Source organism: Topomyia yanbarensis, chromosome 2 (genome assembly GCF_030247195.1).
Source record: "Topomyia yanbarensis strain Yona2022 chromosome 2, ASM3024719v1, whole genome shotgun sequence".
Taxonomy (NCBI): Eukaryota; Metazoa; Arthropoda; class Insecta; order Diptera; family Culicidae; genus Topomyia; species Topomyia yanbarensis.
Window position 1 is genome coordinate 443,180,902 of NC_080671.1, and position 71,324 is coordinate 443,252,225.

The 71,324-nt window shown below is 41.5% G+C and overlaps 7 protein-coding genes across 7 annotated transcripts; 4 read left to right on the forward strand and 3 right to left on the reverse strand.

Annotated features, from left to right (window-relative positions):
- The first annotated feature begins 13,869 nt into the window (after window positions 1–13,869).
- On the forward strand, window positions 13,870–19,267 carry LOC131681067 (uncharacterized). The gene is made up of 2 exons (XM_058961773.1): window positions 13,870–15,459; window positions 15,623–19,267. Exons 1-2 carry the CDS (start codon window positions 13,870–13,872, stop codon window positions 19,265–19,267), a joined length of 5,235 nt encoding a protein of 1,744 aa, XP_058817756.1.
- Window positions 19,268–27,184: 7,917 nt separating this feature from the next.
- Window positions 27,185–28,591, reverse strand: LOC131685661 (exonuclease 3'-5' domain-containing protein 2-like). The gene is made up of 2 exons (XM_058969530.1): window positions 27,765–28,591; window positions 27,185–27,703 (listed from the first exon to the last, which is right to left on the reverse strand). Exons 1-2 carry the CDS (start codon window positions 28,409–28,411, stop codon window positions 27,598–27,600), a joined length of 753 nt encoding a protein of 250 aa, XP_058825513.1. The 5' UTR covers window positions 28,412–28,591; the 3' UTR covers window positions 27,185–27,597.
- A 6,317-nt stretch (window positions 28,592–34,908) lies between these two features.
- Window positions 34,909–37,803, reverse strand: LOC131685662 (exonuclease 3'-5' domain-containing protein 2-like). The gene is made up of 2 exons (XM_058969531.1): window positions 37,028–37,803; window positions 34,909–36,966 (listed from the first exon to the last, which is right to left on the reverse strand). Exons 1-2 carry the CDS (start codon window positions 37,675–37,677, stop codon window positions 36,861–36,863), a joined length of 756 nt encoding a protein of 251 aa, XP_058825514.1. The 5' UTR covers window positions 37,678–37,803; the 3' UTR covers window positions 34,909–36,860.
- Window positions 37,804–39,122: 1,319 nt separating this feature from the next.
- Window positions 39,123–39,717, forward strand: LOC131685663 (small ribosomal subunit protein uS12). The gene has a single exon (XM_058969532.1). The coding sequence runs from the start codon at window positions 39,173–39,175 to the stop codon at window positions 39,602–39,604; it is 432 nt and encodes a 143-aa protein (XP_058825515.1). The 5' UTR covers window positions 39,123–39,172; the 3' UTR covers window positions 39,605–39,717.
- A 17,392-nt stretch (window positions 39,718–57,109) lies between these two features.
- LOC131685665 (stress-associated endoplasmic reticulum protein 2) lies at window positions 57,110–59,137 on the reverse strand. Its single transcript, XM_058969535.1, has 3 exons — window positions 58,912–59,137; window positions 58,734–58,800; window positions 57,110–58,170 (listed from the first exon to the last, which is right to left on the reverse strand). Exon 3 carries the CDS (start codon window positions 58,137–58,139, stop codon window positions 57,945–57,947), a length of 195 nt encoding a protein of 64 aa, XP_058825518.1. The 5' UTR covers window positions 58,140–58,170; window positions 58,734–58,800; window positions 58,912–59,137; the 3' UTR covers window positions 57,110–57,944.
- Window positions 59,138–66,202: 7,065 nt separating this feature from the next.
- On the forward strand, window positions 66,203–67,101 carry LOC131685664 (probable ribosome biogenesis protein RLP24). The gene is made up of 2 exons (XM_058969534.1): window positions 66,203–66,381; window positions 66,453–67,101. The coding sequence occupies exons 1-2, from the start codon at window positions 66,301–66,303 to the stop codon at window positions 66,954–66,956; spliced, it is 585 nt and encodes a 194-aa protein (XP_058825517.1). The 5' UTR covers window positions 66,203–66,300; the 3' UTR covers window positions 66,957–67,101.
- A 380-nt stretch (window positions 67,102–67,481) lies between these two features.
- Window positions 67,482–69,916, forward strand: LOC131681068 (neither inactivation nor afterpotential protein G). Its single transcript, XM_058961775.1, has 5 exons — window positions 67,482–67,641; window positions 67,704–67,906; window positions 68,147–68,380; window positions 68,542–69,725; window positions 69,784–69,916. The coding sequence occupies exons 1-5, from the start codon at window positions 67,482–67,484 to the stop codon at window positions 69,914–69,916; spliced, it is 1,914 nt and encodes a 637-aa protein (XP_058817758.1).
- Window positions 69,917–71,324: the final 1,408 nt, after the last annotated feature.

The following is a 71,324-nucleotide window of genomic DNA, read 5'->3' on the forward strand; positions in this document are numbered from 1 at the left end:
ATCGTGAGTATGAGGCTAGTTCAGGAAAAGAGTGCAGGACTGGCACCTAAGAGATGGTTAATTATTCAGGACTTGTTCTTATGATTATTAAACTCGACCAAGCACACCGGCTCTCAGAAATGATAAGCAACCCTTCGGGTCGGTGTGGTCCATTCGAGTCGAACCATTCGGTTCGAGCAAACTTTATGGGGAATAGTGGATATTTCTTATGCCTTTATTGGCACAGATTCTTTTTGCGAAATCCTAAAATACCTTCACTTGTATAGCTACTCTTTTTTTTCTTCTTCGAAACCAGGTGGAACAGTTATAGTTAAGTCATTCCTGGTACGGGTCAGGTGGATAGTTTGGGTAATGGCTGAGCTGGTCCATGCGGACGACATGCACTCCATAGGAGATTGTTTATATGTTGATATAATGAGTGTTAAATACAAAGATAGTAATATTTTCACTAGACGTTATGTTATGTTAGCTCTTTTATATGTTGTTTTGTTACCGTTTTTGATTGTCCTGCTTGATGGTTATATCTCTTCGAATCCGCTGCACCCCTGGCTTTCCTCATCAAATCCTTCAAACTTTGACGGTAGCATATCTATTTAACTGTCCTCCTCCGAAGCACTGCTCACTTCATAATCCGATTCTACCATGGTATTTGGCAAATTCTTCGCTTCTCTTTTCAACTTTTCCTTATCAAGCGCCCAATTCTGCCACTGCTCTGCATTTATGCCGCTCCTTTCAATATCTTCTCTGATCATTGTACGCCAAGTGAAAGCAGGTCTTCCTAATTTCTTTGGTTCATCGATTCTGTATTTGAGCGCTGTTCTCAGTATACTTTCATTTCCCCCTCTTAAGATGTGCCCATAGAAATTAAGGCGTGCTATCCTTATTTGGTTGTTGTTGGTTTTTCCCTTCAGTATCGTTAGTGCTATCTGTTCTAGAGGTATCTGTTCTTGTTGATCGGTCTCCTCGATAGTTTCCTCCTCCTCAGTCTGGGCTAGGCGTTGTTCATTTCTTATATCATTCCTGATTTGCTCTCTGTCTGAGCTTAGTGACAGCAGAATTTCCAGCAAGAAATTTTCCATATCGCGAAGGGCATTCCTGTTGCTTTTGAGCAACGTGGAAACTTCCATGGAGTATCGAGCAACTGGAGATATACAGGAGTTGTAAAGCCTTTCAACGACCTCCCATTTTAGCTTGTACCTCCTCAAGAAGCCACATAGTGCACGAAAAGCCTTGTTAGCCTTTTTTATCCTTTCCGCTGTTGTTTTCTTCCGTGTCAAGCTGCTCGTTACGAATACACCAAGGTAGCCTAATTTTGTGACTACTTTCAACTCGAATGGCCCGAATTTCCTCATGGAGTCTGGTACGACGTTGTTAATGTCGTAGGGATTTCTGTAGAGGACGCAGGTTTTACTCGTGTTTATTTCTAGATCAGCAGTGGAATTAATAGACCAATTATCCTTTCAACGTCTTCATCCGTGTCGCATACGAACAGTAGATCATCCGCATAGGCCAGAATGCACGGTATAATGATGTGTCCATAGTGTTCCAGGTTGATTTCCGGCATCAGTTCCAGCAGCGTTATTAGCACGTGGTGTAGCAGTAAAATAAACAATCTCGGGCTCAGTGGACATCCTTGCTTAATTTCCCTAGCCTTGTTAATTACTGGGGTTCTTTCACCAAAGCATTGGAGCGATGTTCTTTCCGCAATGCACGCAGTGTTGATAGGATTAACTAATCCCGATGACACTCCCATGTCTATCAGAATTGCCGATAGTTTTGAAACGTCTACTCTATCAAACACCTGTTTTAGGTCAATCGATACCAGTATTGAATGTTTACCCTTCCTCCATCTTTCGTCTAATATCCTGCGTAGCGTGAAGATTTGATCGCATGCGCCTCTTCTGCTTTGGAACGCCATTTGGTACACTGAAAAAAATCCAAACGTTAATTCTATTTGCTTCAAACCGCTTAAAATTCATATGAAGAAGAAATGCTATTGTTATCACGCGCACACATACCTTCTATGTGTCAACTATATAAACTACCCAAGTAACCACTAAGCCGTAAAAATGTCATCAATTCGATTCTATAGCCCCGTATAGAACAAGGGTAACTGAGCTTATAGGCATCATATTGTACATCAGTGCTGTTCAAAAGCCACTTTTGGCGAAATATTCGGCTGATATACAGCCTACTCCCACTTTTCCACCGCGCCTATGGAGGAATGTCAAAACAAATTGTGTAGTGGGTAGAACCCACTGGTTGAAAAAAAAAGCAAAACAAAATGAAAATAGAGGAAAAGCAAAGAGAATAGTGAAAGAGACGCAGAGTGAAAATCAGTCAAAACGGCAACACTCCCTTTACGATGATTTCAACACTAGAATTTGGCAACCGTTTCCAAAGGCAGCACTTTAAATGACTCCTATTATATTTCGAAAACAAAACTTTTGTCGATCGTTGGATTTGTTTATCAAACGATGTGCATTTCGAAACAAAGAGATGAAATAATTCTAAAACTTGTTTTTACTCATACATTGACTCTAGAATGCACCTTACAATCACGATTGCACTAAATTCTGACGAAAATTCAAATTTTTTTTTTGATACATTTACAATACTTATCTCCTCCAACTCAGGCATGAGTAATGTTTATTTACATTGCACGATTGGTCTGCTCAATAAGGTATTTTTGGCTTCACACTATTCGTCTCTTTTCCTATTCTCTTTGAGGAAAAGTTGTTTTTCTTTCATTCTATCTTTCATGAATCTAATCTGCCCCATGTGCTTGACTTTTTTCAATACAGAGTTTGATCCAGGCTCGAACTTATACTTCTAGAAGCAATGGGGATTAAGTTGTTCCAGTGCGCTTGCTGTTTGAACCATTTGGGCATTTGGTTATATGAATGGTATTTGTCGTTCTTAAATCGAACGATTTTTGATTTGATTAGAAGTTGATTTCACTTACTGACGAACAGAAGCATGGTTTTGGTAATATTTTATTTTTCAAATTACCTTCCTTCCTACCCCAAACTAAAATTTATTCATCGCAGTTTCCTATCATTTTATGACTCAAAGATTTGGTTCCCTTTAATTTGTTTGTGACAAATCTCCGAAACCGATAAGCTTTTTCTTGTACTTACAAAGTGCACCATATCATATTTGCTTTGATTTCGACTTCTTTGTTTTAGATTAATAGAAATGTCAACCATTAACAGCATTATAACGGCATCGCTGAGTACCGCTTACGGCTTACAACTACAGGGTTTTTAGGCTCTAAAGTATAGCTTCATATACCCATACACGGTCTATTTTAATGCTTAATGTTCGTAAAATATTATAAACATTCGCAAAACTTGTATAAAACTTATAAACATTTGCAAAGCTTATAAACATTTGTGAAGCCCATATAAAGCTTATAAACATTGGACAGCTCTTATATCGTCGATATGCTGCTTACTTTAGTGCTTAATGGTTTGCTGGGTATGTATGCACACACATAAGTTATATGTGCATATTGTTATAGAATGTGCCTAATAGTTATGAAATGCGAATGTAAGATTAATATTTCTTGTAAATACACACATTAGGTTTATGTGCCAGCAAATAGTGTCTATATGCCTCCGTTAATTGCAAAAATCTATGTGTAAAATCAATAGGCATAACGTTTACTTTTTTGAGTGCAGGATAACATTGGCGGGATTTGTTGCTCGAGTCGGTTTGGCAGCATTCTAGCGTAGATTTTATAGGCAACTGAACAGAGCGTTATGCATCTGTAATCGTCCGTAGATTATGGGTTTTGTTTTTTGGATATTGGGACTTGAACCGTTGAAATCCATCCACTAGGAACCACATTAGATCGGAATACCTGTTGCAACAAGGCAACTAGCTCATCCATCAAGGCGTCTGACCCGTACTTTAGAAGTTCTATAGCTTTACCATCTAGACCCGGCACAGTGTTGTTTTTCATTTTACTTAGAATGTATTCAATCTCCTCTCTTGTTGGATCCGATCCGCTCTCATCCGTGGATCCTTCGAGTAATTGAACGATTTCCAAATTTCCTTCCATTTTTGCATTCCGCTGCTGAATGTTTAGATACATTCTCCGCCGTGTATCCTTTCTCCGTCTGTGACTTTTGATAAAACGGAATGTCATTGTTATTCGATCCAGTGAGTTATCATTTTCAGTTAGTTTTAAGAAATTTTCGACTTTCTCCTGAAAATGTTGATTTTCCGCCTCTTGTTTAGCTTTCCATGCCAGTTTCCGTTCTTTCTTCCTTTCTCCATCGCTCCTGTTTGCCAATAACCGTTGTCTTGCCAAAAAGTAACGCTTAGAGGCTGCGGCTCTCCTTGGCGTTTGGGGCGAACCAGCCTTTCTATTGGTAGCCTCCGCCACCGTTTTTATCGCATTCTCCATTCCGCACCATTTTGTCTCTACCGTCTGTGCCCCAGTTTGAATATCCGCTAATTGTTTATCTAGTTCGTTTTGATATTTTTTGCGGCTCTCCTCATCAACCCTTAACGAACCAATTTCCAATCGCACTCTTTTATTCGTTCTGTTTTCTTGTGATGTTTTTCGTTTTAAAGTCGGTAGTTTGTTTTTTGCTCTTTTTAAATAGCATACTACCACTTTATGATCGCTCTGAATCTGTGGATGGAAGAAGCATTTCACTTCAGGGAAGCTGAAATCGTCCATTTTGTGTCTCAAGATATGATCGATTTGCGAATGGGATCTTCTATTCGACCAGGTGAAGTTAGCTGAACGTGAGTTGCTCAAAGTGACATAATCTTTTAGTTTTAGCCCGTGGAGCAGATTCTTCAGCTTAATGCCATTGTCATTGGACATATCGTGGTGTAAGTTTTTACCGATCCAGTGCCGATCATCCTCCACTATATCCTAGCGTATGAAATTTCATACGCAGAACTCTCCATCGTTTAACGCGTATTTACTGCAGACTTTTGGCATCCAACTGCTTTATTATTGCGCTAATGGGATCATTGCACCTCATATTTCATTATGAAACAAAACAACTGCCATTCGTAACCCAACTTTGTACCGGGAAACAAGTGCTTTTTGTTCTCTCCGGTGTGGTTTAGTTTTTCGGTAGTACGAAGGTGCTTGCTGTGGCAGAGGCTTCAGTAAAGCATTACTAATAAACAGTCCCGCGAGTGATAATTATTACCTGCGATATCGGTTAAAGTAGTGCAGTGAAGTGCGTTACTAAACAGTTTTCTTACCTGAAAGACGACTTTGTTTAGACGAGCTATACCAGCTCTCTACTGTGTGAAGGTCACGCGGGTGACGGATAAAACAAACGAAGGATCAATTCACCTACCAGCTCGTCAGTGTGTGTTTCGTTTTTTACTTTTCTTATCGATTTTTTTATTATTGTTTTTGATTTTTTATTTTGATTTAAATTAAATAGTGCGGTCGAGCGTGTTGCTCCCGCAACAAAATGGAACAAACAGAAGAATCACCCTCCGAAGACGAATATTATGGGGAAGAAGAACGTATATCTGATACTGAGACAGATAATGTTATGGTCGATCCACTTTCCCCCAATGTCTCACAGCCCCCCCGAGTCAAGGTTTACCAGGATGGATCCGCTGGTCCTTGGGTGGTATACATTCGGCCCAAAAATAAACCGTTAAACAGCATAACTGTTGCACGGGAGCTGACAAAACGTTACTCGGCCGTAACCGAGATTAAAAAGGTTCAGTCAGATAAACTGCGCGTAGTCGTTACTGACTTGAAACAGGCCAATGATATCGTTAGCAATAGCCTCTTTACGCTGGAGTATCGCGTCTACATCCCTTCTCGTGATGTGGAGATCGACGGTGTGGTAAGTGATGCGGGTCTAACTATCGATGATCTGATGAATGATGGGGCTGGCCGCTTTAAGGACCCTAACCTTCAATCAGTTAAGATTTTGGAGTGCAAGCAATTGCACTCAAAGTCCATCGAAGATGGAAATTACTATCCATCTGACTCGTTTCGCGTAACCTTCGCCGGATCTGCACTTCCGAGCTACGTTGAAGTGGGAGGAGCTCGTCTACCTGTACGCCTGTTTGTACCGCGGGTCATGAATTGTTCCAATTGCAAGCAGCTAGGTTACACGGCCACCTACTGTAGCAACAAGCAACGGTGCGGTAAATGTGGGGAACGCCATGCGGATGATACTTGCAGTAGGCCCGCTGAGAAGTGTGTTTACTGTGGGGAGAATCCGCATGCACTTTTGACATGCCCAACGTACAAACTTCGCGCGGATAAACTGAAGCGATCCGCCAAAGATCGCTCCAGACGCTCTTACGCAGAAATGCTTAAAAGAGCTGTTCCACTTATCTCCGAAAACCCATTCGCTCTCTTGTCAACTGACGATAACGCCTCTAACGACCCTTGCGAGGGGCATTCTTTGGCTCCGCTTGGAAACTCTAGGAAAAGACCTAATCAAAACTCACCTGAACTTCCTCGTAAGGGTCCTAGGTTGTCCCAAATAAGGGTACAAAATAAAAATATTTCATCAACTGGAAGTGCTGGTACAAATCCGAAGATAATACCTCCTGGTTTTGGGAAATTGAGATACAACCAGGAGTTCCCAGCACTCCCAGGGGCACCAAAAATCCCAAGTGCTCCAATTTTACAGTCAGAAACTCAACCTAAAACGGGATTCCTTAAATTTTCTGACATTATGGACTGGATATTCACAGCTTTCAACATTACCGATCCTATGAAAAGCTTGCTGGTTGCTATTCTACAAACAGTAAGAACATTTTTAAAACAGTTGACTGAACAATGGCCTCTCCTCACAGCGATCGTATCCTTCGATGGCTAACTTATTAGACGGAATCAGGGATCTGATCACCACTTACCAATTGTAATTGCAATCACCACTGGTTCAAGACCATCGACACCAATCAATGTTCCCTATGACCTCACACGAAACATACGCTGCTGAGATATCCAAAACTATCGATTCAACACAGGTACTTCCCCCGGAGGAAGAATATAAGTTTTTGTCTAACTCGATTCTCGATACCGCGATTCAAACTCAGACGAAACGAGTACCCGACGTGAACACCCAAAAACGTTCTCTCAACCCATGGTGGGACAAAGAGTGCTCAGACGTGTACGCGGAGAAAGCTGCCGCGTATAAAACCTTCCGGAACGACGGGTTAGTTGCTAGTTATCGAGTGTACGCGATATTAGAAAAGCGAATGAAAAATTTAATGAAAGCTAAGAAACGCAGTTACTGGCGCCGGTTTGTCGACGGGTTAACAAGAGAAACATCGATGAGCACTCTTTGGGGCACGGCCCGACGTATGCGAAACCGAAACAGTACTAACAAGAGCGTGGAATATTCAAACCGTTGGATATTCGATTTCGCCAAGAAGGTTTGTCCGGATTCCGCCCTGGCACAGAAAATCTACCGCGCCGCGTCGCCTTACAATACCGCGAACGAAACACCGTTTACGATGGTGGAGTTCTCACTTGCTCTCTTATCATGTAACAATAAAGCCCCGGGGCCAGATAGAATCAAATTCAACTTGTTGAAGAATCTGCCAGACTATGCCAAAAGACGCTTGTTGAATTTATTTAATAGGTTTCTTGAGGGTAACATTGTCCCACATGACTGGAGACAGGTGAGGGTCATCGCCATCCAAAAACCAGGAAAACCAGCCTCCGACCACAATTCGTATCGTCCGATTGCAATGCTGTCCTGTATCCGGAAGTTATTCGAAAAAATGATCTTGTTTCGCCTCGATAATTGGGTCGAAACAAATGGCTTACTGTCAGATACACAATTTGGCTTCCGCAAAGGCAAAGGGACGAACGATTGCCTTGCGTTGCTCTCAACAGAAATTCAAATGGCATATGCTAACAAAGAGCAGATGGCATCAGTATTCTTGGATATTAAGGAGGCTTTCGATTCAGTTTCGATCAACATTCTTTATGAGAAGTTGCACCAGCATGGTCTTTCGCCAATTTTAAATAACTTTTTGCTAAACCTGTTGTCTGAAAAACAAATGCATTTCTCGCATGGCGATTTATCAACATCACGATTTAGCTACATGGGCCTTCCCCAGGGCTCATGTCTAAGCCCTCTCCTCTACAATTTTCATGTGATTGACATTGACGAATGTCTTGTCAATTCCTGCACGCTAAGGCAGCTTGCAGATGACGGTGTGGTCTCTATTACAGGTCCTAAAGCCGTCGGCTTGCAAGGACCACTGCAAGATACCTTGGACAATTTGTCTGCTTGGGCTCTCCAGCTGGGTTTCGAGTTCTCCACGGAGCAAACTGAACTTGTCGTATTTTCTAGAAAGCGTGAAACAGCGCAACTACAGCTTCAATTAATGGATCAAACTATTGCTCAGGCTTCAACATTCAAATATCTCGGGGTATGGTTTGACTCTAAAGGTACCTGGGGATGTCACATTAGGTATCTGAAACAGAAGTGCCAACAAAGGATCAACTTTTTCCGTACAATAACTGGAACATGGTGGGGTGCCCATCCAGGAGACCTAATCAGGTTGTACCAAACAACGATATTATCAGTGTTGGAGTACGGATGTTTCTGCTTTCGCTCCGCTGCGAACATACACTTCATCAAACTGGAGCGAATCCAGTATCGTTACTTGCGTATTGCCTTGGGTTACATGCACTCGACCCATACGATGAGTCTCGAAGTGCTGGCGGGCGTTCTTCCGCTAAAAAATCGATTTTGGGAACTCTCATATCGATTGCTCATCCGATGCGACATTCTGAACCCGTTGGTGATTGAAGACTTCGAGAGGCTCGTCGAGCTTAATTCTCAAACCCGTTCTATGTCCTTGTACTTCGACTACATGGCACAGAGCATCAATCCTTCTTCGTACAATCCCAACCGTGTCCGTTTCCTAGATACTTCTGATTCTACTGTATTCTTCGACACATCCATGAAGGAAGAGATTCGTGGAATCCCGGACCATATACGCCCGCAAGTGATCCCCAATATATTTTATAATAAATTCCAAGAAGTCGACTGTGATAAAATGTTCTACACTGACGGATCAAATCTCGATGGGTCCACTGGCTTCGGTATCTTCAACAATACTATCACCGCTTCATTCAAGCTCAATGATCCTGCTTCAGTATACGTCGCAGAGTTAGCTGCAATTCAGTACACCCTTGGGATCATCGACACTCTGCCCACAGATCACTACTTCATCATTTCGGACAGCCTCAGCTCCATCGAGGCTCTTCGTGCGATGAAGAAGACTTCCGAACTAATGAGAATAGACTATGCCAGTCGAACGCCACAGGTCCAGCGCCATCCCGTACCGTTCCTGAAATTATATATGTATTAGTGCTACTGACAGATTTCATTTCAGTAGTAGTAAGTGTCTCAGTCCCTCTTGTAAAACTCGCTTACTGTTCCTCATCTCTTCCGGCATTTCATCGAAACCTCAATTTTCTTCGGAACTCATACATGAGACTCTCAAGGAGCTTTACTGGTGCAAAAAAGATATATATATATATTACTTTATTCCCCACATTCCCTAATATTACAATCAACAAAGGCTATCTGCCAATTCTAATGCAGAAACGCTAATGATGTAACCATCAAGAATACGTCCGACAACGAAGTAAAAACTGCCAAATAGGAGTTGAGGACAGCTTGAAGCAACATCTGATGTTCCTCCAAATGTATGTCATCCAAAACTGACTTGGATATCTCCATTCAGCCTAGCATAAATTATGATTTGGGAACACCTTATCTAATAAAAATTATTGCTGTTTCCACTAAATTTAAAATTTGTTTTCAATAGGGAAAAGTTAAACGATGCGCCAACGTATAATAAATGGCTAAAATAATGACCCCAGAATGTTCATCTAAATTTAAATGTATGATCAAATTCAAAACCAATTGGTTTAAATTAGCAATCGCTCACAATTATGGATCACGACCTAGATTAGAGTGGTTCTTTATTCACAACTAGCTAATACCCATCGCGCGTTGCTGCGATTTTCAACGAAATAGGAGAAAACCACAATTTGTTCCAAAGCGCCATCTGGCGGGCAGATAATCTCCAACTAATAGCACACAAACGCGCCCCATACCAAATAGCTACTGTGTGCAAATTTTTACGGAAATCGGTTAAGCCGTTTGGGAGTCTATAAATCATATACATACAAACTTTGACTTTTATATATATAGATTGATGAAAATTGGACATTATTATACGGTTCTAACTAAAATTTTTTTGGTCTCACCAAAAAAATCTGTCTGTCGTTCGTCATAACAGACCAGACGGTGTTTTCCCGACGAAATAACAGATCCCCAATCAATAGATTTCTCAAACTTTAACCCATATGGTCCAACGATTCCACGTATTGTTTGGATGATACCCTAAACAGGTCGTTAGGTTCTTAAATCACACGATGTTTATTAGGGCGTGCACCCATTCAATGGCACCCCGTGTTCAATCACTCTACCAAATAGAATTTGGGCTGGATGAGATCAAGCTATCGTCGAAGAAATCATCCGGGAGGTCAGGCTAACGACCACATTAGTAACATCAAAGCAAAAAAGTACTAGTGTACATGGAACTGCGAATGAAATAAGATTTATATATACGAAACAACGCAGAAAAATCTGTTTTCGATTTACTGTGTCCAATGAAACAGTAACTACGAAACCTGGCATCAGGAAAAGAACTTCATGGTAGAGTAGATTAGTCGTAACATTATTATTAAGCTTATTCTGTATTACGACGGATCACTTTTCGAACGAATTTGATTTGCATTCTCAATATAACGACACGAGTCGGATTCGTTTGAAAAATCAAACCGTCTTAATACAAAATATGCTTGTTTAACTTTATACTTTTTAACAATTCATGCCGTCTTTTGATAATGCTACCAGTGCTTTTTACAAATACAAACTTATTAGTGAGCGTTTCCGTATTAGTTTTTTAAATTAACAAAACTACTACAAATAGTTGTAGTATGTTATGCAATTGCTTGAAAAAGCAACAAATACGACGAATACCAGACAATCATAATATAAACGGACAACGATTCGATTTAATGTTTTTTTTTCACCGTCGTCATCTCAATTTTTTTCTTCACTTTGCTGTCACCTGGAACGACTAACAGAATGCGATGACACACCAGAATAGCGTGAAAGAAAGTCTCGTGAGTGACTCGTCTCACCTTAGGTGACTTCGGTGATCGCGCGAGTGAGAAAAAGTGTCACCTCACCTAAAGTGACTGTTCGGAACAATATCGCTGCTCCTTCGCCCATACGATCCCGTTCTTCAAATTCGTTTACATTGAACCAATGATAGTTTGCCGTGTCCACCGTGCAGTTTGCTAGCCTCGTCTCCTGCAACGCCACAATCGTGTATTCCGCTTTCGCAAAGAAATCATTTAGCGTTTCTTGTTTTTCTCAATCGGAACATCCTCTAACGTTCCAGCTCGCTAGTATAAAGCAATCCCACTGTTTGGTACTGCCTGCGACTTCCAATGATGGAAAGATTGATCTGTGCTTATTTGAGATCCATTGATCGTATTCCGGTTCTGCCATTCCGCCAGCATAGGTATAGGGGGTACGTATTCTTCCGTTTCGTTCAAGTTATTCTGTGTCCTGAGATTCAGACGTTGCATCACTGAGTCATTATGATTTCTCTCAGCGTGTCGGGTGCGCGGTTGTAGCTACCTAGGTGTGACCATAAAGCACTGCACACACTGTCAAGTGCAACGGTGAGACGGCAGGTGTACAGTTAATGCACATAGGAAATAGGTTGTTGAGACAGCCCGATCGCACATTGATAAATAACAATAACAATTACAGTCGGGTCTCCTACTACGCAATTAACTGGGGGCGTGAAAAAGGAATCCGCGTTGTAGGATACCCATAGCTTATGGGATTTCGACTAATTGGGGCTGTGGCCGATTATTTCGTCCGTGTCAACATGTAGCGCCATACTTTCTTTGGCAAAGTTGTTGTACTCACTTGGGCCTACAACTTAGTGTAATTGGGTATCCAATTAGTTGAGAACTATGACGCTAGGGGTGTTATGAAGAGAGAGTAAATAAATCGAAATTCTCGTCGTAATTTCGACTATCATCAAATGGATTCAATGTCAAATATATCAAGACCCTGATTATTTTGAAAGGTGGTGTCTTCGGGGAATTTATAAAAGAAATCCAGAGCTTCTGGATGGTAGAAAGTATAACTCGCAATTACCCCACCAGGCGGCTCTAGTGCCAATGCAAATATTCAACACATGTTAAAACAATTCTATATCTCAACAACGTGATTAGATAGACTAGTACTGTCCTCAACAAAGTTGCTCGAGAGCAGCGATGCCACATGTTTTTTTGAAATGTCTGTAGAAGAATAACTAAAAAGTCTGTAAAAGTCTGTAGATGGTTGTGTAAATCCTAGTTTCATTGAAATTTTACTTTAAAAATAGATTGAAAGTAGAATTCTATTGTGAAGGAATCACTCGTATTTGAAAACAGTTATTCTAGTGCAATTTTACTAAACTCTATTACCCTTTTAAAAGTCTGTAGATCTCTGGTTACGTCTGTAGGAGACATCAAAAGTCTGTAAAATACAGACATGTCTGTAAATCTGGCATCGCTGCTCGAGAGGTCGAGGACTGCCCAACGGTGACAGATTAGTTTGGAATATTCTCACTATGCGGCGCTAGTGAGCGTAGAAGCTTTCAACATATCGTAGATTATGATGTATCTCAAAAGTCTAATAACTTGGAAAAATGGTGTCTGATAGTCTGATAATTTTGGAAAACGCTGTTTTTGGTAAAGTTCTCTAGGCAGACAAGTGCAGTTTGACAATGTATAGGAAAATTTCGATTTTACCCACTAGGTGATGCTAGTGAGCACGAATTTTTCCTTTAAATTTCTGCATCTCAATATAAAGGCAGTTTAGAAGAGTGGTGTTTTCAACAAAGTTTCTCGAGAGGTCGAGGACTACCCAACGGTAACAGATTAGTTTAGAATACTCTCACTATGAGGCGTTAGTGAGCGTAGATGCTTTCAGCATGGAGTAGATAATAATATATCTCAAAAGTCTAATAACTTAGAATGATGGTTGTTCCATCCGTCACAGCATATACTGTTTCCCCTTTGCGCAACGATAATTGAGCGGTGTCGCACTGCACTGTTCGTGTATCAGCGTAGCTGTATTAATGTTGATGTATTATTAATGATGTGACTTATTTCCTTCCTTCTAGCATATAAATTTGCGCTGCAAAGCAGCAACACTTTCAGTTCAGTTTCAACCACGAAGCAGCAGCAACCTAATAAAGGAGTAAAATTAGTGTCATCGAAACAAGGTTTTTCATTTAGTTTTTATACGCCACCAGTCAGCGTCATTCGTTTGAGCATCGCCGGAACGGTCCTCAAGTGGCCATTGCGATTGCTCTCAACCATACAGTCCACCCGGAAGGAAAAAGAACCCCAGCTGAAGTCCGCGAAGAATCCAGAGAATTTCTTTGTAGTGACTCAGCCCTCCACGTTCCACTAACGTTCCTCCAGTCGGAACATCTATGGTCCTTCGAACCGGATGAAGATCAAGCCGCCGGATCGAGCCATCAAGTAGCCGCTTCGACGCCAAACGAAATCGTAAGGATTAATTTTTTTTCCACCTGTGTTGCTGCATTTCATTCGTTCGGTGCGAGCCAACGCAGAACGTGTTCAATCCTGTTCGATCGCGACCAGAGCGTCGCTCGCGCAAGAAGGAAAAACAAGCAACGCGCGTACGTGTTTAATCCTGTTCAATAGCCGTTGCGCGTGTGAGAAGGAAGCCAAAACGTGTCCGTGCATGTTCAAATTTGTTAGCCGCACGTGTTTTAAGAACAATGCCAGTCGGACACTCACCGCCCATACCTTTAGTGAATCCTGAAGATGAAAATGTGATTCCACCGTTACCATCACCCACACGAAGTGAAAGTGAATCTTTTCGTGGTTTTCAGGATTCGGAAATAGCAGCTGATGCCGCCACCACGAAGGAACTGACCGGACTTTTCCGACAGCGAAACCAGGTGCACCGCAAATTGGTGCGGTTACATTCGACTTTCCGAGGCGTCCGGCATTTCGAATTGGCCCAGCTTAACGTTATGAGCAGCAAACTTGTCAATGCTTATGCCGAGTTTAACAGCATCCAAAACCACATAATGGCGCTCGTTCCGGATGAAAAAGTGGCAGAACAGGAAAGAGCCTGCGACGCTTTTGAAGATCTGCATGATTACCTCTCCACGGCAATTGAAGGAATAATAATCCAGATGAAAAATGATGCTATTCTGCCACCCACCGCACCGCAAGTTGTAATTCAACAGCAACCATTGAAGGCACCGATTCCTACCTTCGATGGGATGTATGCAAATTGGCCAAAATTCAAAGCGGTTTTCCAGGACCTAATGGCCAACTCAGCAGACACCGATGCAATAAAATTGTACCATCTGGACAAGGCTCTTGTGGGTGCGGCGGCTGGAGTTTTGGATGAAAACATTATCAGCGCTGGTAACTATCAGCAAGCATGGGCTGTGCTGACAGAGCGATACGAAAATCAACGTGTTATCGTCGAGTCACACATAAGAGGATTGCTCCAACTCAAAAGGATGTCAGGTGAGTCGTATAAGGATTTGCGAGCCCTTTTAGACGAGTCTACACGTCACGTAGAAAGCCTCCGGTATTTGAATCAGCAGCTCATCGGCATTTCGGAGCACATGATTGTTTACACCATTACGAATGCACTGGACAAAGCGACGCGCAAGGCTTGGGAATCAACTCTTAAACGAGGTGAATTGCCTAAGTATGAGTCGACCATCGCTTTCCTGAAAACCAGATGCCAAATTTTGGAAAACTGCGAGACTTCTACACCAGTTGCACCGACGCCAGTCCCCAAATCGAAGTTCGTCACAGTAGTACCGAAGGCACCAATCCAGAAGAGTTACGCTACTACGACGGTCAACACGAATCAGGCAGAAATGTGTGAGCTTTGTGGTGGTGCACATTTCAACTACCAGTGTGCCACGTTGAAGAACTTGAATGCATCCCAGATGAGTGAGAAGATTCGAGCAGCGGGTGCATGTTTCAACTGCCTGCGCAAAGGCCATCGATCGAACAGATGTCCATCCAACAACAGCTGCAGAAAGTGTCAGAAGCGTCATCACACTATACTCCACGATGATAGTGCCGAAGGGTGCAGCCAGGATGGACGTACGAAGGTACCCACCCAGCAGGTACCAGAATCGGCTAACGTTGCGACTCCAGTTCCTGTTTTGAATTCGAGCACTGCTCCTAAAGAAGATCCACCAGTTTCGACAGCCTGTTCATGCAACTATGGGCAGTCATCAAAGATAGTGCTGCTACTAACTGCAATAGTACACGCCATTGATCGACATAATCAGCCACATGAGTGCCGTGTGTTGCTCGACAGCGGTTCTCAGGTAAATTTCGGCAGACATCCTTGGGTTCCCTAAGAAACGAGCCAATGTTGCAATTACCGGCATAAACGCCTTGAAAACGCTTGCTCGAGACAAGGTTTTCGTAAAATTCTGTTCCCGTTATGAAGATTTCCATGCCAACATCGAATGTTTGGTTACACCAAAGGTAACGGGCACAATTCCATCTGTCAAGATTGACGTCACCGAATGGAACATCCCCCAAGGGATTCATTTGGCCGATCCTGAGTTCCATAAGCCTGAGAAGATCGACATGCTAGTCGGAGCTGAGCTGTTCTTCGACTTACTGAAGCCAGGTTGTCTTACTCTCGCCGACAACCTGCCACAATTGCGAGACACTCACCTTGGATGGGTGGTCGTCGGAGTGATAAACGATGCCATCGTATCCAACGTAGCCATTCAACAATCCAATGTCGCATCCATCGCCCGTGTGGAAAGGTTGATGCACCAGTTCTGGAGCGTTGAAGAAGTTCCCGATGTTACGCCGCTGTCTGTAGAAGAGCAGTCATGTGAAACACATTTCCTTTCCACTCACAATCGCAATCCAAATGGACGATTTGTCGTTAGCCTACCTCTGAAGGAAAATGTTAACCATATTGATGATTGTCGTGCCTTAGCTTTGAAGCGATTCCTGATGCCTGAAAAACGGCTGCAGCGTGACGCCGAACTTCGATCCCAGTATGTTGATTTCATTCGCGAGTACGAGGCTCTTGGACATTGTCACGAAGTGAAGGAGTCCAATGATCAATCCAATCGGGCAATGTACTATATGCCACACCACGCCGTTCTTCGACCACATAGCTCCAGCACCAAGTGTCGTGTGGTGTTCGACGCAAGCGCCAAGTCATCGTCACCAAAGCTATCGCTCAACGAAGTACTCAAGGTTGGTCCCATTGTTCAGAGGGATCTGTTTTCCATCATGCTGAGTTTCCGGAAGCATGCTGTTGCCTTTTCGGCGGACATAACAAAAATGTATCGGCAAATACTTGTGGCCCCGGAAGACACGTGCTACCAGAGAATATTTTGGAGAGAGCAGCCAACTCAACCGCTACGTGTTTTAGAATTGGATACTGTCACGTACGGTACAGCATCCGCTCCATATCAAGCCACCCGATGTTTGCTCCAGCTCGCCGAAGATGAGTCAGCAGACTTTCCCATTGGTGCTCGTATCGTAAAAGAGGATTGTTATATCGACGACGTGTTATCTGGTGCGGATACCATCGAGGAAGCCATTGAATGCCATCGCCAATTAAAGCAGATGCTCGCCCGAGGTTGTTTCCCCGTGCACAAATGGTGCTCCAACTCGGATGCATTTATGCAGTGTGTTCCAGTCGAGGAACGTGAAAAGCAGTTCACCTTGCAGGAATATGGTGCCAACGAAGCAATAAGGGTTCTTGGCCTACTGTGGGACCCGAATAACGATCAGCTTCTCATCGCTCATCAAAATCAACAATTGTCAACGCCGGCTCAACCAGCGACCAAACGGATCATATACTCCGAGATTGCAAGGTTTTTTGATCCATTGGGATTGTTCTCACCGGTGATCGTGGTCGCCAAGATTCTGATGCAGCAGCTATGGAAGACCAACGCAGGATGGGATGACATCCTGAATGAACAATTCCAACAACAATGGCGACTGTTGCAAGAATCTCTGCCTCATCTAAATTTTATTCAGGTGCCACGATGTGTGACTTTTCCGAATGCCGTGGCCTACGAACTTCATGGGTTTGCTGATGCTTCTGCCGTTGCGTATGGTGCCTGCATTTACGTGCGCAGTATTTCCGCCGATGGTTCCGCACAATTGAAACTACTCAGCAGCAAATCAAAGGTTGCACCACTGCATGAAGTAACCATCCCGAAGAAGGAATTGTGTGCTGCTCTACTGCTAACTCGCCTGCTGGAAAAGGTACTACAAGCCATACAGATGAGGTTCCGAGAAATTGTTCTCTGGTCCGATAGCACAATCGTCCTGGCCTGGCTGAAGAAGCCTGCCGATCGTCTGCAAGTTTTTGTGCGAAATCGCGTGGCAGAGATCCAGAGAACCACCGGAAACTTCAAGTGGTGTTACGTTCGTTCGGGAAGCAATCCAGCTGACGTGGTATCGCGAGGTCAGTTACCGGAACAATTACTCAAAAACGAACTATGGTGGAACGGCCCCGTGTTACTTAGATCAACCTACTACGAATTAGAAGATCCAGAAGAAGTTCCTGATCAGCTGCTTCCAGAGATGAAATTGGTCATCGCTACGCCAGCTGTGAAGGTCGAACTCTTTCCGTTTGTAACTAAATTCAGCAACTTTCGCAAGGTACAACGCATCATGGCATATGTTTTGAGGTTCGTCAACAATTGCCAGCAGAAGCATTTCCTCGATCGTATTCTCACTCCTTATTTGACCATCCGAGAATTGCAGCGCTCGACGGAGGTGCTCATCAAGATTTCCCAGCACGTTCAATTGGCAGACGAAATTGAACGCCATCAGTCCAATAAAAATTGCAAGCGAGTCGGAAATCTTCGTCCATTCATCCAAGATGGCTTGCTCCGAGTTGGAGGCCGACTCATTCACTCCAAGTTGCCATATGCATCAAAGCATCCAATCATATTGCCCGACAAGGATCCCATCACGACGATGCTAATCAGGACGATGCACATCGAGCTGCTTCATCCGGGCCAATCAGCGCTCATCAACGCAATTCGACAGCGGTACTGGCCGCTCAAAGCTCGTTCTATTGTGAGGCAGATTACTCGCAAATGCGTACAATGCTTTCGTGTGAGACCGGGAGCCACAACGCAGCTGATGGGGAATCTTCCGCAATCACGAATCGTGCCATCTCCACCATTCGCAGTGACTGGTGTGGACTACGCTGGTCCTTTGTTGGTAAAGCAAGGAACCTATCGTCCCAAACTCGTCAAGGCGTATGTAGCAGTGTATGTTTGCATGACCACCAAGGCCGTACACCTCGAAGCGGTTTCTGATCTGACGACGGATGCGTTCCTAGCATCACTCAGACGCTTCATCAGTCGTAGAGGATTGGTACAGCAGTTGCATTCTGATAATGCAACCAACTTTAAGGGAGCGAACCACGAGTTGAACCAGCTGTATCATCTTTTTCGAGATCAACAGATGCTCGATCAAGTTCAACAGTTTTGCGCAGCACGTGAAATCGAGTGGCATTTCATCCCTCCTGACGCCCCTGAATTTGGCGGACTGTGGGAAGCGGCAGTGAAGTCAGCAAAAACTCACCTGAAGCGAGTCGTCGGTAACGCGCGGTTAACGTTTGAAGAATTGGCAACTATTCTCACGGAAATAGAAGCTGTGTTGAATTCTCGCCCTCTATTCAGCATCTCCACCGATCCAGCTGATCCACAAGTGATTACACCAGCACATTACCTGATAGGGCGTCCGCTCATCACACCAGCCGAGCCGTCTCTGGAAGACATCAAAGCCAACCGTTTGAGTCGATGGCAGCATTTGCAGCTCATGCGTGAGCACTTTTGGCGTGCTTGGAGACGGGATTATCTCAACACGTTGCAGCCACGGAAAAAGAATCTAAGAATGATGCCGAATCTACGCCCCGGAATGGTTGTTCTTCTCCACGACAAGACACAGCCACCTTTAAACTGGAAGCTGGGACATATCACCGCTGTCCACCCTGATGCTGAAGGCCTACTTCGAGTAGTGGATATTTTTGTCGATGGTTCTACTTTCCGCCGTCCGGTCAACAAGCTTTCCGTTCTTCCCATCGAAGACAACTCCATCGCATCTCCATCCGACGACGAATCTGTTGTCACGTAGTTCCAACCGGCGGGAGTATGTTCCATCCGTCACAGCATATACTGTTTCCCCTTTGCGCAACGATAATTGAGCGGTGTCGCACTGCACTGTTCGTGTATCAGCGTAGCTGTATTAATGTTGATGTATTATTAATGATGTGACTTATTTCCTTCCTTCTAGCATATAAATTTGCGCTGCAAAGCAGCAACAGTTTCAGTCAGCGTCATTCGTTTGAGCATCGCCGGAACGGTCCTCAAGTGGCCATTGCGATTGCTCTCAACCATACAGTCCACCCGGAAGGAAAAAGAACCCCAGCTGAAGTCCGCGAAGAATCCAGAGAATTTCTTTGTAGTGACTCAGCCCTCCACGTTCCACTAACGTTCCTCCAGTCGGAACAATGGTGTTTTCGGCAAAGTTCTTGAGGAGGTCAAAAGCTACTCGATTATGAATAGATTAAAGTTCAATGGACCCGCCAGTTGGCGCTAGTGAGCATTATTTTTCATATCCTGTATCTCGAGATCATGATCATTTGGAAGGGAGGTAATATTCATAGACAGGTCGAGCTCTGTCCTAAGGCGAACACATTAGTTCTGACCTTGCCCACTAGGCGTCGCTAATGAAAATGAAACTTTCTCAACATTATATATTTCCAATGTCTGATAATTTAGGAAAACGCTGTTTTGGTAAAGTTCTCCAGGGGGACAAGTGCTGTTTGACAATGTATAGAAAAATATCGATTTTACCCGCTAGGTGACACTAGTCAATTCGCAATTATCGTGGAATTGCCATTCTGTCTTGCTTTCCCAAACTTTTCGAATCCATCATAAATAAAACCATTTTCAACCAAGTCAAACATAAAATAACAAATTCACAACATGGGTTTTTTAAAGGCCGTTCAACTAGTACAAACCTTTTAGAAGTTGTTGATTACTCGTTAAATGCCATGGATAAAGGAAATCATATAGAAGCTCTTTACACTGACTTCAGCAAAGCTTTCGATAAGCTGGACATTCCCATGTTAATATTCAAACTTGAAAAATTGGGAATCGAGATGAGACTCCTCAATTGGATTAAGTCGTATTTAACAGATTGTCAGCAAATAGTAAAATTCTATGAGATGAAATCTGATATAATTAAAGTTACTTCGGGGGTTCCTCAAGGTTCACACTTAGGACCTCTTCTTTTTATTTTATATGTCAACGACATCTCTCTCATTTTAAAAAACATTAAGATTCTCATATATGCGGATGATATGAAGCTATTTTTAGAAATTAGAAATAATAATGACTATAATGTTTTTCACAATGAAACACAAATCTTTTATACGTGGTGTTGTAAATGTTTACTGGAGTTAAATGTTAAAAATGTAATCTCATGACTTTTAGCAGAAAACAAATCACGGCTTCCGTGTCAATTACATTAGGTAATCAAACCGTTCAGAAATGCGATAAAATAAGAGATTTAGGAGTTATCTTAGATAAAAAATTAATATTTGTGGAACATTACAACACAATTGTTCATAAAGCTAGTAATATGCTTAATTTTATAAAACGCTTCGGATATCACTTTCAAGATCCTTACACAATCAAAACTCTTTACGTAGCATATGTTCGGTCTATTTTAGAATATTGTAGTATTGTTTGGTCACCATTCATAAAAAAACACGAAGTGAGAATTGAGTCAATCCAAAAACAGTTTCTATTATATGCACTGCGCAAGTTAAGACGGACAGTATTCCCTCTTCCATCTTATGAAGCACGTTGTATGTTGATAGATATTCAAACATTGAAAGAACGTCGGGACTATGCTATGATCTCGTTTCTAAACGATATCGTCATGCAGCGTATTGACTCATCTTACATATTGTCAAAGTTAAATTTATATGCTCCCACTCGTCAATTACGCAATAGAAATTTGTTCGCGATAGGTCATCACCGTACAGACTATGCTAAATTCGGACCACTAAACCAGATGATGGCTGTGTATAACGAGCATTGTGAAAGTATTGACCTTACCATGCCCCGAACAAGTTTAAAACAGTTTTTCAACTCTTTACGGCATCATAGTACATAGAAATAGTTTACAGGATAGTATATAAGCAATTAATATTTGTATAATGTAGTCTACACTTTATTGACGAAATAAATAAATAAGTCAGTACGCATTTTGCCTTTCAATTTCTGCATCTCAACATAAAGGCAGTTTAGAAGGGTGGTTTAGAATACTCTCACTATGCTGCGCTAGTGAGCGTTCATGCTCTCAGCATGTGGTAGATTGTGATATATCTCAAATGTCTAATGATTGCGCTTTTGGCAAAGTTCTTGAAGAGCTCAAGGACTACTCGATCATGGATAGATTAACTTGGAATGGACCCGCAAGGTTACGATAGTGAGCAAGTATATATTATATTCTGTATTTCGACATCATGATAATTTGCAACGGTGATGTCTTTGGTAATATTCATCGGCAGGTCGAGTTCTGCCATACGGTGAACAGATTAGTTTAGAACTCACCTATTAGGCGGCGCTAACGAGGATGAAATTTTCAGAATATTATAGATCTTTTTTTTAAAGTCTGGTAATTGCTAGGTTACGCGAGTAAGCACGTGTTCTTGGTGACACTAGTAAGCACGCTTTTTTTCATTTTCACCATTTCAATATTAAGGAAGTTTAGAAAGGTGGTGTCTTCAACAAAATTGCTTGATAGGTCAAGGACTACCCAATAGTGACCGATTAGTTTGGTATACTCTCACTATTCGGTGTTAGTGGGCGTGGAAGCTTTCAGTATATGGTAGATTATGAATTATCTCAGAAGTAAGCAATCAAGCTGCCCTGGTCAAACAGCACTCTTCGAAAGCTAAAAGCTCTTTCTAAGCGCATGTTCACTTTAGCCAGTAATGAGTATCGTTGTTACAACAAGCTTCTGTATAAACGCTATGTAAACCGCATGCAGAATAATCTACACCGAAACCCGAAAGGCTTTCGGTCATTTGTCTACACGAAGCGAAAAGAAACTGGACTTCAATCAAGGATGCTTTACGACGGCGAAGAAGCTACGACAACTGTGGCGAAATGTACGCTGTTTGCCAGATTCTTCTCGAGTGTTTTTTCAGCTGACTCGCCAACCGCAATCGAACTCGAAAATGCTTCTCGTGACGTTCCTGCTTGTACTGTTGATATGGATGTGTTTACTGTCTCCGAACAAATGGTTATATCTGCAATCCTGAAAACCAAGCCATCTTATGCACCCGGCCTCAGTGCCTTCAACTGTAATGGAAAAAAGTTCGGACTTAATTGTAACACCACTTGCATATATTTTTAACCTATCGCTTCAGCAGCAAGCGTTTCCTGAGGATTGGAAACGCTCAGTAATGTTCCCGGTATTCAAGAAGGGTGACAGATGCAACATGGAGAGCTACCGCGGAGTCACTTCGCTTGGAGTCGAATCTAAAGTATTTGAATCAATCATCAACGAAGCGTTATTTTCTGCTTGTCGACACTACATCAGTACATCCCAGCACGGATTTTTCCACGGACGTTCGGTCGAGACGAATCTCGTCTGCTTCACGTCATTTTTCACGGAACAATTGCCTAAGGAAGTGCAGGTGGATACTATTTACACTGATCTAAAGGCAGCTTTTAATAGAGTTAATCATGAGATACCGATAAAAAAAAAGCTTGATAAGCTAGGGTGTTCTACTAGATTCTGCCATCGGCTTCGATCCTATCTTGTACACCGTGAAGTCGTTGTTCAAATTGGAGATATTGTTTCAGAATCCTTTATCAACACTTCCGGAGTTCCTCAAGGTAGTACGCTGGGTCCACTGCTTTTTTCACTGTTCGTGAACGATGCAGTTTTCGTTCTAAGGCGTGGAGGAAAGCTGTTTTTTGCCGACGACTTAATTTTTTTTCTTGTTATACGAAATAAAGCCGATTGCCGTGAGCTACAGCATCTTATCGACACCTTTTATAGCTGGTGTGTAAGAAACAAGATGGTCCTTAGTGTTGCAAAATGTTTTGTCATCAGCTATTTTCGAACGATAAATATGCTTACCTTCAACTATAACATCGCAGCAACTCAGCTGCAACGCGTTGACCACGTGAAGGATCTAGGAGTCATTCTTAATGAAAAGCTAACGTATACTCATCACGTCTCTGCGCCCATCGACAAAGCCAATCGATTACTGGGATTTATTTTCAAAATTTCCAGTGAATTTCGGGATCCTCTGTGTTGCAAGGCAGATTAATTGCTCATTGGTGTGCCCGCAGTTGGAATTTGCAAATGTCGTTTGGTGCCCCTATCAAGCAACGTGGAGCCTTAGGATCGAAGCAGTCCAGCGTAAATTCATACGATATGCGTTACGTGGATTACCGTGGAACGATCCTTTAAACCTGTCACCGTACGAGGACCGTTGTCGTCTTTTAGGACTTAATACTTTAACACATCGGAGATATGCAGCGCAGGCTACCTTCGTGTCAAAGATTCTGCTGGCTGAATATGATGATCCGGAGCTGCTAGCGCAAATCAGCCTCTACGCGCCTACCCGTTCTCTTCGCCCACGAGCCCTGCTGCATTCTGAAATGCGCAGCACTAACTACGCTGCAATTGTCCAATTTTGGCAATGAGTCGTCGCTTCAACGAGTTTACTGAAATTTTCGACTTCGTCATGAATTCTTTGCAATTTCGTCGTCGTGTATTGTCACTAGTTTAATTGTGTTTAGTTCAACTTAGTTTAGTTTAGTTCATTTAGACAAATTGTCAGTTGGACATTTTATACAAATACAAGTCAACTAAATTAGAAAGATAATGTTTTCGGAAAAGTTTTTGAGGAAGAATAATGGCTACTCGATTATGAATAGATTATTTACTGCTCTGATTCTTGTTAATATTATTTAAATTTCTGAAGTAGCCTCAAAACGAATAAGAGGATAAATTCATCATCCCATTCTCTGGCGCATTGTGAGAGTATTCAAAACCAATCTGCCATCATCAAACAGCTCTAGAACTACCGATGAATTTCACTGAAGAAAGCCTTCTTCTAAACTGTCATGATTTTGAGGTGCTAAAATACGTAAATTATTATTTTTCTTTCTAATGCCCCCTAGTAACTGAAATCCACGTTAATCTGATAACACCATTTTCATGAATTATCAAACTTTTGACTTAAGCTACTACGTAGTAGAAGTTGTATTCTCCCTACCAATGAGTGAGTTCTGAACTAACCTGATCACAGTAAGATAAAACTCAACCTGTCGATGTATTTTGCCAAAGATACCACTCATCCCAATTATCCTGATCCCGAGAAATAAAATTTGAAAAAAAGCTTGCTCACTAGCGCCACCTGGCTGGTCCATTCCAATTCAGTCCGTCTATAATCGAGCAGCTCTTGACTTCCCCAAGAACTTTGCCGAAAACACCATCATTCTAAGTTACACTCTTGAGATGTATCATAATTTACCAGGTCTTAAAAGTGTCTGCGCACACTAGCGCTGCATAGTAAGAGTATTCTAAACTAATCGTTGGGTAGTTCTGGACCTCTCAAGCAACTTTGTCGAAGATACCACCCATCCAAAATGCCTTTATATTGAGATGCAGAAATTTAAAGAAGAAATGCGTATTTATTAGTGTCACCGAGCGGGTTAATTCAAAATATTATTTACATTGTCAAACAGCACTTGTCCCCCTGGAGAACTTTACCAAAAACAGCGTTTTCCTAAATTATCAGACATTAGAAATATATGATGTTGAGAAAGTTTCATTTTCATTAGCGACGCCTAGTGGGCAAGTTCAGAACTAATTTGTTTGTCTTAGGACAGAGCTCGACCTGTCTATGAATATTACCACCCTTCCAAATGATCATGATCTCGAGATACAGGATATGAAAAATAATGCTCACTAGCGCCAACTGGCGGGTCCATTCAACTTTAATCTATTCATAATCGAGTAGCTTTTGACCTCCTAAAGAACTTTGCCGAAAACACCATCATTCTAAGTTATTAGACTTTTGAGATATATTATTATCTACTCCATGCTGAAAGCATCTACGCTCACTAGCGCCTCATAGTGAGAGTATTCTAAACTAATCTGTTACCGTTGGGTAGTCCTCGACCTCTCGAGAAACTTTGCTGAAAACACCACTCTTCTAAACTGCCTTTATATTGAGATGCAGAAATTTAAAGGAAAAATTCGTGCTCACTAGCATCACCTAGTGGGTAAAATCGAAATTTTCCTATACATTGTCAAACTGCACTTGTCTGCCTAGAGAACTTTACCAAAAACAGCGTTTTCCAAAATTATCAGACTATTAGACACCATTTTTCCAAGTTATTAGACTTTTGAGATACATCATAATCTACGATATGTTGAAAGCTTCTACGCTCACTAGCGCCGCATAGTGAGAATATTCCAAACTAATCTGTCACCGTTGGGTAGCCCTCGACCTCTCGAGCAACTTTGTTGAGGACAGTACTAGTCTGTCTAATCACGTTGTTGAGATATAGAATTGTTTTAACATGTGTTGAATATTTGCATTGGCACTAGAGCCGCCTGGTGGGGTAATTGCGAGTTATACTTTCTACCATCCAGAAGCTCTGGACTTCTTTTATAAATTCCCCGAAGACACCACCTTTCAAAATAATCAGGGTCTTGATATATTTGACATTGAATCCATTTGATGATAGTCGAAACTACGACGAGAATTTCGATTTATTTACTCTCTCTTCATAACACCCCTAGCGTCATAGTTCTCAACTAATTGGATACCCAATTACACTAAGTTGTAGGCCCAAGTGAGTACAACAACTTTGCCAAAGAAAGTATGGCGCTACATGTTGACACGGACGAAATAATCGGCCACAGCCCCAATTAGTCGAAATCCCATAAGCTATGGGTATCCTACAACGCGGGTACCGCGCAGTAGGAATCCGCGCAGTAGGAATCCGCGCAGTAGGAAGCCGCGTTGTAGGAATCCGCGTTGTAGGAGACCCGACTGTATTGGCCGTGAGTTGGTAAAGATTATGAAAGTATATAACTATTAACAGGTTCAGAAAAGCTTTCCCGGTCTGCTCGATACACCACCATCGAGGCGTATTGTACTCAAGATTTGGAAGTTATGTTCTACTATAACATCTTGAGTATCCATTATGATTTTTGATTGATGATTTACTAATATCAGACTTTATCCCTAGTAGTAAAACCACAGAGAACTCAGTGGTAAAACTAGTAAAATGAAAATATAAACTAAAAACGAGTGTTAGTTTCCTAAATATGAAGCTTAGAAAACTATGTTATTTCATCTATTGTGGCTTGATGATGTCGATGGACGGATAGAATTTGCTTAGTGCTGATATTTTCGTAGAAACTTAATTTAAAATCCTTCTATTTAAGGGGTTATATATGTTGAGGTCGGCCAAAAAATCGAATTTTTTCTTCTATCGTAAAGCTCAGGTTCTTAAGAATGTTACCTCAAATTTTTATAGAGATCGGAGCAGTGGACGCAAAGTTATAGCGTTTTTCATCTTGCTCCCTTATGGAGGTGTCGCTTATACTTGAAACTTTAAACGCGATTATCTCGAAATCATGTTTCCCAAAAGCGTCTTTGCGGTGACTACGATTGCCGGAAAAGTGCTCAACCGATCTCAAAACTTTTTTTTTTTTGACTTGTTCGTAATTTAACTGCCGTGTCCTTGAACGATTCCATTTTTTCGTCAAAATTTTCATATTATGAATTTTTTAATATTTTTTTCAGGCGATTTTTTTTTTTTTGGAAAGATCGTCCCCGTTTCCAAAAACAATTTTTTTTAATCGATTGTTCAAGGACACCATAGGTACATATACTAATGATTTTTTTTAGTTTGATGGTTTCTGTTGAGCTGTTGGACTGGAATCGTAGTCACGGCAAATCTCTTTGAAAAAAAAACGCATTTTGCGGAAATTGCTATAGCTTCGACAATTATAATTTTTTTTTCTCAAGTGGATTTTGCAAATTGGACATTGTACTACCCTAAACGTATAACAAGTATTTCATAAAAAATATGGCTACATACCTTTATAAAAATTCAAACTTAACCCCTTAAGGGTTCAAACAATGTATTGTTATATTAAAATTTAGCTATATCGTTGTATGTAGAGATTCTTAATTCCTATTCTATCAGAATGTTTCATTCGAAGTATTGTCCAGGTTGCAGATAGAAGCATGATTGGCTGTTATGCGTTAAATATGTTGAACATCATCATGACATGTTCGCATGCGTAAATCATCATTGCATTCAAGTTTGTATACTGGCGGGTCGTAGCGCCGCCTAGTGGCAAGTTGCTACTTGCTGGATGCATTATAAATCGAGTTCTTTTTCTTACGTTTTGAAAACTGTACTTGTGTCTACAAATGGCTGATCAATGCAATATTCCACGCTCTTCATCACCTGCTCTAACCAGTCTCTTTGTGACGTAAAAATTCCTCTGAAATATTTAAACTAATGTTATTGTGTTCAACTCTTCACCAACAGCAAATGTCACCCACCGTGATACAAACCGCTTAGCAAGTACTTCAAACAGTTCCACCGCCACATGTGCATCGTTTGCTGCGTACTTAATCTGCCGATCAGTTAAATCCGAGGACTCCCAGTCAGAGGCACTGATAGTCCAATCTTTATCCATCGTAATCCCCAACGCATTTTTAGCCAAATTAGCCATCCCGTATGGCCACGGAAAACCACTGTCCCTCGCTAGGTGTCGTAAATCCAGTGTTCTTATTACACGAATATTGTAATCCTCCTCCAAATAGTTTGCATCTACGTCCGGACCAACACCGACTTTCAAAATACTTGGATCATTCAAAAGATTACGCAACTCAGAAGGAATCCGCCTCATCTCGCACAGCCGGAATAGTGCGCAGAATCCACGGTGCGTTGCCAATTGCAGAAGGGCCACAGGGTAGCGCCTGCCTCGTTCACTTACCCATTCACAATCGAGTCCAAGAATTGGGTGCTCCTGGCAATGGGTTCGTAGCGTTTCAATTACGCGTATGCATTCCCGAGAATTTGTTACTATCTTGATCGTTTGGTTATAAAGTGGATCTGTTCGTCCGAAAAATCGCTTGACTACGTAAATTGCAAAAACAACTGCAGCAGCTGTGACCACCATCGAAGATAATTCATTTTGTTGCATTTAGTGTACAGTTAGAATAAACCATAAAAACAGAATACTTCAAGCTATACTATACTATATTGTGATTAATGGCATATTCGTTTTTGACAGTGCACTACACCGGTGTAGTCGGTGCTACACTCATTCAAACTTAGGTGTAATCAGTCTATCTCTTTCTTTGCACTACACCGGTGTAGCACCAAGAAAAAACGAAAACGCCATAAGAAACAACGCTAAGAGAACACAAAGTAAAAAAAACGTCCGGTCAGCACTTCCACTAAAATCGTCTACGTTGTCAACACTCAAGACCAGTGATTCTCAACCTGGGGTCCGCGGACCCCTATGGGGCCGCGAAGTCGTTGCTGGGGGTCCGCGAAGAAAAATATATTTTCTGAGTGCAGATTGAAATTTCAAGTCTTGTTTCCTAACAAACTAAAAATAACATATTGATAGCATACAAAATCGAATGGGGGTGCGCAGCAACGGCAGCAACCCAGGGCGATTTCTAAGGGGTCCGTGGTACGAAAAAGGTTGAGAACCGCTGCTCAAGACGGAGACACCTCGAGGTGTGCACATTTTTTTTTCTATCTGTGATTGCGGTTGGCATCAGTGTTGCCACATTTTATTCTGTATCTATTTTTTGAGAAAATCTGCACCAATAAAAAAAATACATTCGTTCAACTCTAGGGGCAGATCACTCTAGAAATGTATAACAAATTTGCATCAAATTAGAAAAAATGCATTTAATTTCCATTTTTGCATCAACTTTGCACTCCCTCGCAGAAAAGTTTGTTTAACAAACGTCCTACGCTGATTCACTTTGTTCGACGTTTTGCTGAATGTAGGGCTAATTTTTTGTAGGGTTTTGACGCCTTACACGCAACGCAAAATACATTACGAATTTCTATTTTGATGGAAAGAAATGCATTTAATTTAGCTGATTTTAAAAAATGCATCGCAAGTGATCTGGATGGATGACAGACTAGATGACACGACGTTACACGCTCTAAATGAAGTGGTATTTCGGAAGACCCAACGAAGAAAAATCGACGAGAACTTAATTCACTGAGAAAATGTGTTTAATGCAAGGTAAAGAAACATGGAATCTGTAACAAAAAATTGACGTGTTTAATATCGATCTTTCCAGTGGTGCCACTGAGAAGCGGGGGCAACGCAGCTCACAAGGTTGGTAGAGATGGTGAGTGCAAGGGGCTGCTCCATCAACACCCCTGCTCAGCCACTGCAGTTCATGAGTCCAATACCGGAACGATGATGTCGAAATGCTGCCGTTGGTAAGCCTTTTGTCATCATATCCGCAGGCTGATCGGCAGATGGAAGATACTTGAGAACAATGTTGCCATCCCTTATCAAGTACCGTAGAAAGTGAAACTTCACATCGATGTGTTTGACACGTCCAAAACCTCTAGACTCCTCGGCGATTCTCATAGCAGATTGATTATCCTCGTAAACGCAGATCTGTTCCTTACTACTACATCCCAAATCGTACAATAGTCGGCTCAACCACATCTTCTGACAGGTCACAGTACAAAGCGCTGTTTCCTGGTCAGCCAACTGACTGTGCATCCGAACACTCCTCCACTCACAGAACGTCTATCGGAAGCATTATTGGCCCAGTCAGCATCCGAAAAGACAGTAATGGTGCTGATTCGTTCGCACGAAAGACGAGGCCAAAATCAAGCGATCCTTTAATATAACGTAGTATCCTCTACAAATGCACCCAATGCGCATCGCTGGGGCAGCTCTGAAGCTGGCTGTAGAAGTTTACTGAAGTCCAGTCTGGTGGTTAACGAAGCATATGACAAGCAACCAATGAATTCTATAAACGGCTGCGTGGTTCGGCTCTGATCGTTCACTTTCGGTAGCTTCAAACGGTTCTCAATGGGTGTTGAACACGGCTTACAATCCTCCATTCTGAAACGTTTCAGAACGTTCTCCAGATACTTCCGCTGACTTAATTTCATTACACCGCCAACAGAGTCGTAGTCCATCTGCATCCCAAAAAAACATTTGATTTCACCAATGTCAGTCATCTCAAACTCCTTGGACAAACAGCTCTTCACAATCTGCACTCCTTTCAGTGATGTTCCAGCAATGACCACGTCGTCTACATAAAGGACCATGATCACTCTAGTCGCTCCAGATCCACGAGTACACAGACACCGATCATTAGCGCTTTGCTGGAAGCCAAGACGATCTACCACAAAACCATGGAATCGACTGTTCCACGCACGAGAAACTTGCTTAAGGCCATACAGAGACTTTTCCAGCCGACAAACTAGCTTCTTTCCTACCTCGAACCCCTCTGGCTGTACCATAAAAATCTCCTCTGTAAGTGCGCCATTCAAAAAGGCAGTAGGTGTAGGTTTCACTATAGTCGAAGCCAAACCTTTGGCTAAAACCCCTAGCCACTAGCCGAGCTTTATAGCGATCTGGTTCTCCATGTATACCATGTTTTAATTTATAAACTCACTTACTTGTGATCGGTTTGCGATTTGCCGGCAGCTCAGTTAAAGTCCAACTTTTATGCTTATTTAGGGCTGCCATCTCATCATTTACAGCAGCTTTCCACTTCGGCCAATCCTTCCGTGCCTTCGCTTCAGCCAACGACATACTCTATGGCATTTAACGCATACGCTGCGTGCTCCATTTCATAGTCAGCTTGCCACGCCGGGGTTTTCCTAATACGCGGTAGTCTACCAGGGATGCTGGATTCTATTGGATAATTCTCGCTGTCATGACACGATCCGAGTTCTGACTCTTGCCCAGAGCAGTCTTCCTCGACAAAGCTCTCGTAGTGCGATACTGACTCATCTCTAGATGTGTTATTCTGCTCATTTGGACCTCTGAAATCCGAATCCACCTCAACAGCTTCTGGTTTTTCATCATCAGCCGCAACAAGTGAGAAAACGTCCGAAACCAGTTCATTGACATATTTTGGGAAAGCTTCACCGTGCGAAGACTCCACAAAATTCACATCACGGACGTGCATCACTTGACGCTTTGTCGGATGCCATACTCGGTAACCATTATTCGCGTAACCCAGAAATAATCCTTTCCACGATTTCGCGTCTAATTTACCTCGTTACTCTTTTGGTACATGCACAAATACGGTACAACCAAAAACTCGCAGCTTATGTACATCAGGTCTAGATCCTTCCCACAGCTGATAAGTAGTCATGTCAGGATCAATTGCACTGGAGGGACTACGGTTCAAAAGATAAACAGCAGTCTGCACCGCACAGCCCCAGAAACTTTTGCTGACACCAGAGTCCTCTAACATCGCTCGCACTCGCTCAACTAGAGAGCGGTTCATCCGCTCGGATACACCGTTTTGCTCTGGACTATATGCCACTGTCCATTCAATTTGAATTCCGCTTTGTTTACAAAACTGTTCAAACGGGCGATTTTTATATTCCCCCGCGTTATCACATCGCAAGCGCGAAATTTTCCGTTCGAATTTCGCCGATACCATCGAGGCATACTGCTGGAAGCAGTCGTACACTTCGTCTTTTGACTTAATCAAAAACACCATCACGAAGTGGCTCCAGTCGTCAATAAAGGTGACAAAGTATCTCATACCGCCTATACCAATCGGTTTTACCGTTCCGCAAACGTCCGAATGTATCAGCTCGAGCACGCACTTGAAACGGGTTTCGAGTCTGCTTGGCCGCAACACAGGGTTCACAAACAATAACGCTTTCGTCCTTTTTGCGACCGTTTAAATTTAAACCAACACACATGTCTTCGCTTATCAATTTTTCCAAGCTTCGTGCATTCAGGTGACCAAAACGGCGATGCCACAGTTCCAGATATGCCGGCACACGCCCGAACGCTAACAACGAATCACTTTTATTTCGATTTTCGGCAAACATGTCCAAACGGTATAGCTTCCCTAATCTCTGAATCCCGATAGATTTGAACCGAATCACTTTCAAAGACTATCCTCATACCAGCTTCATCACACCGCATCACCGAAAACAAGTCACACCGAAGCTCTGGCACGTACAGAACCTTTTTAACGGAACACTTTATTTCCTTACCGTTCACGACAGAGGTCACCTTCACCGTTCCCGCTTGCTTCGCTACAATCGTTTCACCATCCTTAGCGATCGCGATCTCCACCGACTGCTTCAGCTGTTTCAAGTCAAAGACCAACGACTTGTCATTAACTAAATGGTCTGAGCAACCGGAGTCGATGTACCAATTCGCTCTATCCGATCCGTGAGAACAAGCACTGTCCCTGCTAAACCCAGCAAAACACAATTAACTTTATTCGGCTACGTGAGCTTTGGGTTTATTTACTTCCTTCTTCTTTTCACCTTCTTTCTTCTTTGCTGGACACTGCCAATTTGTGGCCCTCTTGCCTACAGCCAAAACATTTTATTTTTCTCTTCTTGGGCTGTTGCTTAAAGCCAGAAAAAGCTGCTTGTTTACTTTCCACTGTACACTCTCCCTTGCCCTTCCTCTTCATTTCTTCGTCTAGAGGCCGACACTTAACGAACTTCAGAGTGAGAACATCTTCCGGCATCGTTTCAATTGCCGTGACGACCGCCGAATAAGACGACCCGAGAGTTAGAAGATGACACACATCAAGCTCATCCAGAATCGCACCAGTTGCTCGGTATTCACGCACCAGTTTGTCGAAGCAAAGAAAGTGTTGCTGCAAGCTGCCTGTTTCATAACGGAGAGTGAGCATTTGCCGCTTCAGATGCATTCTGATCGCCACACTGTGCCTTTCAAACACTCGGTGCAATGCATCCCATACATCTTTCGGGTGCTGTTTGTCTCGAACGTACTCTAATAGCGAATCATGAATCCGCCCCACAAGCAAGGATTTGCATTTGCGGTCCTTCTTGGCTCTTTTCTCGCGTTCCTTTGATTTCCTATTCTTAACCTCCTGGCTATCGGCCGGATCTTCCTTCAGCTCATCAACATCCGCGGCATAGCACCATGTAAATGAAACGACTTGTTTATACGAGTGACTAACAATCAATGATTTATTCTTCTTTTGAATACATGGGTATGCGTGTGTGACGCTTTCCTATCTGTATTACGGGGGGATATTCAATGGTAATAAAGGAGCTATGACATTTAGTAATTACTATTATGTTTTATCGTCACAGTCAGAGGAAATGCGTCAATCTCATTCCCAAGACGTGAATTTCACTGATGAAGAGCTTGAGACTCGAAGGCTAATTCATACTGCCATTGTTGTGCCAGAGCCGAATTCGCTGTTTATGATGCGTTCTTCGTTGGAGCCACTTTTGCGCATTGTTGCATACTGCATTCGTTTTACTCGCAATCGTTCCCCATTTATAACTGTCGAAGAATTCTCAACGGCAAAGTTGGCTTTGGTCAAACTAGTTCAAGCCGAGTGCTTCGAGAATGATCTTAAACATTTGCACAAGCATGGACATGTCCATAAAAGGTCTACGCTTAGGTTGCTTCGTCCTTTTCTTGATAAGGCCGGCATCATTCGAGTTGGTGGTCGTCTTAGTTATTCCGCCCAAGAATTTACTACAAAACATCCAACAATACTTCCAAGTGTGCATCCCTTCACCAGAATGCTCGTTGATTATTTTCATCGTCAAACAGTCCATGGAGGACGTCAACTAACACTAGCGGTTATGAGACAGGAGTTTTGGCCCATACATGGTAAACGAGTGGTCAACACCGTGCTTCAGAAATGTCATCGTTGTTTTCGCTGTAATCCAGTACCTATCCAGCAACCAACTGGCCAGCTTCCGTGTCCACGCGTTCGACCAAGTAGACCGTTCTCCATCGTAGGTGTGGATTACTACGGTCCTTTTTATTTAAAGCCTCCGCATCGTCGTGCCGCAGCTCCCAAGGCATATATCGCTGTCTTTGTTTCGCCACCAAAGCGATGCATCTTGAAATCGTCAGTGACCTATCAACAGTTGGATTTATGTCGGCTTTCCGTCGCTTCATTGGATATCATGGTGTTCCGAGCGAAGTTCATTCAGACAATGCTAAAAACTTCGCTGGCGCCAAGCACGAGTTAAATGAACTATACCGCATTCTAAATAATGAATCGAACAAAATTGGAACCGAACTTGCTCAACAAGGTATTTCATGGCAGTTTATTCCTCCTAGAGCACCCAATTTCGGCGGATTATGGGAGGCCGCAGTTCGCTCCGTCAAAACGTCTCTCAAGCAGGAAATTGGTGTACGTCAGCTGTCTCATGAAGATTTCACCACGCTTCTTGTTCAAATATCGGCTGCGCTAAATTCCCGTCCATTAGCACCATTGTCTGACGATCCCTCAGACTTCGATGCCCTCACGCCGGCGCATTTTTTGATCGGCACCTCTATGAAAGCCCTTCCAGAACGAGACCTCCGCAGCATCCCCACAAATCGTCTTGCCCACTACCAACAGCGACAGCAAATGTTCCAGCACTACTGGCAAAGATGGAGCAAAGAATATCTTTGTGAATTGCAAACATTGTTGGTGACCCAACAAATAAAAGACCGAGATATTTCCGGCTCCGTATTCAGATTTATTGAATAAAAAGTTCCTGAAATTGGACGGCTATCTTAATTCATTGTTCTTTAGTAAGACCCTGCGCTAACTTACGTTTAGTGATTCTCGGTCTGCTTGCCAATTTTATCGGTTATCTGGCCTACACCTATTCTTCGCCCAGGAAACTGCGATGCTAACAAATCATAGATTTAAGTAGATTTAAGTACATAAGTAAATTTAAGTAGGTTTAAGATTTCAATTCAGATTCCAATTTAGTTACCTTTACGCTCTCGATTAGTTCACGGCAATGATTGTTTTTATGATAGGTTAATTCCATTTAGCATTAATTTTAGGTTAGTTTTATATATCGCTACGTAGTTGCAAGCCTGATTTTCAAGCTCTTTTTACTTCCCTTCATAATCCTCCATATGTCAATTTGGCTCATGGTTGAGCTCATGTTGGTTGTTGCCCCGTTTTCCCAGGGGTTTGTGTTGCTCGACATTGCGCAGGTAACAAACATCGAGCAAGAATCTGCAACCAAGCCCAATTCGTATCGGTAGCATCGTGGTACTACGAGAGGACAACCTGCCACCACTGCGCTGGCCTTTAGCCAGAATCATCGAGGTGCATCCTGGTGAAAAAGGTATCGTTCGCGTAGTGACTGTAAAGACAGCAAACGGAATATACAGAAGACCCGTATGCCGAATATGTCCACTGCCATCGGAACACAAAAATGCCATAGCAGAAGAGAGTACAGAAGGTCCTTAAATTTTACATGTTTGTTAGATATAAGCTTTCTATTGTTAATGGTCAATTTTAGTGTTATATGTCTAGATTATATAGTTGAAACTAGTTCAAGGGGACCGGTAATGTTGCAATTAGTAGTTAGTATCTAAATTTTGCTATGCCTACATTATCCTAAACTATAAACTAACTGTTATACTCTTATCGTCTAAAAGAAAAAGGAGCATCTCTAATTGTTATCACATACACTGATTGTATGATAGCGAAGTAGTATGCAGATCCGAACGATAGTAGGTAGAAGATAGTAGGAAAAAATTCTGGCCTGTCAGTAGCCAACCGATTGCCTTTAAATAAACACGGCCTCTACACGCGCATCTTTTACAATAAATCTGTGTATTGTTTAGTTTCAATAAAGTGATTATTATTCGGAACGTTATTCGGAAGTGGTACTTTTATTCGGAACCGAATTTCACCTATGAACTAGGATACAATTTTGGAAGGAAGTGGGACACTTTGGAGAAGGAACATCTACAGGAAAGGAAAGGATTGAACATCAGGGAACAGTGTAAGAAAGGCCTACAGATCAGTAAAGGTAGAAAAGGAGGTAACGCTGGATTTGGAATTGTTGGAAGTCAATGCCGATGGTGTTTGGGAGTTTTAACTCGACCCACGAGCCGCAATCCAACAGACACCATAGGTACATATACTAATGATTTTTTTTAGTGTGATGGTTTCTGTTGAGCTGTTGGACTGGAATCGTAGTCACGGCAAATCTCTTTAAAACAAAGCGTTTTGCGGAAATTGCTATAGCTTCGACAATTATAAATTTTTTTTATTTTGTCAAGTGGATTTTGCAAATTGGACATTGTACTACCCTAAACGTATAACAAGTATTTCATAAAAAATATGGCTACATACCTTTATAAAAATTCAAACTTAACCCCTTAAGGGTTCAAAAAATGTACTGTTACAATAAAATTAAGCTATATCGATGTATGTAGAGATTCTTAATTCCTATTCTATCAGAATGGTCCATTCAAAGTATTTTCCAGGTTGCAGATAGAAGCATGATTGGCTGTTATACGTTAAATATATTGAACATCATCATGACATGTTCGCATGCGTAAATCATCATTGCATTCAAGTTTGTATACTGGCGGGTCGTAGCGCCGCCTAGTGGCAAGTTGCTACTTGCTGGATGCATTATAAATCGAGTTCTTTTTCTTACGTTTTGAAAACTATACTTGTGTCTACAAATGGCTGATCAATGCAATATTCCACGCACTTCATCACCCGCTCTAACCAGTCTCTTTGTGACGTAAAACTTCCTCTGAAATATTTAAACTAATGTTAGTGTGTTCAACTCTTCACCAACAGCAAATGTCACCCACCGTGATACAAACCGCTTAGCAAGTACTTCAAACAGTTCCACCGCCACATGTGCATCGTTTGCTGCGTACTTAATCTGCCGATCAGTTAAATCCGAGGACTCCCAGTCAGAGGCACTAATAGTCCCGTCCTCATCCATCGTAATCCCCAACGCATTTTTAGCCAAATTAGCCATCCCGTATGGCCACGGAAAACCACTGTCCCTCGCTAGGTGTCGTAAATCCAGTGTTCTTATTACACGAATATTGTAATCCTCCTCCAAATAGTTTGCATCTACGTCCGGAGCAACACCGACTTTCAAAATACTGGGATCATTCAAAAGATTACGCAACTCAGAAGGAATCCGCCTCATCTCGCACAGCCGGAATAGTGCGCAGAATCCACGGTGCGTTGCCAATTGCAGAAGGGCCACAGGGTAGCGCCTGCCTCGTTCACTTACCCATTCACAATCGAGTCCAAGAATTGGGTGCTCCTGGCAATGGGTTCGTAGCGTATTAACTACGCGTATGCATTCCCGAGAATTTGTTACTATCTTGATCGTTTGATTATAAAGTGGATCTGTTAAACACCCGATAAAGTTTTTGAGTTCGTAAATTGCATAAGCAAACACTGCAACTCTGAGCACCGTCGAAGATATTTCATATCGTTGCATTTAGTGTACAGTTAGAATAAATCATAAGAACAGAATACTTCAAGATATACTATATTGTGATTAAGAAACAACGCTAATGGCGATTTCGCTTCAGAGATGCCACACGCTCATCCAACATAACTCAAAAGTGAGTGGCCAGCCACTCAATTTCATAAAAAGTGCACATAGTCAAATGGGGGCCCATATTATTGGCTCGAATCAAAACTTATCGAAATGTCAATTGACGATAGGTTCATCCGGAGTGTTCATTTGTGTTTACATTTTGCTAGCGTTGCCAATTTTATTTTGTATCCAGCACCCAATGTGGCTACGCCACATCGCTTTTGCGCGTGCTGTCCTTACACTAGGGATAGCCCCTATGTTTGAGTAAGCCGGGCAAACGAGTGGATCACGGGTTCGCTTGCTTCCGACGGCGGGTCGGTTGGCACCTCGCCTAGGCCTCGGTTATGCAGCTAAGCCTCATCGAAATGAATCGGTTGTGTCACCGGAGCCGGAATACGAATTAGAACCAGCCAGCATTCCGGCTGAGTTAAACTGGGAAGTTTAGTAAAATTTAATCTGGAAATAAAATTTTTTTGGCAACGCTCCAGCACCCCGTTGATTTCACCACCTGGGCGCCAGATTGACGATATGAAATGAACTTTGTTTACTTTCGACAAGTTTTGATTCGAGCCAACAACATCCAGCCGGTTCGAGCCAACAATATGGGCCCGGCTGGATGTTGTTGGCTCGAATCAAAACTTGTCGAAAGTAAACAAAGTTCATTTCATATCGTCAACCTGGCGCCCAGGTGGTGAAATCAACGGAGTGCTGGAGCGTTGCCAGAAAAATTTTATTTCCAGATCAAATTGTACTAAACTTCCCAGTTTAACTCCGGAATGGAATGCTGGCTGGTTCTAATTCGTATTCCGGCTCCGGTGACACAACCGATTCAAGTTAGAATGTTTAAGGGGTACCATTTCGATGCGGCTTAGCCGCATAACCGAGGCCTAGAGGGCGAGGTGGCCACCGACCCGCCGTCGGAAGCAAGCGAACCTGTGATCCACTCGTTTGCCCGGCTTACTCAAACATAGGGGCTATCCCTAGTTTAAGTCCGACTGAGCGGTAGCGAAGTCGGACAGCACGCGCAAAAGCGATGTGGCGTAGCCACATTGGGTGGTGGACACAAAATAAAATTGGCAACGCTAGCAAAATGTAAACACAAATGAACACTCCAGATGAACCTATCGTCAATTGACATTTCGACGAGTTTTGATTCGAGCCAATAATATGGGCCCTATGGGCCCTCGTCAATTGACATTTCGACGAGTTTTGATTCGATCCAATAACATATGGGCCCACGGTCAATTGACAGCCCTCAATCAGTTTCGTCAGGTTGGCAGCGCACAGTTTCTCATGTTTTCTTCGTTCTCTCGTCTTTATTTTTTTCATTTTTTGACAGCCGCAGCTCTTTTCTACTTGAGTGTTTGTTCGGTTCGGACGCCATTTGTACGGAATGGGTAAACCACGTGGAATTCGTACTGCTCGGAAGCACATCCGTCACCGGCGGGACCAGCGCTGGGCCGACAAGGATTACAAAAAGGCCCATCTGGGAACGCGCTGGAAGTCTAACCCGTTTGCGGGAGCCTCCCATGCCAAGGGAATCGTGCTGGAAAAGGTCGGCGTCGAAGCTAAGCAGCCCAATTCCGCTATCCGCAAGTGTGTCCGTGTCCAGCTCATCAAGAACGGCAAAAAGATTACCGCTTTCGTGCCACGGGATGGTTGCCTGAACTACATCGAGGAGAACGACGAAGTGTTGGTTGCCGGTTTCGGTCGCAAGGGCCATGCCGTCGGTGATATTCCCGGAGTTCGTTTCAAGGTAGTGAAGGTTGCCAACGTATCGCTGCTGGCCCTGTACAAGGAGAAGAAGGAACGGCCTCGATCGTAAGAATTGAGAATTCTGTCAATAGGAATTAAGATACTACAAGATCAGCTGTTAACGTGATGGAGTAAAAGTAAACCTGAATACAAACTTCCGTGAAATGGATGTTCTATCTGGGAGCTGTTTGGTGTTTATACTGGCGGATATATTGAGAAAGATTCCTTGGATTATGTAGTTTGTTTATTCGGAAACTAGGTAAGATCTAAAAGTACTTGCTTTTCTGGGAAGTACTTAACTAAATCATCGTGTTAATCCGCTTTCTGTTTTACAATCTTGATACAAATTTGGCAGTTCATATCTTGTAGTGTAATCCGTGATATTTTAAAGGCTTTTTTTGATGCCGTAAGGTGAATCGACTCGAATTTAGGATCTTCGGAAACTTAATTCGTATTCCTACGGATGGTAAGTATTGGTTGAAGCATCAATTATTTCAATGTGCTGGGTCAAGCAAGATGGTCCGACTGTAAATATTGGTTCAATCCTATAAAACACTAGTGAAAGATTGACGTATTGTAGGAAGGGATTATTTGTCACTTTATATGGTTTTGCGAGATCATCAAGTTTATTTTCAAAATTTAAATAATTATTCAACAATGAAAATCCTTTCCAGCGCATCTCCGGTTATTGCAAATGAAGGTGATTAGCTAACTTAGCTCTTGATGTTTCCTGAATGGATCAGGCACTGTGTACTCAGCTTTGCATTTAAACATTCAAAACCTGGTCTGGATTTTTCAACACAACGAGACGGCAATTTTATGAAGCATGCAAATGAATCCGCTCGATGCGACGTCCTCTCGTCCCAGATTGGCCTCCCATTCTGCGTCACTATATCCTGTAATATCGTCATCGCCAATATAGTGACATGTAATGTCACCATAGGATACACCAGCTGCTTAATCCATGTCCCACGCAAATAAAACACTTATTCACTGCACTCTATATATTGTTGCATTCCCGGGCTATACCGACTTAACCCTTATATGAATAATGTTGGCATTTGGAAACATGCTGAGTTTTGTGATATAAAGCCGGAAAGAGAGGTATATGTGGGTGAATGGAGAACAGTGAGTCTTGTCTATCCAAGTCAGTCTTGGATATCACATACATTCGGAGCAGCATCAGATGTTGCTTCAAGCTGCTCTCAACTCCTATTCGGCAGTTTTCACGCCGCCACCCGCGTTACAGCTTGGTAAGGTCAAACTGGTGTCGAAGGGGGTCAATTAAGGTAGTCTGACGTATTCTTGATGGTCACATCATTAGTGTTTCTGCATTAGAATCGGCAGACAACCTTAGTTGATTATTCGATTAGGGAATATGCTTAATGGTATAAATATTGTCTTTCGCTTCAGATAGTTGATATTCGAGCCAGTAGAATTCCTTGGGTGTCTCATATACGACTTTCGACGGGAATTGAGGATTCGATGAAAGAGACCTCTTCTATGAGATTGTCGACCGACGGCATCGAAATGCCGGAAGAGACGAACAGCGGTCAGCGCGTTTTACAAGAGTGAATGAGACACTTCTTACTACCATGGAAATGAAATCTGTAAGTAGCACTAACAAATATCTAATTTCAGGAACTGTAAAAGATGGCGCTGGGCCTGTGATCTTCGACTGGCACGGTCCATTCTCATTGGTTCGGTGGTCTTTTTGGCTGGTTTGTAGATATGTGCTCCTACTTGCAAATTGATCAATTCGCTTGGGTGGGGGACATGTTGACCCTGCTAGTTGTCGACTCTTTGGGCCTTGGGTATGAGGCTAGCTCAGGAAAGGAGTGCATGACTGGCGCCTAAGAGATAGCTAATTATTCAGGACTTGATTGATTAACTCAACCAAGCACACCGGCTTTCAGAAATGATAAGCAGCCCTTTCGGGTCGGTGTGGTCTGTTTCGCATAAAACTGGAACATAATCTTAGGCAAAAATCGTCATGCCAATGAAACGTTGACAGTACTCCGTTTCTATGCAGAAAATAGTGCGTGACATAGCTCCGATGAACTACATAATTAACTCACATTTAACGATGAATTCCCTATGTACTGCACTAAATAATGGTCTTGACAGAATGAAACTCAATTTTTGAAGTATCTGCTAATCCGACAAAGAGTCGATAGTTGAATTCATACAACTGATTTCTGCAGAAGGGCATTGGTCTACGAGACAGGAGACAAGCAACATTGATTGTTATTCGTATATAACCCGCTTTCGACCACAATTCGTATCGGTCGATTGCATTACACTACGCCTAGACAATTGGATGAGGGTTAACGGCTTGTTTTCAAAATTCAATTTGCCTTTCGCAAACGGAAGGGTACGAATGATTTTCCTATGCTGATTTCGGTAAAAATTCAACTAGCATACGCTCTAAAGAGCAACTAACTGGTTAGTGTATTCGTGCAAGTTCTGGATGCAAATTTACATATCGGGTTCTCCAAGAAGAATATTGAGCTGGTTTTCAATGAAGCGTTGTCCAGCTTAACTTCAGCTTCTAATAAAAGATAGAATGATCGCTGAAGTTTCGCATTCAAGTACCTGAAGATTTTTTCTGCTCGCAGGAGTAGACTTGTTGACAAAACCCACCGCTGAATTGTCAAACAAACGTCTGATGGATTGCCTAATACACTTTTACCGAATAACTGTCATCTGCTATCCTCCCTGTGACTGATAATTCTTTATAACCTTTGCGTTTTTTTTTTTATTCATTTCGTTTATTTGATAGGCACAAATGCGTTAGCTTGGCGGTGCCAAATGCTTTTGTTTTTACATTTTGGATATCTTAAAACTAGGAGGTTACAATGTTGAAATATTTTTTTACAAAGGAAAAGAAAGTTTACAGCTATCTTAAGACTAGAAATAAGATTCAATATACAAAAGAGGGCCAAAAGATTTTTTTATGAAAAAATTTAAAACAAGGGATTCACTTTGATATACAAGAGGGGGAGTAATAGTATTTTACGAAATATTTTACAGTTATCTTAAAACTAACAATATAGTTTAGTACACAAAAGGGAGAACTAATATTTATGAGAATTTTCACAGATATCTTAAAACTAGGGATACAATTCTATTTACAAGATGGACGACAAGAGTTTCAACAAAGAGTAAAAATTATAGCTATCTTAAAACTAGGAATACAGAATACAAATTTGATTTTTTTAACGAAAACTTATGCTTGGTTAAGATATTCAGAGGGTGGTTTATTTTCACATCAGTGTAGCAGCAGTTGTATCAAGGACAGGGAGAGAAGGCGTATGGTGACAGGGAAAGAAGAGCGAAACTTGCAACTTTCGCTCAAACGGATATAGCATATCTCGGACTGGTACATGGGGTGGTCTACCTAGGGCCCGAAGGGAATCCTTTAACGGAGACCTGACGTCCAAATACCCGGCGCATACCCAGACAACGTGCTCGATGTCGTGATAGCTCTCGTCACAAGCGCACAGACTACTTTCGGCAAGCCCAATACGCCGCAAATGCGCATCCAAGGTGTAGTGATTGGACATAAGTCGGGGCATTACACGAATGAAATCCCGACCCACATCCATCCCCCTGAACCAAGGCTTCGTTGATACCTTTGGGATAATCGAATGTAGCCATCGTCCAAGTTCACCATTGCTCCACGAGGTTTGCCAACTGTTGAGTGTCCTCTGACGACAAATACTAAAAAATTCGTTGAAGCAAATTGGTCTTTCGTATATGTGTGTGTGTGTGTGTGTGTGTTAACCTTCCTATCTCCCACTAGCTGGTAGTGATTTACAGAAAAAAGATGTTTGCATGTATTTAAACATTCATGCAAATAACTTGGTTCACGGATTTAGGAAGGTGTTAGCTCAATTGACTTTCCGATAACCCATTTCGTGTACAGTGCCAGACATGTTCCGAGGTCATCGTTCCATCAACTAGCCCCGCCTTACTGTAATGTTTGTATCAATTGGATTGTAGCATTACAGTAAAACTTTCGATACCATTTTAGCAGGAAATCGACGCGTATTTATTATAATGGTTCAATTTGTATATATATATATAACATAACACATGTGTACTAGAACTTACCATTTTTTCAGTTTTCTACCTTCATTCCTATCTCCCATTTATGTCTCCTTTAACTCTCATCCACATTTCTTGAATTCCTGCCTATTTAAGAAAAGCGGAAATAATAAAAAAGAACCGATAGACTCCGTGTTTTCCTCAGCGCTTCCGTTTCTCCTAGTCTGGTGTCACTGCCTGTTGGACTTGTGTAAGTTGTTCCATTGGAGATCTCCAAGGAGCTGTAATTGGAGGAAGATCTGACTTCTATCCAGAAATATCAGTTTTTCACATTAATAGATTATATGTGTACACTACAAAACAATCCCGTGTATAATGCAACCATTTTTTGAACATTTATATGTACATATACACACATAAACACATACACATATATACACACATGTATACATAAAACCGATTTAATCCACCCATCAGTGGGATGAGACACCTCTCATACATATAACTGTTGTATTATTCATTAAATTGCCAAACGCACGCAAAGCTGGCAAGCAACTATATGTGAGACAAGCACAGTCTCGAGTCCTGCACGTGTAACACGTATAATAAACTGAATAAATTAAAAAACAATAACAAAACAAACCAAAAATCAAAACAATTATGAAGCAAAAAAAGTTATTCATAAAATGGATAGAATGATCCATATAAATCAAATTAATAAAACAAATCAAATTAGCTCAAATGAAAATCAGACAATATTTAAAAAGTTATGAAATTAAGAGAGTAAACTAAATTGTTTCAAGCTAACTAACTGTCATCCAATAACTAAAAGAACTGACTAAACCGAATTAATAAAATGAAGAAACTGAACAATATATGAACTGGGAAAAACTAACAATTTAATAAAATGATTAAAACAAATGAAACAAACAACATGAATAAAACAATAAAAAAAATTATTGAATTAATAAGATAAATAATATGAATAATGTGGATAACACTAACCGCCATGTTTGAAAAATGCAAAAACAACCAAGTCCATTGCAGCCGCCAGAAAATTTGTCGTCTAAGTATTGAAATTGCCTTTAAATCGCATTCGCAAATAGCATTTGTTCCTAGGGGCAATTAGCACAGGCGAGTTGAGTCAAACGTCAAACGATTTAAATCGCCTGACGATCTTCGCATTTTTTTGACCGGGTACTGACTCCATTCTGATATCCGAACCGGTTCCGGAATGAGTTTAACTGGGAATCAGTGAAATCGTTGCTTCAACTAGTCAAGTTCAGATGGCGCTGTCGATGCTAAGTGGGAACATTTTTTTGGTAGCTCGCTCGAGTCGCGCACATACATAGTAAAATAATTGTGATGTGACGATAAAATCACTACGTCAAATTACACTATTCCAACGATATTTTTGCCTACTAACACATAACACAACAGGAGAAACGACCTACCGAGCGATTAACTTCGATTTCCTATTAAATATACTATATTTCACTGCAAAATTTTGTAAACTATGGGAGGAACACAAAATCACTTCCGAGAAATTCGGCAGTGCTGCCACTTTTTTCAATTACAAAACGTGCGTTCTACTGCCATAAAATCCGTCGGACAGTACTCCAGCGTTAACTGTCCGCTACTGCAAAGCTCTTCCACGAAACGCTCCTTGGTGTCGATATGCTTCGACTTTCGACTCGACCGTCCTGTCCTTATAAACGTTATACAGCTCTGATTATCCTCTCTCAATATTGTCGGCTTAAACTGTTCTCCGTCTAAATCACGCAGGAGATTTCTGAGCCAGATTGCATCTTGGCATGCTTCGCAGAGTGCGACATACTTGGCCTCCATGGAACTAAGTGTAACACTTCTCTGACGTCTGCTAGCCCAAGTGATCTCACCGTCGCCGAATTTAAAAACGAATCCCGTCGTTGACCGTCGCATCTCTGCATCATCTGCCCAGTCCGAATCACTGTATCCTGATAAAACACTCGTCACCCAGTGCCAAATGTAGATAATACTTCTTCGTGCCCTGCAGATAACGCAGTACACGCTTGGCAGCTGTCCAATCTCGTTCCGAAGGCTTAGCAAACTTTCGTCCGAGAATGGCCGCAATTGCGGCAATATCCGGTCGAACACATACCGCAAGATAAAGCAGACCGCCCACTAAACTTCGGTACAGAGTCACATTCTCAAAGTCATCGCTCGCATCAACAGTTTTGACATACCCAGGATCCATCGGGCATATTGACGCTTTAGCCTGAAGCATCCCGAATCTGTCGATCAGCTGTTCAATATAACTAAGCAAACGAAGCTTGAACATACTTTCTTCGTGTTTTACTTCCATACCCAAGAAGTGCTGCACGTCTCCCAGACAGGTTAACTCAAATTCGATGTTGAGAGCTTCAATTATTCGCTTCATCTCCTTTGTATCGGCTGTTGCGACGAGGATATCGTCCACGTAAACCAATTGAAAAACAGTTGTACCACGTTCCTTTTTGACGAATAAACACCGATCTGCTGTAGACTGTTGGAAACCAAGCCGACCAAGAACACTCTGTAGCTTTTGGTTCCAACATCTCATCTCGCTGACTGACGCAGAACATAAATGCTGCGTTTGAGACGACAGACTAGATCTTCCCGTCCTGGCACAACATAACCCGGGGGTTGTTTCATAAACACTTCTTCCGCATTCAAGTAGACCGTCTTAATGTCGAGATGTTTAACACTCGGAATACCAAGGGGGTAAAAAGTTACGCGGACTACCAAGGGGGTCTAAAAAAATGGGAACGCCTACCTTGACCGGTCACACCTCAGCCGTTACATAATCGATTTCAAATCTGTCCCCACCAATAGAAAGATATGTCTTTTGCGAACACGTCAAATAAAAAAATAGAAGAATAAAGTTGTCTACCGTAAGTCACAGTAAAAAGAGTATAACAAAGTCAGTGAGAAAAAAAATGGGAACGCTTCTTTGACCTGCCATATCTTAGCTGTCCGCTCACCAATCTTAATTCTTTCTTCACCATTGGATAGGTAAATCCTTTATAAAAACAGTGAACAAAGAATGATGGAAAGCAAATTTGCATATCTGAAGCAATTGTAAAAAAAGTAATTGAGAGTCAGTGCAGACGAAATGAGTTCCTCTGTTCAAACAATCGTATCACGACCATTTGTCAGCCAATCTCAATCCTCCTTACACCAATGCAATCCTTAGAGCTTCCAGACCTGCAACACATGCAATAAACAGCAGATCTTCAAAAATTACCACACTTTTTCGAGTCTTCAGGAGACAAGATCCCCACAATGTACGTGGCACACGGCATTGAAACTCTTTGCGACTTGTTAGTTTTACGGTTTGGAAATTCCCTGGTTACTCAATAGTTCTACATAATATACATGGACATTATTATATCAAAATGCTTGCACAAACGTGGAGAAACACAACATTGTATGTAAGCTACCAAACAATAGAGTGTGTTAGGACGATTCAGTAAATACGAAGAAGTTCAGAATTTTAAAACATTCGTCATATAACCTCAAATTTGAAGCGACGACCCATACACTCTAATACACCAGTCGACTGCAACTGATGGCGGCTACAATCTCTGAAAAAACACACCTTTATACTTTCTCAAAAAACAGCCAAAAGTACGTAGAAGTACAGAAACTTCACTTAACTCGCAAACAACGTCGAATTCAAAGTGATGGCCTACACCCCTTTATATACCAATCGATTACAATTGATTCTGGTTACAATTTCTGGAAGAACGATTTTTATATTTTCTCAAAAATAGACCAAAGTACGTAGAACTACAGTAATTTCACCCAGCTGACAAACAACTTTAAGTATTCAAAGCTATCACCTATGCAATCCATACACCAATCGATTGTAATTGATTTCGGCTACAATTCCTGAAAGAACACATTTTTACATTTTCCAAAAAAAAGTCAAAAACACGTACAAGCACAGAAACTTCATTTAGTGGGCAAACAACGTCGAACTCCAAGGGATGATTTACACTTTTCTATACACCAATCGACTGTAATTGATTTCGGCTACAATTGTTGCAAGATAAACTTTTTATATTTTCTTTAAAAAAACGACAAAAATACGTAGAAGTACAGAAATTTCGTTTGATTGGCAAATAACTGCAAATTAAAAGGGATGACCTACACTATTTATACACCAATCTATTGTAATTGATGGCGGCTACAATTTCTGAAAGAACAATTGTTTATAGTTTCTCAAAAATTAGCCAAAAATACGTAGAAGTACGGGAATTCGCAGTTATGTGCCAATCAGACGAAATTTCTGTACTTCTACGTATTTTTGTCGTTTTTTGGGAAAATATGAAAAGTTTATCTTGCAACAATTGTAGCTGAAATCAATTACAATCGATTGGTATATATAAAAGTGTAGGCCATCACTTTGAATTTGACCTTATTTGCCAACTACATCAAATTTCCGTACTTCTACGTATTTTGTCTATTTTTTGAGAAAATATAAAAATGTGTTCTTTCAAAAATAGCCGCCATCAATTACAAGCGATTGGTGTACAAAAAAGCACAAATCATCCCTTAGAACTCGACGCTATTCACCCACTAAATGAAACTTCTGTACTTGTACGTATTTTTGGCTATTCTCTGAGAAAATATAAAAATTTGCCCTTTCAGAAACTATAGCCAAAATCAACTACAAACGATCGGTGTACAAATTGCACAGGTGATAGCTCTGAATACTTAAAGCTATCTGTCAACTAAATGAAATTACTGTAGTTCTACGTACTTTTGTCTATTTTTTTAGAAAATACAAAAATTGTTCTTCCAGAAATTGTAACCAAAATCAATTAAAATCGATTGGTATATAAAAAGGTATAGGCCATCGCTTCGAACTCGACGCCATTTGCGAACTAAACGAAATTTCTGTACTTCCACGTACCTTTGGCCATTTTTTGAGAAAACATAAAAATGTCCCTCTTCAGAAATTGTAGCCGCCATCAACTACAATCGACTGGTGTATCAAAATGCATAGGTCATCGCTTCAAATTTGAAGTTATATGACGAATACCTTAAAATTCCGAACCTCCTCGTATTTACTGAATCGTCCTAACACACTCTACTATCAAGTAACTTACATACAATATTGTGTTTCTCCACGCTTGTGCAAACATTTTGACACAATAATATCCATGTATAATATGTAGAACTATTGAGTAAACAGGCAATTCTCAAACCGTAAAACTAACAAGTCGCAAAGAACCTCAATGCCGCACGCCACGTACATTGCAAAAATCCTATCTCCTAAAACCTCGAAAAAGTACAGTAATCCTTGAAAATCCACCACTTATTGCATATACTACAAGTCTAGAAGCTCCAAGGATTGCACTGGTGTAAGGAAAATTGAAATTGGCTGACAAATGGTCGTGAAACGACTGTTTGAACAGAAAAACTCATTTCGTCTGCACCGACTCTCAATTACTCTCCCTACAACCACTTCAGATACACAAATTTGCCCTCCATCACTCTTCGTTCACTGTTCTCATAAAAGATCCACCCATCCAATGATGAAGAAATAATTAAAATTGGTGAGCAAACAGCTAAGATATGGCAAGTCAAAGAAGCGTTCCCATTCCTTTCTCACTGACTCTGTCACTCTCTTTTTACTGCAACTCACTATAGACAACTATATTCTTCTATTTTTTTAATTCGACGTGTTCACAAAAGATATACCTTTCTATTGGTGAAGGTAGATCCAAAATCGATCATGTAACGGCTGAGACATGACCGGTCAAAGCAAGCGTTCCCATTTTTTTCACCCCCTTGGTATTCCGAGTGTTAACGAGTCCTTTCTTTGCGGCAGCAGCGGGGAACGTAGGGAACGTAGCTTGTTGTCACTGGAGCATACACTTGATCAAAATCAATGCCTTACACTTCACAACTTGTCCAAACTCGTTCTTCTTCACCTTAAAAACCCATTTCGAACCGATTATTTTACGACTTTTCGGTGGTGAAACTGGTTCCCACGTTTCATTCTGACGATGTGACTCAAGTTCATCGGCCATAGCATTGCGCCACATATGACTCTGCTTGGCTTCTTCAACACTGTTAGGCTCTTCTTGCATACATTCCGCACTTCCTGCTGCAATGTCTAGCACGAAGTCGTTTAAATGCTGAAGCACAGCACCACGAGTCTTCCTAGCAGATCGTCGAAGTTCACAATCTCTCAGCTCTTCATTTTCACTTAAAGAGTCGTACACACTTTGATCACTTTCACTATTAGGTTTTACACCAACCGACATAACCCCACAAAATGAGCCGGATGAACTTCGTTTGACAATTCTCGGTGGTTTGTTTACATGGAAGTTACGTGAGTTCGAATGTAACAGATGAGCACCCGTTGCACTCGCACTCACGCAACTGATAAAGTAAACAAACCACCGAGAATTGTCAAACATGAACTTCATTCATCGTGAGTTCATTCGTGTCGTCATCTTGTAGAACTCAATTACTTTTTCCCTTTTCCAGTCATCGTTCTTCTAGAGGATCATTTTGCGATGTTTCCATATTCACTTTTTCTTCGCTGTTTACCTTCAGCGGTAGCATCTTTACTCTTTCAACAGTTACACGCTGCTCCTCCTCAGCAGCAATCGGATAATCCACCAAAGATGATCCATTACCGAGCTCGATGAATCAAATTGGTCTTTCGTATATGTCACCATTTAATGCGCTCACCTTTGCTAATGAGTCGGTCTTTTCATTGCCCGGGATAGCACAATGAGAGGGGACCCAAACAAAGGTAGTCTGATAAGATTTTTCAGATAACGCACACAAGGACTCCTGTATCTTCCCTAGAAAATACGGGAATTGCTTTTTAGGCTTCATCGCACGAAGAGCCTCGATAGAGCTGAAGCTGTCCGAAACGATGAAGTAGTGATCTGTGGGCAGAGTGTCGATGATCCCAAGTGTATTGAATTGCAGCTAACTCTGCGACGTAAACTGAAGCGGGATCATTGAGCTTGAATGAAGCGGTGATAGTATTGTTGAAGATACCGATGCCAGTGGACCCATCGAGATTTGATCCGTCAGTGTAAAACATTTTGTCGCAGTCGACTTCTCGGAATTTATTATAAAATATATTGGGGATCACTTGCGGGCGTATATGGTCCGGGATTCCACGAATCTCTTCCTTCATGGATGTGTCGAAGAATACAGTAGAATCAGAAGTATCTAGGAAACGGACACGGTTGGGATTGTACGAAGAAGGATTGATGCTCTGTGCCATGTAGTCGAAGTACAAGGACATAAAACGGGTTTGAGAATTAAGCTCGACGAGCCTCTCAAAATTTTGAATCACCAACGGGTTCAGAATGTCGCATCGGATGAGCAATCGATATGAGAGTTCCCGAAATGGATTTTTTAGCGGAAGAACGCCCGCCAGCACTTCGAGACTCATAGTATGGGTCGAGTGCATGCAACCCAAGGCAATGCGCAAGCAACGATACTGGATTCTTTCCAGTTTGATGAAGTGTATGTTCGCAGCGGAGCGGAAACAGAAACACCCGCATTCCATCACCGACAATATCGTTGTATGTTATAGCCTGATCAGGTCTCCTGGGTGGGCACCCCACCATGTTCCAGTTATTGTCCGGAGAAAATTGATCCTTTGTTGGCATTTCTGTTTCAGATACCTAATGTGACATCCCCAGGTACCTTTAGAGTCGAACCAGACCCCGAGATATTTGAATGTTGAAGCCTGAGCAATAGTTTGATCCATTAATTGAAGCTGTAGTTGCGCTGGTTCACGCTTCCTAGAGAAGACGACCAGCTCAGTTTTCTCCGTGGAGAACTCGATACCCAGCCGAAGAGCCCAAGCAAACAAATTGTTCAAGGTATTTTGTAATGGCCCTTGCAAGTCGGCAGCTTTGGACCCTGTAACAGAGACCACCCCGTCGTCTGCAAGTTGCCTTAGCGTGCATGAATTGGCAAGACAATCGTCAACGTCATTCACGTAAAACTTGTAGAGTAGGGGACTTAGACATGAGCCCTGGGGAAGACCCATGTAGCTAAATCGCAATGTTATTAAATCGCCATGCGAAAAGTGCTTTTCAGACAACAGGTTTAGCAAAAAAAATTTTTAAAATTGGTGAAAGACCATGCTGGTGCAGCTTTTCTGACAGAATATTGATAGAAACTGAATCAAAAGCCCCCTTAATATCCAAGAAAACTGATGCCATCTGCTTTTTGTTAGCATAGGCCATTTGGATTTCTGCAGAAAGCAACGCAAGGCAATCGTTCGTCCGCTTGCCTTTGCGGAAGCCAAATTGTGTATCTGACAGTAAGCCATTTACTTCAACCCAATTTGTCGAGGCGAAACAAGATCATTTTCTCGAACAATTTCCTAATACAGGACAGTATTGCAATCGGCCGATACGAGTTGTGGTCGGAGGCTGGTTTTCCTGGTTTTGAATGGAGATGACCTTCACTTGCCTCCAGTCATGAGGGATAATGTTACCCTCAAGTACATTGTTAAATAAATTCAACAAGCGCCTTTTTGCAGTGTCAGGCAGATTCTTCAGCAAGTTGAATTTGATTCTGTCTAACCCTGGGGCGTTATTGTTGCATGATAAGAGAGCAAGTGAGAACTCCACCATCGAAAACGGTTTTTCGTTCGCGGTATCGTGAGGAGACGCGGTGTGGTACGTTTTCTGTACCGGGACAGAGTCCGGACAGATCGTCTTGGCGAAAGCGAATATCCAACGGTTTGAATATTCCACGTTCACGTTGGTACTGTTTCGGTTACGCATACGTCGAGCCGTACCCCAAAGAGTGCTCATCGCTGTTTCTGTCGTTAACCCGTCGACGAACCGGCGCCAATAACTGCGTTTTTGGCTTTCATTAAACTCTTCATTCGCCTTTCTAGCGACGCGTACTGCTGATAGCTAGCGGGTAACCCGTCTTCCCGGAAGGCCTTATATGCAGTGGACTCTTCCGCGTACAGCTCTGAGCACTCTTTATCCCACCACAGGGTGGGAGACCGTCCATGGGTATTCGCGCTGGGTACTGGTTTAGTCTGAGCTTGATTCGCACTGTCGAGAATCAAGCCAGCCAAAAACCCGTACTCTTCCTCCGGAGGAAGGTCTTGAGTTGATTCGATTTTAACGGATATCGCGGTCGCGTAACTCTTCCAATCAATGTTCCGTGTGAGGTCATACGAGACATTGATTGTTTCCGATGGTCTTGAACCGTTAGCAATTGAAATCACGATAGGCAAATGATCGCTACCGTGGGGATCAGGGATCACCTTCCACATGCAATCGAACTGTAACGATGTCGAGTATAGCGATAAATCCAACGCGCTTGCGCGTGCTGGTGGTGTAGGAATCCGCGTCATTTCTCCCGTGTTTAAGCTGGTCATGTTGAAATTGTTGCAAAGATCTTGGAATAATGTTGATCTATTATCATCGTGAAGACAACCCCATACCGTACCGTGCGAGTTAAAGTCTCCTAGAACTAGCCGCGGTGCTGGTAAGGATTCCGTGATATTACAAAGCGTTCGGTGCCCTACCGAGGCTCTAGGAGGAATGTAGATTGAAGCAATGCAAAGGTCTTTGCCTTTGATTAGAACTTGACAAGCGACAATTTCAATGCCTGGTGTCGAAGGGAGGTTAATTCGGTTGAAAGAATAGCACTTTTTAATCCCCAAAAGTACTCCTCCGTAAGGGTTTTCTCGATCCAGACGAATTATATTAAAGTCGTGAAAGTTGAGATTTATATCGGAAGTTAACCAAGTTTCGCATAATGCGAAAACATGTGATGTTTTAAACTGTTTAGTAAAAATTTAAAGGAATCGATTTTCGGGAGGGTACTTCTGCTGTTCCACTGTAGAATAGTGATCGAATCGGTGACCTCATTCGATGACTTAGCCATCGAAGGATACGATCGCTGCAAGGAGGGGACATTTAGTAGTCAACTGCTTCAAAAATGTTTGCACTATAGGGAGAAAACGCATCAGAAGGCTTTTAAGAGGACCAGTAATAATCAGCTGTGAAAATTAAGTCCACGATGTCAGAAAATTTCATTAGTCCGCTACTGGACTGAGTGTCTGTTTGAAAAAGAGGGACACTTGGGGTTTCTGGTGTCCCTGGAAGTGGTGGGTACTTCTTGTTTGAATTAAAATTTCCAAATCCGGGAGCAGATTGCTTCGGCTTTAGTGCAGCACTTCCGTTGGATTTATTAGATGCGGTTGGCGCACTCTCAGAGGAGGACACCTTGGGACCCTTACGTCTAGGGGAGGCAAGATTTCTCCGCTTCCTGGACTCCCCCGGGTTAACAAAAGATGTTCCCTCTTGTGGATTATCAGATTCTTGCTCAACAGGAGTTAAAAGAGCAAAGGAGTTTTCGGAAAGGACAGATGGCGAAGCATTCTTTAACATTTCTGCATAAGAGCGCTTCGAGCGTTCCTTGAGGGAGCGCTCAATTTTATCCCCGCGCTGTTTGTACGCAGGGCATGATTTAAGAGCATGCGGAGGGCCCCCACAGTAAACACACTTTTTAGTGTCTTTGTCACAAGAGTCATCCTCATGCTCTCCTTCGCATTTGCCGCATCGTTTCTTCTTTCCACAATATGTGGCTGTGTGGCCCAACTGCTTGCAATTGCTGCAGCTCATGACCCGCGGTACAAACAGGCGAACAGGTAGGCGAACCTTGTCAAGGAGGATGTAGTTGGGAAGAGAGGACCCGGCGAATGTCACCCGAAGCGAGCCTGATAGAGATCTCCCTCGGTGTTTGCGGTATACATTTGTTTGCATTTCAAGATCTTAATCTGTTCAAGTGAGGGGTCCTTAAAGCAGCCAACCCCGTGCTCCAACAGTTCTTCGCATTTCAGGTCCGGTTCGGACACTACCCCATCGATTTCTACGGCCACATAAGGCACGTACACTTTAAATTCCCGCGTAAAGCGCTCACAGCAAGCAATCGCGTTTGCCTGGCCGAGATCATTCACTAGAACACGTGTTATCTGAGTTACGGCCGGGTAATTAGCAGTCAGATCTCGAGAAAGTTTTAATATATTAACCGGTTTCTCTCCGGTCCGAAAATATACCTCCCATGGCCCAGAGGAACCTTCTGGGTACTGCTTTATACGATGAGCAATGCGAGTGTTAGGGGGATCAGGGACTTCCATGATTACATCAGATGGTATTTCGCCCTCGGCCATTTAAGCACGAGGGCAGAGCGTAATATGAACGGGAATGTGTCTTATTATTTGATTACAAGGTAGAGTAAAAGTAGGGAAAAGGAAAGAAAGCAAACGAGGAAAAAAATCAAGCAAAACTTATCTGCAAACAACGTCGATTGTTCCGCACCAGCGAAAGCAATGTACTGGATTTACTGTCGGCACCAGCAGAACGGCAGCTAACGAACGAACACTGAAACTTATGCTGATTTTGGTTTTAGATCAGAGTCGCCCTAGGTTCGCTCTAATTAGGTTTTACACCAACCGACATAACCCCACAAAACGAGCCGGATGAACTTCTTTTGGCAATTCTCAGTGGTTTGTTTACATGGAAGTTACGTGAGTTCGAATGAAACAGATGAGCACCCGTTGCGCTCGCACTCACGCATCTGACAAAGTAAACAAACCACCGAGAATTGTCAAACATGAACTTCATTCGGCTGGATGTTGTTGGCTCGAATCAAAACTTGTCGAAAGTAAACAAAGTTCATTTCATATCGTCAACCTGGCGCCCAGGTGGTGAAATCAACGGAGTGCTGGAGCGTTGCCAGAAAATTTTTATTTCCAGATCAAATTGTACCAAACTTCCCAGTTTAACTCAGCCGGAATGCTGGCTGGTTCTAATTCGTATTCCGGCTCCGGTGACACAACCGATTCAAGTTAGAATGTTTAAGGGGTACCATTTCGATGCGGCTTAGCCGCATAACCGAGGCCTAGGAACCGAAGCGGCGCAAAGCCGCTGAGGATCCGCCGGGCGAGGTGGCCACCAACCCACCGTCGGACGCAAGCGAACCTGTGATCCACTCGTTTGCCCGGCTTACTCAAACATAGGGGCTATCCCTAGTTTAAGTCCGACTGAGCGGTAGCGAAGTCGGACAGCACGCGCAAAAGCGATGTGGCGTAGCCACATTGGGTGGTGGACACAAAATAAAATTGGCAACGCTAGCAAAATGTAAACACAAATGAACACTCCGGATGAACCTATCGTCGATTGACATTTCGACGAGTTTTGATTCGAGCCAATAATATGGGCCCACTTCATTCATTATGAGTTCATTCGTGTCGTCATCTTGTAGAACTCAATATTTACAAAATCCATACAAAAGTGACAGTTCAGAGCGAACCTAGAGCGACTCGGTTCTAAAGACGAAATCAGCGAAGCTTTGCGCAACAGCATGCAGCGTCGATCTATGCATCGTATCCACGGAAATGCTTGTTATACATAACAAACCAATTTTTCTGCTAAAATATGTTATTAATATAACAAACCTGTAGATTTTCTGGGTCGAAAATAATTACATGTGAGTCAGAATTACATTTAGTAAATACTATTCTTTCTCATAGCGGATATACTAGAAAATAAGCCAGGTGCCGATAACCTCAGAAACAATCAAGTAACGATCCTTACTTTTTCTGCGTTAATATATGATTCCATTCATATTCTTCTGTACCTGTACGAATAAGTTTGATGAATAATTATCAGTTAAATATTGCTATTTTGAAGCTATCGAACTTACAATTGTGATGTTTTATTTCAAGCGGACTATTTTCGTTTATTGTTTATTATGTATCCATGGCAATTTACGGACGCGTTTGAATATTCAGACACGCGATCTACGGGATCTACGCCCATCAACGAGGGGGCAGCAGAAGCATACTGTGTTTGAGTTCATCGGTTCACGGTTGTTGAACCATAGTTTTTCAATCGTTTGTATAGGATCTCAAACGCGAATATTTTACATTGTCCAGGCCAGGTTGGTCATTGTATTACTTCTTAGGAACGAAGCAAAGATGTTGATACCTATTTGAGCGCAAAACAATGACGGTTGGCCGAGTTATCAACGAAATAGTGTGACATCCTCACTAATGAGATGAACAATTTTTCTTGAGCGGAAAAATATCATGCGAGGTCCAGCCTACTACTAGGATGCACTGATTTTCGTACTAAAATCTTCCATTTTTACCCACATTTCTAATAGTTCTGTCCCTGCCATCCCAATCAAACTATATTGATAATAAATACATAAACAATTGGTGCACGTGTCGCAAAAGATGCAAACCAATACGCAATTGCCTAGCGATAGCGACCTTCGGCAAGGTGAACAGCGCGATATGATTATCTTCTTTCACGGTCTGTGCTTCGTGCATTCGCTGCATTAGTAATCATCGCTCTCGATTGCATACTGAAACCACCTGAAACGAAGTGCGGCACTTGTGCAAACAGATGCTGCTACATATTGGCTGAAAATAAATTTCGCGAAAGGGAAATGTTCTTCAATTATATCAAACAAGTTTTACTTATGTTTCAAAGATTTGCACATTTAAATATATTTTATCATAGGTTTTCTTTGACCGACTCGTGAAGTTTTATGTTCATTCTTATTGCAATCGTGATCTTTACGCTTTGATTTGCTACTGATCCAATTATGTTCCGTATTTTACTTTGTGTTTGTAGCGTGGAATTTTTCTGTCTACTTCTGTTTCGATAGTTATTTCCCCCACTATTTAGGCAAATTGTGTTTTTTTCATATTTTTCAGTTGCTTAGTCACGAAAGAAAAACAATTTCATTGTGCTACCGTATTTCTGCTACAAAGAAAAAACAATATAAAAAAAAGTTTTCTGATATTTGTAAAGGAGTGAATAATAAAACTTGACATTGGGTCATTTTAAAGTGTATACAAGCTTAATCTTGCACAGAATCAAATAGTGTCAATGTTTGGTACAGTGATAATCTTTATAACAGTGTAGACCAATTATGTTTTACAACTTTGCTTGTACAAAAAATGCTTCCAACTCAAGCATGGAATAGTCGTGGTTCCTTACTAAAGTTAGTTCTATATTTCTTTACAGCGAAGTTAGTATTACAGGTGGCTTCCTCTCGGTCCGAACAGAAAAAGGAAGTCCGCCAAAAGAGGATATGACCACCGAAGAAAAAGAGTGGAGAAAAAAAAAATCTCGAGCGCTGGCGAATGATTTTCTTCCTCTTTTTGTTCCGTTTGATTGTGTGAGAGTATGCGTATGTGTGTCTGTGTGTTTTTGAACAATTCGTGGATCGAAGAGGTTTATCAGTAACATGATGAATTGTTGCTTGAGGATACCGATCCTCTTTTTACCACCAGCTGCCGATTACGCAATTCGAATCGATTGGATGATCTGGAAAATAGCCGAACCACACACCACAAAAATGAACAGCGCCAGAAGCCATGGTCCGACGGGATACTTCTCCTCAGCTGTTTTATTCGACTTGGGAACATTACCGCGGAGGGTAATGTTGCGGCTGGCTTTCTCGTTGGCCATGCGGATTCTCTGCTGTAGAGCCATTGCTGTTTTTGTGTGGAAGTATGCAGACGTGCTGGAATGGAAAGCAAGAAAATACAACTTATTTGATGTTAAATGCAGCAGCTCTCAGAATTGTTTTTGCTAAACCTGTCTAATACCCATAAAGTTGAATATTTAAAAACAGCAAACGTCTTTCAAGATTGCTTTTCAATAGGCCTTATGGACGCAAAACCTTGTTCCGGCATATTTCGTTTTAATGATTAAACAATACTACAAGTTTTAATTGTGCAATGTAAATATCCATATTACCTATAACTCATTTCGATAAAATACTAATGGAACTGTTGTGAACGATCTTTGAATACATGTTCGTATACAAAATATTCTTTACGGATACTAACCGTAATAACGTAACGTAATAATGAAGCTGACGTTGCACGTCAATAAAACCAAAACAAATGAAAAATTAATCAACCTTGCAGAGTAGGTCAATAAATGATGGAACACCGAGAATAACATATTCATTATTTCGATCGGTGAGCAATGCTAGTGCATATTACCCTGACAACCTTTCCAGACTGCACTTCGCGCTGCAGGATTGTTGTAAAATCATAAATAGAAAAAAAATCGACTTACCAAATCAATGAATAACACAATTTGTGCCAACCGGAAAACCCGTTCTGTGCTACTTCTTTGGCAAAGTCTGCAAAAAAAACAATAGAGAAAAAGAATTACATTCCCTTTGCCAGAAAAAAAGGACAACTACTTGCCCAACAGCAAGGGTAGGCATTTTTATTGCGTTACCATTTCCTACCTTATTTCTCTGTCGTGCGTAAAACGCTTGCTATTTCGCGTTGGCGGGTTTGTTGCGTGTGCCACCGAGTTGCCGAGAACAGAACCGAAACAACAGAAAATGGTCGGACGATTCTCGAAGCAAACAACACGTATCAAAAACGATAATCGCTACGCGAAAAGAAGGAAACTTGCGACGACGACACTTTTGCCTTGCTGGACTGGAACTGGAAAAGGTTTTTGACAACTCATCAGTAGTAGCATGGGTTTTTGATGTCATCAGACAGACAAAGGTTGTCCCATTTGGAAGTTTTCAAGAAAATTTTTGTTTGGATCTCTTTTCACAAGAATTCATAGGGTAAGCATACATTTAGTGGCTATATACCAAGACGGATACAGGTGTGCACATTTTTTTCTGTGTGAGTGCGGTTGTCATTTTTCTTTGATGAAGCCGAAAAAACAAGAGGATATGAAGAAGAAAAGCACAAACAGTTGACGAGCCGGGCCCTTCTGTTGGCATAAGTTTTGTTTCGGTTCGGTCATAGTTAATTTAATCGGTTTTTTTTTGGGGTAATAAGTGTCCATAAGTATTCTAATCGATAGATCCGAAGTGAAGCTCGGCGTTTTCTCACTTTTCATCGCGCGCCAAAGAATCAGGATGCTCGTTCGGATGTTGATGTTTACTTCAAGGGCCCCGGCCGCCATGCTTAATTTTGCAAGTATAATACTAATACACTCAAAAGTGTCAAATGTTCCACCTTTCTCTCCATCTTGGCATATATACACCTGCACGAATGAAAAAGTAATTTATATATATTTATATATCTGGTTGCAGTTGAAAATCCTAAGGCTGTTCGCAACGCTGATGTATTCTATTGGCTCTCAAACGTGAAACTTTTTCACTCGATGCGCCAACTGGATTTCATTTTTGGTACTAGTCAAATGATGATGAAAACATTTTCTTGCATTGATGGTATAGTATGGTTATTCTATTTTAATTGTTTTAAAATAAATATCACATAGTTTCACAAAAAGCTTGATTACAGGTGATAAGAAAACACTCGTTCTTTCGTTTGACATTAAAACATTCAGTTGAACTCAATATTTTATTACGAATTATTGAGATCCGGAATTATTTTTGTATTGTTGAGGTTAGGTTGGTTGTTTTAGATATGGAAAATGTTTATCTAGAAATTGGACTTATCAGTGGATAACCTCGACTACCAACAACTACACTCTTTAATCCAGTTATTTTTGCCCACCATCGTGTTTTCTATCGAAATTTCAATCTCTGAATTTCATTTTAGTATAAATTGAAACCGGAAGAACAAATGTGAGTGAAGTAACAAGAAATTTACCATCTGGATATTTTTCAGAAGTAGGAAACATATTTTCTTCATCAATATTACTTTTCATTAGAAGAAATAACATTTAATTATAATATTGATTAAATTTAAAAAAATCAGAATTTAATTTCCAATGTGTTTTGACAGACGAAAATAAAAACATCATCATTGCACTTCCATGCTCTCTGGCGGTCGACATCTAGCGTTAGATTACGAATATGGGATGTTATATTTTACATCATCAATTAAAACAGATCGATCGTAATGCTGAGATGCAGTTCTATTTTTCGAGCTCTTTTGGATTAGATTTAAAACAGCTTGACTATTCTGTTTTAAATTTTCCACAATTCGAAACACGAATAGAACACTGTTCTAAATTTTTTTCATTGGTATGTATAACGACTAACAACAGAAAAAAAACAATATGTGTCACATAAGACACAAACAATAACAAAATCAAATAAACAACAGTGAGAACAGGTGGCTAAATCATCGCATTGGGAACACTGTGTTCTAGATGCATTTTGACAGATCCAAATTATCCGACGGCTTGTCATTTTGAAACAAATTTATATGATAGCATTGCGAACAGCCTAATATTATTTCTTTAATATTTTGTCTTATTACACGGTGCTACAAAATAAAAAAAAACCTGTTTTAATCCACCTAGCGGTGCAATTGTGCCTTTCTCAATCATGAACACGAGAATGTTTGCGTTGATTATATTCATTAAAAGCTTTCAAATGCATATATTACATTTTATTATTATACATGACATGACAAATATACAAGAAAAGAAATCATTATTCGAGTTCTCAAATTTTGTAAAAGAAAAAACAGCCACGGTAATATTGAACTGAAAAAAGATGCGAAAGTCCCAAAGAGTCGTTTCTCATAAAAAAAAAATTTTCGTGATAACATAAAATCTCGACGTTTCATGCATTTTAAGGATGTTTAACATCACAAATACGAATTTGATTTCTGAAATTTCATGGGGCCCCCTTTGAAAAAAAGTTCCGGCTTATATGGGAATTTCATGTGACCGGACGGTTCTGTCTATATTTCCGGAACCATATAAACTATCCATGCGAAATTTTATAGATATCTGTGGGGATAATATAGCTATCATTTGGGACTAAGTTTGTGAAAATAGGCCCAACCATTTCCGATAAACTGATATGAGTTTGCTAGTTTTGAAAGATGGCCGTTTTTCCCGGGCACTTCCGGAACCGTCTATGGTGGTCAATGTAGTCAACGAAAGTTTGTTTGGCCGTCGGTAACCTAGAACTGCAAATTTAAGTTATTTGAGAGACATTTTAGCGAAATTTTTACCTTTTTTGCTTTCATCGGAGTATCGGTTTGAATCACAATTTGCTATGTGATCGCACGCCACAACCCGTAACTCCGGAAACGGAAGTCGGTTCGGGATAAAATTTAATAGCCTTTTATGGGGACGCAACATCTTTCATTTGAGATTAAGTTTGGTTGATTCGGTCTAGCCATCTCCAAGAAACCGATGTGACTGTTATTCTGAATTTGGATACTTCCGCCGGGGCTTCCGGAACCGATGATGGTGGCCAATGTGACCAAAAAGACTTTGAATGGCTGTTAATGACCTAGCACTACAAATCGAAGCAGTTGTGGTCACATTTTGGAAAAATTTTCACCATTATACATTAATTGCAGAATATATTAAAATCGACATTTTCTACGAGATCGTACTCATCACCCTGTAATTCCGGAACCGGAGGTTGGATCCATTAGAAATTCAATAGCGGCCTATGGGAACGTTGCACCTTTCATTTGGGACTAAGTTTGTGAAAATCGGTTCTGCCATCTCTGAGAAAAGTGAGTAAGATTGTGTTCGCGTACACACAGACGCACATACACGCACATGCATATACACACACATACATACACACACAGACATTTGCCGAACTCGACGAGCTGAATCGAATGGTATATGTCACCCGGCCCTCCGTTAAAAAGTCGGTTTTCAGAACAATTGCAATACCCTTCTATTGAGAAAGGCAAAAAATGAATGTACTTTTAAAGTGGTCTGTTAAAGGTTGTAGATCTCGTCAAATACAACATGTTTGATCAATTAACCTCAAAATCTTCAGTTATAGCAAAAAACCGTTTTTCGAGATTTTCTGCACGAAATTTATTTTTCTACGCGGTCATTTTCCAACAGATTTTAAATTCTCCAAATGTTTTGAAAAGAAGAAAAAATGATCTTTCCAACGGTATGCTATGTTAAGTACTTTTGTTAAAAGTACTATGCGGTTTTGGGACAACAATAAGAAAGTACCCATTATTTTGCGATTTTTTCATTAAAAATATGAAAATTGCTGTACATTTTCGTTAGGAAACGCCTTTTTTAAATAGAAATTTAGGGAGAATATTTAATTCCAACGACCTATTTATGATCAAAATTGGTTGAAAAATAACAGGGTAATTAATTTTTTTTTCCAAATTAGAAACTTACTCGCATGAACATTAGAGTGGGACATGGTTATATGAAAAAAATAAAATTTTGCTCCGAGTAACTTTTTGGATCCTGTTTAGCTACCAATACAACTCTGCATATTTTTGGCTCGATCGGTGAAACTATATTTTTGCGCCCACGGTTTAAAGTTTACATGGGATTTCGCATGGGGAAATTGCATTTTGCAAATTTATTCTTCCATGAGTCGCCCGTTAGCTCCTAAAAATAAACAGATGCTTGTGGAAAAAGTTATTAAGCAAAAACCGATTGGTGTCCTGAAGATTGATGAAAATTTCACTTTTCATAGCATCACTGCATCTGACGATCGAATTATATACAACATTTTTAACTTTCTCTTATTATGTACAAAAGAATGTACAAAAGAAGCTATGCGATTGTCTTCTCTTCTTTTAGCTTATTAAGTACAACAGAAGAATTTTTAAATACTTTCATTATTTACTTTAATTATATTCAAAATAAGCTGATATTTTCAATACGACGCACTCGAACCAGCTAGTGCTTGCCCCTCGCTCCAGTGTTCAATTCCATTTGTAGCGCATGACCGTCGATTTTTACATTGATCATCTTCTTTCCCGGGGATTTCACATAATGTATTTGACTCAAGCGGCAGTACCACTTATGTCAACACTTTCCATATGGCAGGTAATCAAATCTCGATTATTAAATATCGATAGAGTTAAAACCATATGCGAGCGTTACAAATGTGATAAACTATGCGGAAAATACCAGCATTGTAAGGTTCTTTACTTTTGTCTATCCTTTTGACAGCGTCGATAAAGTAGTTTCTGTACGCTTCTGATAAATTGATCATTTTAACCTAAATTTGTTTACACAATTTGTCCTATTGTTGCATTATAGTAACCTATGGTGACAATGGCCCTAGGGGCAGATCACTTGTGATGCATTTTTAAAAATCAGCGAAATTCATAATGTATTTTGCGTTGAGTGCAATGTTTTTGCGTTGCCTGCAATGTGGTTTGCGTTGCGTGTAAGACGTCAGAACCCTACAGAAAAACTAGCCCTACATTTAACAAAACGTCGAACAAAGTGGATTAGCGTAGGACGTTTGTTAAACAAACTTTTCTGCGAGGGAGTGCCAAGCTGATGCAAAAATGGAAGTTAAATGCATTTTTTCTAATTTGATGCAAATTTATTATACATTCTTAGAGTGATCTGCCCCTAGACATGGCCAGTATTATAACTATTTCCAATATCATTCGTCAAAATTCTTCCGTTGATTTATACGTTTTTATTTTCTATAGTATTTCGCTAGAAAACTATATTTGAACTATACGAGAAATAGTAGAAACTCGGAACTAAGCGACTATTTGTGGTATTGTACATGTATGGTCCACGAAAAGAATGTTAAAAAAAATCGTCGTTTTTGTAATGTAACATAACCTAACGCCATATTCCCCAAATTGTTATCCGGCTGAAAACAATACCCCAAATGACGGAAACAATTTACGATATGGCGTGTTTATTGTCGAATCATAATATGTCAAATTGTGAAAAAACTGTAGTACAAATAATCCATTTATTGTTCTTGTTTATGCGGGTGGCGAGACATGAATTTTAAACTGAATAGAACATCCGATAAAACTGCTGCTGGGGACAGAAAGTTCCAGTTTCAAACACTCCTAAACTGTTACAGACACTTTATATACAGAATTGCGGAGACAACAACAGTAAAACTAACAATCATGGAAATAATCTGGCATCACGGAAGATTCCATAAACTTTGCATAAGCTTCCTCCTAAACTTTCCCCCACAAAACCCACATGCTCGTTTGGCTGCTGTATCCACTGCATTCACCTTTTATCTGCGTTTTGTTGCCATCCGTCAAAGTGATCCATCCACCTGAGAACTCCATAAGCTCCGTTAAAAATCCTCGACCGTTTGACTTGTGTCCAGTGAGCAAATTTTCTGGCAGAGACCGCTCTGCTAGATTTCTGTAAGTCTTGGTTTGGCAGCCCTGTCAGATTTCTGCGCGTATCCTGTCGGGTTAGTTGAGCTAGGGCGAACTCGGTTTCGCTCGCGTTTTCTGGCAAATTTTGACAGGAACCGAGCAAAACCCTGGCATAACTCGGAACTGTGCAAAGATCCTGGCAATTCCTACCTGGTAGAATTTAGCACGAATCGAGCGAAACATCTGACAAAGATGTGGCAGGAAGCGTACAGAGATCTTGGCCGTACATTGCTGGCTGGCTTCTGGATAAAAGTGAGCAGCATCGGTTGGTTTAACCGCTTCTGTTAGAAACGGTTGTTGCATTTGAGCGAATTCGTTGCCATTCTCGCAAAAAAACGCGCAAAATGCTCGCAGAAACTCTGCCAGTATCAATTTCGCTTTGCTCAACTTTTGCTAACTTTCTACTTGCCACGCTGACCGGTTAGCTCCACTAACCAATAACTCAGCATCGAGATCAGCACTCTTTTTCGTTTCTAACAGTGAATGCAACATCTTTGTTGTCAGCGTAGGCTGCCTTTGCTTTCACTGTTGTCCTTTTTGTTGAATGTAGGGCGAATTCAGAGATGCCAGGTACTTTTTTCAAATGTCTGCAATAATAATTTTAAAAGTCTGGGAAGAACAAAAAATGTCAGGAAAGCTAGTGTAACCAAAAGCCTTTATAATCAAAAATCTGCAAATATCTGCAACCAAACTAAAAAATCTGCAATTATCTGCAACCAAACTAAAAAATCTGCAAATATCTGCGTCATCGAAAAAATCTGCAGCTTAAATTAAAAATCTGCGAATATGCAGACTTGTCTGCAAATCTGGCATCTCTGGGCGAATTTTTTGTAGGGTTTTGACGTCTTACACGCAATGCAAAATACATTGCACGCAACGCAAAATACATTTTGAATTTCTATTTTGATGGAAAGAAATGAATTTAATTTAGCTGATTTTTAAAAATGCATCATAAGTGATCTGCCCCTAGGCTTGAATGCACCTTTTGCTTCCTTTGTCAATGCCAACAACTTTCGACAGTTGAGTTTAATGTGGCCAAGCTTTTTACAAAAGTTACACACATTGCCTTCTGCGATACGAATTACCTTCTCCACGGTTGAAGCCCCACCTTTCCTTTCCAGCTGCCGCTGGTAATCGTCCGGCAGGTTGGACTTGCCGAAGTTTATTGAAAAGTTATTTTTATTTTGAAAAAATTTCTCGATAAATTCAGATTATTTGCACGAAACACCAATACTTAACTTGAAAAGAGGCGACCGACTGCATTTGACATAAGTGACTGGCTCAATTTGACGTTGAATATTTTGCTAAATCCTCGAGTCTCGCCTACCAAGCTTCAAGAAGCCGTCGTTCTAGAAAACGACAAAAGTGCAAACCTTCTCAAGTATATCTTGGCTGTATACCAGTTTTTAAATGTAACTGGTATAATCAACTTGTCTTGTTTTTACATCTCGGCAACACTTCTCCGTTGTGTTTGACAGACTGTCAAAGAAGATCCTTCTTTTATTTATTTACAACACGCGTTCGTTGGTTCGGTGCTGCACACAAAGCATCGAAAATAACGAAAATCTTCTAGAAAACTACGTAAAATGAGGATAGAAACGTGTTATTTCTGTTCCAGTAAAATCTTTCCGGGTCACGGAATGGTTTTTGTTCGGAATGATTGCAAGGTGAGTCGAAAAAATGCTGTTGTGTGCTATCGCTCATCGCAGCTAAACTAACCTCTCGAATGTCATTGTAGATTTTCCGATTTTGTCGCTCTAAATGTCGCCGTGCATTTAACAAAAAGAAGAACCCGAGAAAGATTCGCTGGACCAAAGCCTACAGGAAGACACACGGAAAGGAACTTACAATTGATCCGGCATTCGAGTTCGAAAAGCGTCGCAACGTTCCGGTCAAATACAACCGGGAATTGTGGAGCAAAACATTGGACGCCATTAAGAAGATTACGGAAATTAAGGAACGTCGCGAAAGGCATTTTGTCATGGAACGACTACGAAAGGCGCGGGATCACGAAATTCACAACGATATCGTGGACGTGCAGAAGAATATCGCGCTGATCCGGTCTCCGGCTATTGGACTGAAGGAACGGCGAGCTAAAGAGGAAGCACAACAGTCGGCCCTGCTGATGGACGTGGAGGAAGATGAGGAACAGATCGAGTATGTCGATGCTCGCCAGCTGGAGAAACAACTGGAGGAGTCTTCCGCCCAGCTAGAGCAGGACGCAGAAATGATGAAGGCTTGAGCAGGGGGATTGGTTAAATTGTAAGTTAGTTGGAATCACTTTTCATTCACTGTTGGTGAGGACGAAAATGAAACAGAATGTACATTAGCAGTGTAGTTGCCTGTTGTAATACTGAACATAAAGAAAGTATCCGTTTCTGTATCAATATGTTTGTTTTTATGTTGTTAGTTACCTTGTCCTTAGTTCAAGTTGAAAGTTTTCTCAATGACTATCTATAGTCGTGCGGTACTAGAGGCCCAGCCAGGAAAATTGATTTTTATGGCCTACTTTTGTAGAGGAGTGCCACCTTTCAAGTCATAAGGACTAACAGGATTACGACGATCTAATGTGAATGGTCCCATAAATGTCCAACTATTCCAGCGTGATTGCACAGTTCTCTTTATAAAACAAAATGGGAAATACATATTGTTAGGTATTGGTTCCACATCCTCCAGTGTGTCTTGCAACAAGTTTCATTGGCCTCCACGAACACCTATTCAGTTACCAACGAAATACCATGCAACTCTGTTCTTTCAAACCGCGAACATGGGCTTGATAAGAAAGGTTGTAATAGCTCTAACAATCCTAACAGCATTGTTAGGACTAATCCTCTACTCGATCTGGCTGTGGCTAGGATACGAACACATCCCAAACAGAGTGTCCAATGTTGAATCACTGAAGGATGCTTCTTTTGATTTCATAATCGGTAAGTTATTTATTTCGAATATAATTTACTTGTAAAATGTGGATGAACTTTCTTAAATAAAGTGGGAGCCGGAACAGCTGGATGCGTTCTGGCCAATCGACTATCGGCTGATCCCAATAATTCCGTACTTCTGATTGAGGCCGGAGACGTATTCGGGCCAGCTTCCATAGTTCCACTGCTTAGTACGACTATACAGCAAACTCGGTTCGATTGGGCGTTTCGAACAACACCGCAAAAGTATTCCTCTCGTGGACTAATCAATAATGTAAGTAGTACCACAAATATCAGACGTTTCGGTTAGAAAAAAGAACTATTCAAAATTCTGTGTAAATTATCGAATCGATGGACACATTTGCTCAATGTGTTTTAGTTGCTGGATTTGAAATGACGAACACACGCATGTCGAGTACGAGAATACACGTCTGTTGTCTGTGGAATACCTATGCGATAACACGTGTTTCGATATTAAATACACCGAGTGGTTTTCTGTTTCCTTCTTCGGCAGCAACAATTCCTACCGCGTGGCCGAGGATTAGGTGGATCGGGACAAATCAACTACATGTTGCACTTTACCGGGATTAAGGATGATTTCGACCGATGGGAGCGCCTTGGTGCGCATGATTGGAATTTTGAACGGATGAAGCCCTATTTGGACCGGCTCGAGCGCGGAACGGATGGCGTTGAGGAAGCGAGTGAAGGTCACTGTCAACCCGAGCTGGAAGATGATGAAATGTTTGAGGTAAACTTCTGACTTTATTTGTAGGAATAATGAATGAATGAATCACGAATTTTAGAAATTTAATTCTCAGTCAATATCTCTAACCGACAAAATTATTACCAACTCAAAAAATACCTAAAATACTCATCTTTCAGCCCAACCAATACCCAACTTTCCTACAGACCACCGACGAGCAACCTCTACTCAACATGTGTTCTTCGCAACCATCGACAACAAGCACAGATATGAAGCATTCAATACAACCCCCAAGTTGGCACATCAATCCCGTCGATGCCGACGAGAATCTTCTGGCAAAAGCATTCCAAGACGCCTCTTCCGAGTTGGGATCCAGCCACGATTTCCGCGCTGCACGGTATAACATCCGTAACGGAATTCGCTGGAGTAGTTATCATGGCTATCTCAGACCGGCCTTCGGGCGCAGCAATCTGCAAGTGCTGACGAATTCGGTCGTTCAGAGAGTGATTTTCAATAATCAAAACCGTGCCCAGGCTGTGATAGTTCAGCAAACGAACGCAGAAAACTTTCTGACTATCAGGGCTAGACAGGAGGTTATTTTAAGCGCCGGAGCGTTTCAGACCCCCCAGCTTTTGAAGCTATCCGGGATAGGTCCAGCCATTGAGTTGAAGCGACATGGAATTCCCATAGTCCACGATTCACCAAATGTCGGGCAAAACTACTTTGATCATCTGAACATGCCGCTGTTTGTGTCAATCAATACTACAGCCAGTGTCACCGTGGACAAGATCCTGAACGTTCTTAACCTATGGAACTACCTGAGCGAGGGAACTGGTATATTTTCAACGACAGCAGTAGCAGGGATTGGTAGTCCTCGTTTGAGTAAATACGGAATCATTCTCTTTGGCATGGGTAGCGTGGACGAGAAAGCGTTAAGGCATGTCTCCAACCTGAAACAGGATGCATTCCGAGCCCATTTTCCACTTTACCACAATAGTAGTCAGGAAGGATTTCTCTTTCTGAACACGTGTCACCAGCCAAAAAGTCGAGGGGCCATTTATCTGCGTGATCGCCATGCAGATACCCATCCCTTCATCAATCCGAACTATTTGAAGGATAAGTTCGACATAGAGTGTATGTCTGCGGCTATTCGGTTAGCTGCGCGGACCGTCGAAACTGCCCCGTTCCGTCGAATGGGCGCAGTGATTCACTGGCCAAAGGCGAAGAGTTGCTCCAACTTTGGACCATTCGTAGAAGACTTCCGAACTAATAAGCCAAGTGATCGCTATTTGGAGTGCATTTTGCGTGAATCTGCGTTGACAGGTCATCACCCCGGTGGAACGACCGCAATCGGACTTCACTCGGAGGCAGTGGTGGATAATCAATTAAGGTAGGACGGATTGTAGATCTCATAACAAAAAAGTTTCTTCACTCCGCTTGCATTTCAGGGTTAATGGCGTTAGCGGTCTACGAGTGGTCGATGCTGGGGTGTTCCCGGCGCCAGTGTCCGGAACACCAAACTCTGTAGTGATTGCAGTTGCAGAAAAAGCAGCAGATGCTATTCTTATTGCCGGCAGGTAGATTGTATGGCTTACACCAAATTTACAAAAATAAAAAATACATCATGAGTGTGCTTTTGTTTCGAGATAATATAGTCGGTGTTAAGTCAGACCGGACTAAGTCGCATAATCTTAAAAAATGCGGTAATAATAGCACAGGATAAAGAATTTCCTCAGCTATACTGCCTATAATCGCAAGTCAGTCCCATGTAGATAGGGAATTCCATAGAACATGGGATTGACTTGCGATTATGGGCAGTATATGACTTGCCAGATTTGCAATATGTTGTGACAAAAATTAACTTCGAATTATAACGTAAAGGATGCTGCGATCTAAACTTTAAACTTGTTTTTCTCAAAATCAATGCAATGACACTTAGTTCGGTCTGACTTAACATCTACCATATGTATGTAGAAAGAAATTTTTTTAAAATGGCATTTTTCGTCTGCCTGTAGCAGGTCCGAATTGGTTTTAATAGCAATGCATTTAAATTTTTTTTAATGTTTACATATAAAAATTAGTAAGAATGCAAATATAATAATTATTAAACCTAAAAAATGTCAGTAAGTGGCTATTTTATAGTTTAGGGGAGACCCGGGCAGTTTGATACACGGGGCTTGTCAATTCAGTCAACATCTTTTATTTAAAACCATATATTGCGAATTTTTCCTTAAATCCACATTGCGACTTTTCAGCCATGCGCCACCGGGCCGTGCGTTGAGTTACGCGCCCATCTAGTTTGCATTAGTGCGAGTGAGAAAACATTTTGACGTTTCGATCGCACTCGTGTGTATCCCATATAGCAAGAACTCGACGAAATGCTAGATTATCTCGAGATTGACAATAAAATCACGGTTTCTCAGAAGATTCAAATAACTTTGAAAAAACTGACCCCCTCCCTGTTGTGTGTGTTTTTTCGTACTGATTTTTTGGTTCAGTGCATTCTGCACGTGAATACGTGAAAGTCAGAGTGGCCAGACCTACCGATTTTGGTCTTCCCTACCGATTCACAGACGACCAAGGGAAAACTACCGATATTTTGTTATCCCTACCGAAAACTACCGATTTTTATTTGTTGTATTTAGGCACACCTTACATAAAACAACCTGGCAGGGCAAGCCAGTTCAACAGATACAGACAATAAAGACACACCTCGTGTAAACATGGTGTCAGACGATTAAATTTTCACGCGAGATTTATTTAGTTATCGTCGAAAAGCTGTTTTACGTTGGAAAATAAAACGTCGCTACGCGTTTAAGAATTATAATATCTCGAAATGAGCGGTATCCCCGTTCCGGCAGCTCTCAAATTGGGGGCAGATGACGAAGAAGCTTTTAGAATGTTCAAGCTACAGTGGGTCTATTACGCTCTGGCGACGAGTGTGGAAAAAAAGCCACCAAATCAGCAAGTAGCTTTGCTCATGACCGTC

What these genes read in the sequence shown, in the direction of transcription:
- LOC131685664 (XM_058969534.1), top strand. Translation starts at nt 66,301, where the DNA reads ATGAGGATAGAAACGTGTTATTTCTGTTCCAGTAAAATCTTTCCGGGT. An exon ending in TTGTTCGGAATGATTGCAAG is followed by an intron (nt 66,382 to 66,452) that starts GTGAGTCGAAAA and finishes ATGTCATTGTAG; the next exon opens with ATTTTCCGATTTTGTCGCTC.
- LOC131685661 (XM_058969530.1), bottom strand. Translation starts at nt 28,411, where the DNA reads ATGCAACAAAATGAATTATCTTCGATGGTGGTCACAGCTGCTGCAGTT. An exon ending in GCTAAGCGGTTTGTATCACG is followed by an intron (nt 27,704 to 27,764) that starts GTGGGTGACATT and finishes TAAATATTTCAG; the next exon opens with AGGAATTTTTACGTCACAAA.
- LOC131685665 (XM_058969535.1), bottom strand. Translation starts at nt 58,139, where the DNA reads ATGGCTCTACAGCAGAGAATCCGCATGGCCAACGAGAAAGCCAGCCGC.
- LOC131685662 (XM_058969531.1), bottom strand. Translation starts at nt 37,677, where the DNA reads ATGCAACGATATGAAATATCTTCGACGGTGCTCAGAGTTGCAGTGTTT. An exon ending in GCTAAGCGGTTTGTATCACG is followed by an intron (nt 36,967 to 37,027) that starts GTGGGTGACATT and finishes TAAATATTTCAG; the next exon opens with AGGAAGTTTTACGTCACAAA.
- LOC131681067 (XM_058961773.1), top strand. Translation starts at nt 13,870, where the DNA reads ATGCCAGTCGGACACTCACCGCCCATACCTTTAGTGAATCCTGAAGAT. An exon ending in TGCTCGACAGCGGTTCTCAG is followed by an intron (nt 15,460 to 15,622) that starts GTAAATTTCGGC and finishes GTTACACCAAAG; the next exon opens with GTAACGGGCACAATTCCATC.
- LOC131681068 (XM_058961775.1), top strand. Translation starts at nt 67,482, where the DNA reads ATGGGCTTGATAAGAAAGGTTGTAATAGCTCTAACAATCCTAACAGCA. An exon ending in TTCTTTTGATTTCATAATCG is followed by an intron (nt 67,642 to 67,703) that starts GTAAGTTATTTA and finishes TCTTAAATAAAG; the next exon opens with TGGGAGCCGGAACAGCTGGA. An exon ending in GTGGTGGATAATCAATTAAG is followed by an intron (nt 69,726 to 69,783) that starts GTAGGACGGATT and finishes CTTGCATTTCAG; the next exon opens with GGTTAATGGCGTTAGCGGTC.
- LOC131685663 (XM_058969532.1), top strand. Translation starts at nt 39,173, where the DNA reads ATGGGTAAACCACGTGGAATTCGTACTGCTCGGAAGCACATCCGTCAC.